Genomic DNA, 52,055 nt, shown 5'->3' with positions numbered 1-52,055 from the left:
AAATACATATGTTCCATGTTTACCAGAAACAAAAAACATTGGTTCAAATTGAATAACTTTGGTAATGCATATTGTTTAATGCAGAACAAACGCTACACAAAACAAAATCCAAATAGCAATGACTTCTGTAAATTATATTTTCATCCAGCTTTATTCACCAAGTGTCTTCAAGTTTCTTTAAGGAATGCCATCTTTTTTGTTTTCGGATCTTTCTTCTAAACTTGACAAAAATGATTATTGTGAAAACAGTATGCATTTTGCCGTATTGTTTTGTTATTGCTTAAATATCAAGGTTAAAACTCACAATTTTGTTTCTTTTAAATAGTTTTTTTGTAGCCATCCCAGCAGGACTCATGGCTACACAAGTGAATGTGTTGTTCTTGATGTCTTCAAATGATTTAAATATTAGGTCGCTCTGGATAAACTTTGTGCTTTCCTTTCTGTTTGACAAAGAAAAACAAACACAAAGACACAAACACATTTATTTATTTGTTTATAATATACAAGAATAATACAGATATTCGCTACATAGGAAAAGGTGCTCTTACATGGATACTTGCACTCTTTCAACTGGAAATGCTGTTTCGACAAAGGAATCGTTGACCAACCAGTATACAAGAGTTTCATCTTTCAGTAATCCGGGATCCACTTGGCAGGACAATTTTAAATGGTGCTCTGAAAAAAATAAAAGTTTGTTATGGTTTGTGGTTCTGCTTGTTTCTGTGGTTAGATGTGACCTTTCTGGATTAGCAGACATCACATGGATTGCATGCATGTGATATTCACAGTACTAAAGTCACTACTGGTAGGAATAATATAGAAATATTAAGTATTGCATTAAAAACATTTAAGACACATACAAATGTATAAATCCATATCTTACTTGATGTTTTTATAATCCTAGGAGCATCGACCGGAATTAAACCTTAAAAAAAACACGAATTTGTCCATGTGAACAAGCTTCATCAAAACAGTATGAGTGAACTCTAAACTGTGATGTGTTCAGTACTAAACATACCTGCGTCAGCAATGTAAGGTAAACAATATAGAGATATCACTGCAGGTAGCATGAAAAGAGACCCTACAGAAAGAACACATCACATTTAGACTCACCATACATTTAAAATGAATACATTTACATTATTTCTCACTATAAAAAATGACTTACTAATGTCTCTATGAACATATTGAAGGATCTACAAGCCTTACCTGTGTGAAGATTTGTCCATTTCATGATTAATGCTGACTGCTTGCTCTCATAGACACTTACTGTAGTAACCAATCTGTTTAGGCTTTTATATAGAAGCTTTAGGGAAGTCTGTTATGGTGACATATTCACGGAAGTTTCCTGAAGTTACTCATATCATCTTATTTGTTGACCTTTGACATGAATGATGGAAAATGTGTCATAACCTCACTCAGTTCAGATGTAGGCTACTATATAAATGTGACTCAGCAATCTCAATGCTACCATTCATAATTCACTTAGAACAACATAGCATGATGAAGCTCATTGTGGTTATTTTTCTAGATTGTTGTGTTTTGGGGATTTTGGAAAAACATATTCCAGTGCAAACATTTGGGGAAAAAAACCCAATTCTAGTTCAAATGTACCCAAACTCCTCCTGACATTGGCTGTGCTTTTATTTAGTCTTGGTGGGTGCTACTTTGAAGATGTCGTGGGTGGCTGGGCGTTTCTATGCTAGGATATTAGAGTTCACAGTATGGCATGATCATCGGGTTGCTTGGTATTTCCCCTGTTGACACATTGTGGTCACAAAGGTGTTCCTAATAATTTACAGCGTGTTATAGTTCTTGAGTATTGTGAGTGGGTGCGTGCCATGGTATAGGAGCCCCTAATGGTAGAAGGACGCACCCGAATACATATATCAAATGAATACTGGATTTACATGCTGTGTTATGATAGTAACATTTAAAATATATTAAAATTTTAATTTTTGGCAAACTACCTTTTTAATTTTACTAAACAAGATTTAAATATGGGAATATCTTTAATTCAACTTTAATAATTTTTAATTATTATTAGTCAACTCACTGTAAAAAATAGTAATTTTGATTAACAAAAATATACAAATGCTATGGTAAAACAGTTAATTGGTTAACTTTGAAAAACCTTGACCTTAACGGTTAAAACTGGGTTTTAATATGGGAACGTCTTCATTTTATTCAAGTTTTAATTTGAATTATTATTAGTCTACATTGTAAAAAAAATTAATACTAAGGTCAAAGCCGATTAATTGGCTAAATCTAAAAACGTTGACATTTACGGCTAAAAACTGTAAAAGGTTTTAATATGGGAACATTCAATTATTATTAGTCTGCACTGTAAAAATGCGTAGTTCTAACAGATTTTTTTTAATACTACGGTAAAAACCCATTAATTGGCTAACTCTAAAAACTTTGACATTTACTGTTAAAAACTGTAGGTTTTAATATGGGAACGTCTTCATTTTATTCAAGTTTTAATTTGAATTATTATTAGTCTACATTGTAAAAAAAATCGTAATTTTAACAGAATTTTTTAAATCCTACGGTAAAAACCTACATTCACGACTAAAAACTGTAATAGGTTTTAATATGGGAACATCTTCATTTGATTCAAGTTTTAATTTGAATTATTATTGCACTGTAAAATAAAAATAAAAAAAATATGGTAAAAACCAATCAAGTGGCTAACTCTGATAAATCCTGACATTTACGGTTAAAAACTGTATTCGATTTTGCAAATATTTTTTAGTTTCACAGTAAAATAAAGTAAATTGTACAGTTTTTTTTTTTTAAGTAAAATGTTTGAATTGTATAAAATACAAAGCAGATTTATAATAACAGACAAATATATCAGTTAATAATGGTAAGAATTGTGAAATGTACAAAACTTTACTGTAATGATAATGAAAATGGCGCTGTATTTTAAAAATTTTACCTGCAAAGTTTTTCACATTTCCTGTTTTTTTTAAGTGTTTGTTTTGCAACAGTTTTTTACCGTGAAAACTACACTGTAAAAAAATTCTGTAGAAATGACAGTGTTACTGGCAGCTGGTTGCCAGCAACCCACTGCAGATTCAAATTGATGTTATTTACCTGCAACATTTTGTTTAAAGTTAAATGAACATTAAACATTAACAAGTTATTTTAGTAAAACTAAAGTAACAGCATCAAGCAAAGCATTCAGGAAAAAAATCTGAAGCAAAAAATAGAAAAAGGTTGATGATCATTTCTGATTCCCAGAATGCTTTGCATAAGGCTGTTATTGTATAGTTTTATTCCGTAAAGACAAAGACTTGTTAAAATGTATTTAACTTTGAACAAACTCTCGCCAGCAAATAACACAAATTCAAATCTACAGCAAGTCACCGGCAACCAGCTGCCAGTAACACTGTAAAGTAACACTGTAATTTCTACTGAATTTTTTTACAGTGTACATTTTTTTAGACCATATATATGCATTTTTTATGCCTAATTAAATTTTGTTCAAATTCAAACAATTTTCGTGGGAGCCCCTGTTGAAGACCCATGCGCTAAGGTATCCCGAGTGGTTTTTAGCGTGTTGCTATTGCTAGGTTCAACGAAATTCCTGTCTCCTTAGCTTCTGTGAAATATTTCCCGACAGATTGTTTGTAACCGAAACAAGATCGAGAACCGAGCTGGAGGTCTGCTTGAATCACTCATATTGAACAAAAATAGTGATGCTCGACTTCCATTACTAATAAAGAGTCGACTTGAGTAAACAATTCAACATCATGTTTTTATCCATTCAACATACAGTCTTATAAAGTACCTCGGTTTGGTGTAGTTGGGACTCGGCACAAGAACTGCAAGTAAGCCTGGCAGAAAACAAGTGAACACATACATGGAGAACTATTTCAAATAATTAAACTCTAAAAATCACCTGAATGGATGAATGTGTCCTTTATACTGCGCATTATTGGTTAGAACATAGTGATAGACCGATAAATTGCACTGGCCAATATATGAGAAATCTTTTTAATTGGCTTTCTGAAATTTGTTGTTCTGAATAAAAGACGCCCAGATGTAAAGCCAAAGTCTGACCGACCAATCATTATTCACGTGTTACATAGAACAACAATAAAAGTCTTGATCAAACAGTACTCTGAGATGTCAGATTTGCATTCCCTAATGTAAATATTTCTTAAGTTAGTACTTAAAAAGGTATATTTATAAATATTATGTAACAAATGTTTATTTTCTATTTGTCTTTCATCTACTGTAATTATATTTGTCAGCCAATCAGCCACATTGCTTTCTCAAAATCTGAATCAGCATCGGCTATTAAAAAAAATAATATAATAATAATAATAATAATATATATATATATATATCGGTCGACCACTATTAGATAGAAGACATCATTTATTACACCATCACACACTCACATGCACGCACAAACACGCTCAAAGGCTTCCCCTGTCCTTCGTATAACTCGAGTCTGATGTGCAAAATGAAAACATACTGAAACAATGTGGTGCGACAATATAATGCCTGTTAACACAAGAAAAACGTACACATTTCAGATCTAAAAATACAGTAAATTAAACGTTGCTTTACAGAAAAAGCCTTCTGGAGACCAGGTGATTCAACAACGAGGTCCAAGCTTCACGTAATCCATAAACGGAGATGATCAACGAGGTCAGACTAAGTAAAATTTCTTTTGAAAACATATTAGCCTGCCGTGTGTCTATATACAGTACATAACACATCAGACACACGCAGTCCTTGAAAAGTCCCAGCGTCCTTGGAATCAAATCGATGTCTTGAAACAGGTTTGCTAGTCCTTTCGCACGGGCCGCTGTAGTTACTCCAAACCCAGGATGTAATTGATGCCCTGTACCAGTCCGATTATAACCGGCTGCCATGCCACAAGGTAGCGTAGCCAATCCAAAAGCTGCCCGTACATGACGTGGGGTCTCTCCCATCTGACAAATCAAAGTTAAGGACAATTGGATGTGGACCATTAAAGTTTGATTTCACTTAATATATTAAATTTCAATATTATCGACATTATCTTACTTAGTCAATAATAAAGATGGTTATATTCATTTTCACAGATTTTTCTTTGCATTATGTGGGATGATTTTTATGTTATTTTACATTTTGATTTCGTTTAGATTCTAAATTTTCTGTTATATTATTTTGTTCAGTGTTAAAAAACTGAAACAAGAAGTGCTTCTGGACCAGTGTTGTTTATATCTTGCAAAATGGTCTATATGCAGTAACTTATGAGGGAAACGGCACGTAATAGTATTATATAATGTCTTGCGAAATTTGCGCAACCTCCCTTACAGTAGAAACTTGCGGCTTGTGACAAAGCATGGGAGGTGTGTCACACTGTCACGTTTCATTTGATATGACTCATAGTCTGTTGTTAAAAAAAGATTGAATGACATCATAATGAAACCATTAATAGCACGAGTAATTTGACTAACAGTTCAAACATTTTGGAAGTAACTTCATCTTCTCATAAGGAATTAGAGCTTTTCTTGTAAGATGAATGGCTCATAATCAGCTGAAAATTTCATTCATCGGTATGAGGAAACTACACAAAAGTTTCCGGCAAGGAAAACTCAAGTGGTGAGAAAATCAAAGCTTTCCTGTGTTTTGCACACCTGGTATTTTTCCACACATCTAAAGCAGTAAATGGACACCAGAAATAATCCAGAGGATATAAACTGGGAACTGAAACCAGAATTTAACAATTTCATTTTCTGCTCTATAATTTGCATTTCCGAGGAAGAATGTAAAGGAATCCAGATGGTCACACGCTCACATATTCAGTTGCACAAATGCTGTTTTTAAAGACTTTCTGTGTCAATCAGTTCCCTAGCTCCCTAACAGTGGTCAGCGGGTCAATGTATAAACAACCCGACCAACGTTTTCAACTAACCTGCCCGCAACTCGGACCGCAAATTTTTTTAAAATAAGTGTTGTACCCGATCCACTCCCGCATTTTTTAAAAGTAGTAATTGTTTTAAATAGTTAGAGGCAGGATAGGCAGGAATTATCTAAAAAAACTTTTTTACAAATTTGTTTAAACTGTCTTTATACAGTATATCAATACATAATTAAAATGTAAGTACTCTGAAAAAGAGAGTATAAAACTCGAGTGTCTGTAGACCTCTCACGACTGCTCCAAACACCGCTAATTATTTCCATTCGGGACGAAACAAATGATTGGCTTGCGCGACCATGGCACCACCCCTGTTGCTGTGGGATCTGCCCAGACATGCGCACACTTGATTGATGTGAATGTGCAGGAGGCACTCTAGCAAGAGCAAAAGTACTGCAGAGAAAGAGCATTCAGAACTCACAGTACCTGCATATGCAGTCCACGAAGGCAAACGAGGCAAAAAAAGGAATAAATGAAGAAATCAAACGAAATTAAATATCGCGTGGCTTTTCCTCCAGTCGACAATGCGGTAGCCGGAGTGTAGTCCTCATCAGAGTCAACAATGCTTTCATCACGGAAACTCTTCATGCAAAACACTGTATTTGTTATGAATCTTCCACGAAATTCACCTTCATCACAGTGTAAAAAAACGTGTATCAATGCAATCTGTTTTTAGCTTTGTCTTATAAATATAACTGACTCGTTTGTTACCGAATCAAACAAAGTATATATTAAACTTTACCAGTATCGATATGCTAGCTTAATGGTGAGTACTACAAGCCATCCTATTTGTTTATATTCATAGTGATAAAGTCAGGTGTATTATTACATGTGATTGTGACATGATGTTACTACATGCGCCGCGCTCCTTCCTCTCCGCTCGTCTGAGGTAAATGCAAGACAGTTTAAACAAATTTGTAAAAACCTTAACCATGGGTAACCGCTCATTTCAGATCAACCCGTGCATCACTGCTCCCTACGTCATGAATCCGTGGATGAATTGATCATCCCTATGCCCTATTCCCTTTGAATATCAGAGCTATTGATGTGTAAACTTTTGATGGAGTTGTGAGTCTCGTAGTGTGGCAGATTAAAATGCACTTGGTGAATAAAGCATCAAATAGAAGTGTCCGAGAAAGTAGTTCCTCACAAAAGAGACTCTGTTAACTCTTTCCCCGCCAGCATTTTTTTAAAAAAAAGTTGCCAGCCAGCACCAGCATTTTTCATGATTTTCACAAAAGTTTAATGCAATCCAGAAGCAAAAAGCTAAAAAAAATAAATTTTTGTGAAGGACTTTTGATAGAGATCAAATTGAGAGCGATTCTCAAAACTTACACGAACATACAGCTGTTTGCCCTTGGCTGATAGTTCTGGGTTTTATAGGTTGTGGAACCTGGTGGATAATAGCGGTATTGCAGAAAGCTGGAAATACTCGTCATTGGCAGGGAAGCATTTTCTCTTAATTGACGAGTTAACTCGTCAATGGCGGGGAAAGAGTTAAAATCACTCCGCTGTTGTATTTACTTTACATTTAGATATTTAGTAGACAATTTTATCCAAAGTGAGGGTTCTGATCTTCTTAAGTCTTTGGTTTTAAATCATGTCTGTAGCATAAACATTACAGGACGAGTCACACATAAAAGTTTAATGCCTGAAATTAGAGGCTTGGATGAATATATGGGGTTATGAATAGCATTACATATGAACAAACGTAAAAGAGACAGATGGCTGTTTATCTAGCAAAATGACCATGCATAAAAAAATAACATGGGTATTTTTTGAAGGATACGGGTTACTGAACATCCTTTTAAGGTCCACCTTTTCTTTGCAGTACGGACACGTCTGCTTCTTTCCCACGATGCACCAGCCTCGTATGCAAAACTCATGAAATCTGTGGAAAAACCTGGTTAAGGAAACGACATGTCATGCAGGTAGACTGCCAGCTCACGCTTGTGGCCACATTGCAGAAGTACAGAAAAACTGCCGTGACATTCTTGTAACCGAAGATCAGATTAGAAACTAAAAAGCACATCAATAGGTGACCATTAACAACGTGACCAGAAAAAATACTAGATGCTATGGAAAAGGAAGATAGCAACTACTTCTCTGCATAAAGGTCATAGCGTTCACATGTTTACACGATCGTAAATTTTCTCTTTTTGTTATTTATTAATCTGCATCTGGAACATAGAAATTTTAGGTTTAGAGAAGCTATTTATTGTAAAGGATACACATGATTGCAGGAGAGTCTGTAGGTGTTTTCGATGATGCCCTCTTCACTCACATCCACAAGGATGGGCTGACCACACACGGCACAGATGCTGTCTGACAGGTGTTTGGTGGGCATTCCTGATGCACTGTAAAACTGAAACACAACACATCTGAAAATATCAGACCAAGATCAGGCTAGATTTTAACAGTATATTGTTTTAAAGGGACAATTTTTTTGAAAATATGCTCATTCTGCAGCTCCCCTAGAGTTAAACATTTGATTTTTACCGTTTTGAAATCTATTCAGCCGATCGCCGGGTCTGGCGCTACCACTTTTAGCATAGCTTAGCACAATCCATTGAATCTGATTAGACCATTAGCATTGCGCTAAAAAATATAACCAAAGAGTTTCGATATTTTTCCTATTTAAAATTGGACTCTTCTGTAGTTACATCGTGTACTAAGACCGACAGAAAATTAAAAGTTGTGATTTTCAAGGCAGATATGGCTAGGAGCTATACTCTCAAACTGGCGTAATAATCAAGGACTTTGCTGCCGTAACATGGCTGCAGCAGGCGTAGAGTTATTATGCAGTGCCCATAAAATATTGAAAGTAACCAAGGGGACTATTTTTGGGCACTGCATAATAACACTACGCCTGCTGCAGCCATGTTACGGCAGCAAAGTCCTTGCTTATAACGCCAGTTTGAGAGTATAGTTCCTAACCATATCTGCCTAGAAAATCGCAACTTTTAATTTTCTGTCGGTCTTAGTACACGATGTAACTACAGAAGAGTCAAGTTTTAAATAGGAAAAATATCAAAACTCTTTGGTTATTTTTTAGCACGATGCTAATGGTCTAATCGGATTCAATGGATTGTGCTATGCTAAAAGTGCTAGCTCCAGACGCGGAGATCAGCTGAATGGATTCCAAAAAAGTAAAAATCTAATATTTAACTCTAGGGGAGCTGGAGAATTAGCATATTTTCAAAAAAAGTGGAATGTCCCTTTAAAAGTATGAAATCACACAATTGATTTTAAATCGGATGATGGCACTCACCCCAACTGTGGATGCCATAAAATCTGCGCACATCTCTGCAAAATCCCGACCAAGCACGCCATAATACAGCCCATAAAAGAGAAGAGATACACCGAAATCCATAGCATCTTCTGGCTTTATTCTAAGAGCACAGACAGTGGGCACAAAACATAGCATAAGTCCACGGATCAGCTTATCCAGCAAAGTAATGCTCAACTTTTTTTTTGGCCATCTTAAAGAAAAGTACATCCAAAAATCTAATAAAATATGGCATAAAATGTCTCGTCCATCTGCTGAAACTCAAACAGGCACATACATTCATCATAAAAGTAAACAAAGCTGAAACTACAACAAACAAAAATACAAGCCCTGAAATCAAATAAATGGCAGCATGTCAATAACTTCTGTTCTGACGTGTCTTTTGACTTGATGTGCGTATGATATTTTTTAGGGTGTTTTCTCATATAGCTCATTTTAAAAGAACCAAACCCAGTTCACTCAAAGTGAACCAGAAAAGGAACCAGCCAAATGCGACCCCAGTCCCCTTGGTGTCCACAACACAGTTGACTCAAAAGAGGACTCAGTTCTATCCTTGGTAATCTTCAGAACTGAAGTGTTCTCAGACCCTTTCTTGTTCATATCATAACTTCATAAGAACTTAAACCCGAGCTTTCTGTGCAGCAGTTGATTTTGATACAGTGTCCAAACGACACGCGAAGCGGACCGGGACCCCATCGATTTCACATCTCCAAAAGAAATCCTACCACATCAGACGTGGTCTGAGTTTGGTTCGTTTTTGGGTCCTTTTAGGGTGTTTTCACACTTAGTTCGTTTGAGCCCTCAGGGTTCCAACACCTTAGTTAACTTCAAATTCAAGGACCTTTCACGGACTTTCCAGGTCCAATACCCTCAAATTAAAGGACTAAATGTGGGGACACATTTCAAGTGAGAGCAAGGTTACATCGTGTTACCTTTTAAGATACATTATTACAGTTCACTTTTGAGGGAACTCGCGCTGTGTCACTGTGGTGACACTTTGGGGATGCTTCCAGGGGTAAGTGCATCTAAATGTGTATATCAAATTCAACCAATGGTGAGGCTTAACAACAAAGACAGGGTGACGCGGGTGCCAGGAAGTATATCGCTATCTGAAATATTGCCAAATACAGCGTTACAGGGAAGCAGGAAGTATGTCAAGGGAGACGCAGCGTCTCGTTCCCTTCTCAGGGAACAACAGTTACATACGTAACCCGAGACGTTTTCATTTGTCAAACACAACTATGCTTTTGGGTTCTTTTTCTTTTTGAGATGTGAAATCAATGAGGTCCCGGTTCGCTTTGCGTGTCGTTTGGACACTGTATCAAAACAAACTGCTGTGGAGTGAACAAGAAAGGGTCTGAGATCACTTCAGTTCTGAAGAGGACCAAAAAAAGAACTGTGTCCTCTTTTGAACTATATTGTGAACACCAAAAGGACTGAGGTCACATTCGGCTAGTTCCTTTTCTGGTTCACTTTACGTGAACTAGGTTTGGTTCTTTTAAAAATTAACTAAATGTGAAAACACCCATATTAGCACTATAAAGCATTTGTTTTGGTTTCCATATTACTAAAATAAGCTCAAGATATTAATAATTAACTCATGCACCTATTGTTTCGTTTAAGATTACAAATATTATACTGGAGTCATTTAGATTACGTTAATGATGGGTGTATGCGAAACAAGTCCTATACAGTATGTGCACATAGTATGACAGTATTTCTGTAAAAATCTGAAATGGCATGAGGATGAGTAAATGTATAGGGAGTCACAAGGGTCACATTATGACAGATTCAAAAGAATTAAAGTCTGTGTCAAGTCATTTCAGAGAACTGTTTCTAAACACAAGTTAGAAAGGTAATGTTGAAACACAATACAATGACTGTGAACTATGTACACTGAATTGTGGAGTTTTTCCACATTTTTGTGTTGAGGATTATTTTGGCGGGGCTAAAGCGGTTGCTCAATGACGCACTGTCTAACACAATCGCGAGCATTCATTCTGGTTGTAGCTTTATTTAAAAGCTGAGAGAGATGGCAGCGTTCCTGTGAGTGGGCGTAGTTTCGGGGCTGACAGTGAACATGGCATTTGAGAGCAGATAATCCAGTCTGTTTTTTCCAAATTTTGATAACTTATTTTATTTAATTGCCTTTTTATCATTTAAAAGATCAGAATCTTATCCAGATCTCTAAAATATGCATTATGAATGCAGCAACTATTTATAACTTCTTTGTCATTGTTTCTCTTTGTTTATAGTGTCTAGCAGGAAACATACCCCGAAAACGGGAACACATTAGGGAGATTACGTGCTCATATGACCCATTACCTACATGCTAATGTATCTGTTTACAAATAAGTCGCTGCAGTTGCTAAACACCAGTATGTTTTGAAATATAATGTGCTTTAATATTGTCCTGTTTTGCTTTATTGCTTTATAATCATTTTGCATTCATCTTTTAAACTGTAAACATTAAAATGTAAGACTTTGTGAAATAAATAAGATCATTAAAATGGTAAAAAATCTCAACATTAAAGGAATAGTCTACTCATTTTCAATATTAAAATATGTTATTACCTTAACTAAGAATTGTTGATACATCCCTCTATCATCTGTGTGCGTGCATGTAAGCGCCGGAGCGCGCTGCGACGCTTCGATAGCATTTAGCTTAGCCCCATTCATTCAATGGTACCAATTTCGAGATAAAGTTAGAAGTGACCAAACACATCAACGTTTTTCCTATTTAAGACGAGTAATTATACGAGCAAGTTTGGTGGTACAAAATAAAACGTAGCGCTTTTCTAAGCAGATTTAAAAGAGGAACTATATTGTATGGTGTAGCACTTTGGGAGTACTTCGACTCGCCTGAAAAGTCCGCTCCCCTTCTCACTCTCATAATGGGAGAGGGAGGGTGTTACTGCGCCGAGTCGAAATACTCCCAAAAGTGCTATTACGCCATAAAATGTAGCTCCTCTTTTAAATCCGCTTAGAAAAGCGCTACGTTTTATTTTGTACCACCAAACTTGCTCGTATAACTACTCGTCACTTCTAACTTTATCTCTAAATGGTACCACTGAATGAATGGGGCTAAGCTAAATGCTATCGAAGTGTCGCAACGCGCTCCAGCGCTTACGTGCACGCACACAGATGATAGAGGGATGTATCAACAATTCTTAGTTAAGGTAATAACATATTTTAATATTGAAAATGAGTAGACTATTCCTTTAAACTATTTACATATAACAACTTGATATCTCACCTGAATATGAGATTGATGCCAAAAAGAGTGAACATAACTACAGTATAACCCACAATGCCTGTGGTGTAGCTGATCTTATACAAGAGTAGAAACCATTTATACACAAGCCTGTAAGGGGACAAAAAGGATAAATGATGAGATCGAACACCATCATGAACATGGCAAAATTAGGTCCTGTATTTCACATGAAAAATATGACAAGAAATCATATTTTGCATAAAGAAAAATTAAGCTTTATATGCCCATTACCATATATGACCATTAATTTCTGGTACATACTCAGGAAAATTAGGTGCATTTTTCAGCAATTTCTTGTTACTATATTGCAAAAAAAAAAAACTCATTCTGATTACCAGTAAAAGGACAAGTTGGGTATTTTACACTTAAAGCCCTGTTTTCAGATTGTTTATGATGAAATAGAACGGTTTTGACTGAAATTTGGACATATGATGCTGGCCCGAGAATTTTCGGGTGTTTCTTGTCTCACCTCTCACCTCTACAATGGCTGTATAGGTGAACAGGAACAATCCTTCCTAAAATGCATTAAACTTTCGTTTACAAAGATGCAAACTCACCGAGTGGTCAGGGGTGTCCACCGACACGCAAAAAATCGCTGCAAAAGATGCTTTCCAACAGGTTTTATCATAGTTTTGTCCAACTCCATTGACTTGTATTAGATGTGCTGTGAGGTACGGTATTACTCAGCACCGGGACTTTGTTTGCATTCTTGCAATTGGCAAAGGCAGATTATCGCCACCAACTGGGCTGGAGTGTCTATTATTCAAGCTCTCAACGGAAAAATATATGGGTGTGAGGCGTTTGGAAAAATAGGTCCACAAGTTTACAACGAATGCTAAAACACCTGTTGGAAAGCATCTTTTGCATATCAGTGAACACCTTTGACCACTCGGTGAGTTTCACGTCTTTGTAAACGAAAGTTTATTGCATTTTAGGAAGGATTGTTCCAGTGCACCTATACATCCATCATAAAGGTGGGAGGTGATACAACAAACACCCGAAAATTCTCGGGGCAGCCGCATATGTCGAAATTTCAGTCAAAACCGTTCTATTTCATCATAAACAATCTGAAAACAGGGCTTTAAGTGTAAAATACTGAACTTGCCCTTAAAAAACATATTTGAATTGTAAAACACAGCCATATCCTTGTAGTACACGTTGTACTGTTTTAATGTATGCTTTATTCAAGTAACATTCTGCTTGTGGTAGAATAGATGAACAAGCACTAAAAAAATAATGAGTCTTACAAAAAAAATTGCTTAGTAGCACAGGTCATGGGTTCAAACCATAGACTGTAAAAAATATAGACGTGGTGTCTGAGACGTCTCCCATAGGTTTGTGAAAATCTTTCATGAAGCCAATAGTTGTAAAGCACTGTAAAGATCTTTGCACATTTGGTCTGAAATTTTTTGTACGATTTTGCATACGATTTTGTGTTGGGTCAATCATGTCCCATGACCTTTGTCCATTATAAAAATATTAGGATCAGGTTTATATTTCTGTGTTTTTTGCATCTGAACCAGGCATTTTGAGAAGTGTTTTGACATCAGAGCCAGGTTTGTGCGTGTGACAAATTTGTAGGATGACAAAAGAATATGGAACGCATATAAACATTTCACACTACAGTGTTCAAAGATCTCAAGTCGCTTTGGATAAAAGCGTCTGCCAAATGCATAAATGTAATGTAAATACATTCCAACTTCCAACAGTTCCGAAAAATTTGTTAAGATTACACTGTACAGCATTACGATTCATTCCAGTAATGACTGTTGAGCTAAATTATACGTGGGTGTTGTTTATGGTCCTAAAGAAACAAGATTTTTTACATCCAAAAGAAAAAACTGAATCAAGCAGTTAGTCTCAGACAGTTACTGGCTGAACGGCTGATGCATACAGCACACAAAATTTAAAAAACCTCAGGAATTTTAAAGTCAATATGGTTCAATTTTAGATGATTTCCTGGATACGTGTATGCCGTGTTCTTTAACGGTCTCCCAGAGAGAAAGCAGAACTAGGACTGTTTGCTTCACACGTCAGATGGGCTCTTTGGTGAGACTAGCAAGCTGATATCTTGGAAACTGTTACAAGACACAAAGTCTACCACAGCCTGACAACGGGGTCAAAGCATCATCATCTCATCATTTTTAGTTACCTTGGTGTGGTGCAGTCCAGAGGTTTACGAGTAGCGCGAAAAGTGATGAAGGCGGTGACGATAGAGAAGATGAACCACGTCACTAGAAACCTCCACCAGTGCAGTTTAGTGGTGAAGTACAGGGGAACCACCCACATCTGAAAGAGGGTTACCAACTAAAAAGTAATATAGTAGCATAATTAGAAAGATGTATATTCACAGACAATTTTGTTTTGTTGTTACTCACTCTCAAGCCATCCGAGATTCATATGTCTATAATTTTTCAGACAAACACATTTTCAGTTGTTTTAGAAAATGTCTTCGATGTTTCAGTTAATCAAATGTAAAGTTACGGGGTCCACTCCTTCAACTCCAAAAAATGTGCATCCATCCGTCACAAAATAAAGCAAGCTAGTTATTTTCGTTTATAAAGTTTTAAATGTGGATATCTCTACAACAAAACGGTGCGGACCACCCCCAGAAGGCCTTTTGTTAATTTTTTGAAGAATGGATGCACATTTTTTGGACTTGAAGGAGTGGACCCCATAACATTTAATTCACTGAAACATTGAAGACATTTTCTAAAATAACTGAAAATGTGTCTGAAAATGATGGACATATGCATCTCAGACGGCTTGGGGGTGAGTAAATCGTTTTTGGCCGAACTATCCCTTTAAGAATACAATAAACATTGTGTGATGATTTTCATTACTGTATGATAATAAGATTTTTTTTATGCTTTCGAAAATAAGAACAAGTGTTACAAATCTTTAGGGCTGCATAACGATTAATCGCTACTAATTGTTTGCAGAATAAAAGTTTTTGTTTACATCATATATGTGTTTGTACTGTTGATAACAATTATGTGTATAAATACAAAGCATGTTTTTATTTAAAGGATTAGTCCATTTTCTTAAAAAAAAAACAATCCAGGTGGTTTACTCACCACCATGCCATCTAGGGTGTTGTTGTCTTTCTTTGTTCAGTCGAGAAGAAATTTTTGAGAAAAACATCCCAGGATTTTTCTCATTTTAATGGACTTTAATAGACCTCAATACTTAACAGTTTTAAATGCAGTTTAAAATTGCAGTTTCAACACAGCTTCAAAGGACTTTAAACATTCCCAGACCGAGGCATAAGGGTCTCATCTAGTGAAACGATTGTCATTTTTGGCAAAAAATAATAAAAAATATGCACTTTTAAACCACAACTTCTCGTCTTTCTCTGGCTGTGTGACCAGCCAGCGTGACCTCACGTAATTGCGTGATGACATGGAAAGGTCACGTGTTACATATATGAAACGCACATTTGCTGACCATTTTAAACATTTAACTGACACAAAGACATTAATTAGTAATCATATCAAACATACAACAACGTCGGAACTGCATTAAAACTGTTATGTGTTGGGGTCCATTAAAGTCCATTAAAATGAGAAAAATCCAGGAATATTTTCCTCAAAAAACATAATTTCTTCTTGACTGAACAAAGAAAAACATCAACATTTTGGATGACATGGTGAGTAAATTATCTGGATTTTTTTTATGAAAATGGACTAATCCTTTAAGAAATATTTACATGTGTATATGCATTTTATAATTTATATTATATAAATATTTAATATATAAATATATTTTTTCATATTATTATTTTAGAAATAATAATACATTGTTAATAAACCATGTCATCTTTCACAGGGCGTAGCTACTGTTCTTAACTCATAGGGTGATGCTGAAAGCTATAGACCAGTTCAAATGATGTAAACAACGCTGGTCCAAAAACACTTCCTGTTACAGTTTGTGACAGTTATTTTTATATTTTACATATATTATTATCTTTAAGATGTTTGTTTAACTTCAGTTAATTCAGGTTTATATGTTCTGTTGGTTTATTTTATCCCAACGTTTATCTAGTGTTAAAAAACGTAAACGGGAGGTGCTTCTGGACCAGTGTTGTTTGCATCTCTTGATCTGGTCTATAGTCATCATATATGTTTCACATTTAGTGTGAAACCGCTCCATCTAGTGGTGAAGAAAAGAATATTAACTTGGATTTAAAGGGGACATATCATGTAAATCTGACTTTTTGAATGTTTAAGTGCTATAATTAGATCGCCAGTGCTTGGATCCACTTAGAAAATGTGAGTAAAATCAACCCAGTAACTTAGTTTTGGTAAACCATTCTTAACAAGCATGTGAAAAAAATAGGTAATTGAAATTTGGCTCCCCTTGTGATGTCAGAAGATGATAATTCTGCCCCTTAATCTGCACTATACAACCACGACACTGGCATTTAGTGCAGAGATCGACTAATTTGCATTTAACAGGGCAAATTTTGGCTCACACCAACAACATGGCAATTTTAACATAATAAAATATAATAAATTATCTATATGCTATTTTGAGCTAAAACTTCACATATGTACTCTGTGGACACCAAAAAGATTTTTATTATTTGACATCTTAAAAAAAGTATTGCGAAATGTCCCCTTTAATAATCCAAGGCATAAGGTTCTATTGAACTATCCCTTCAGCCAAAATAGATAAATTAACCAAATAAAGACATTTAAACAACAAGCAGATATCCTTATGTTTAACTGTAAGTTGAGCAAGTATTATTACTTTATTACTACATTTAAATCTCCTAAAATACATTTTTATGACACTGTGTAGAATGTGTGTGAGGAGTGTAAAAGGTGCTCACATTGTATGATTTGGGGTGTCTCTGTTTCCACTGAACCAGGACAAGTTGGGCAATCACAAGTGTGACGATAAGTATGAGAACCATTTCTGCGTGCATGGCCTCGTGCCCTTTGTGTTTGGCATGCATCTTAGCATGTTCCAACCTAAAAAAAGAAAAACATTAACATACAGTACAGCTATAAACAAGCTGTATCAATCCCATAATCATTCAGTATCTAATAGCAGTGATTCCCAATGTTTCTACATTCTATACAGTACACAGAATTAACGGGGAGTATCCATCACAAAAATATGGGATAAAATTTACATAACAAACTGAAGACACTACAACCTTTATGTAAGCAGTAAGCGACAAAAAAAGACTGTGCTGTATCATAAATATGCCACGCCACTAGACAAAGGGCTGCATAACGATTAATCGCAACTAATCTTAATTGGTTGAATAAAAGTTTTTGTTTACATCATATATGTGTGTGTGTGTGTAATCTGTGTACTGTGTTTAAAGGGGGGGGTTTAATGGTATTTCAAGCATTCTGACTTATTAACACAGTTATAGAGTTGTTTCCTCATGCTAAACGTAGGCAAAGTGTCAAAACCGCAGTTGGGCGTGTTTCAGAGTATTTCTGTGCCGAATGCACTTCGCCAGGGTTCGTACAAGTTTTGGCTAGTTTTTTTCGATTACAGTTCTAACTGACGTTTCAGGGGTTTTCGATACATATCACTTCTTTATATGGGCTTCCGCCGGAAAACTTCCCCCGGAAAACCCCGCCCAGCCGTCAGTCAGCGGGAGACGCTAGAGCTTGCTAACAGCTTATCACGCCACTCAGCTTTGTTTAATTTCAAAAGTCAACAATGAAGTGTGTTTTTGGATGTAAGGAGAAGACATCCAGCCTTATGGAAACAATGGATATAGTTTATTATCCGGATTAGCAGCGGAGTTTTGCGTGTGTGTTTGATGCTGTGGATTTTCAAAACCGGGTCATGACGAGTTACACGTGGTAAGTAAGACTTCTGTCTTATGTTGGAAATAGGCGCGTGTATATTATATAAATGACACGAACATGTAGTGAATCATAAGTTAAAACAGTGTTGTATAGTGTTGCATGACTCGTACTCGCTCCTCCTGCGGTAGTAACTCCTCCTTCTTCATTTTTTCGTACGTTATCGGAAAGATTCGGTAAAGCTAATCTTTCTTTTATAAATCTGACAAAACTAAAGACTCTTCAGAGATATAAAGGATGTAATACTACTCTATATGTACTCCAGATTAACATCAGAAATGCAGAAACAGCGTGTGTTACGTGAGCTTTAATAATTATGTATTTATAAACACACACACACACACACACACACACACACACACACACAAATATAGATGTATATACAAATGTAAATATATATATATATATATATATATATATATATATATATATATATATATATTAGGGCTGTCAAAATTAACGCGTTAATAACGCGTTAACGCAAATTCATTTTAACGCCACTAATTTTATTAACGGAGATTAACGCAACGCGCAATTTCTGTTTGACCCTTGGTCCAGCCCATAGTTGAATGAACAGAGACGCAGACAAATGTGACTCTCTCTAAATGAGTAAAAGGTTTTCATAGAAATAAGAACATTAAGCAAATCGTCTACCAAATCCAATGCTCTAAATGCTCGTTGGACATCTGATATGATCTTTATTTATACGTCTGAGAGGTGTAACGTTACCGTCCTCCTAATGCTTAATCTAATACAAAGATGCGTCTCAATTCATTTTGGTTTCGCTTTTATGCATGACTATATAATCTGTTATGTTTTAAGTAAATGTTTGGTTAACTGTTGGGTAAAACTATCTGATGTGTAACATTATATTAGATCACTTTGATTTTAAGCAGTCTGTCTCAATGTCAATCAAACAAAAGGAAAAAAAGTTGAACATACATTGATGATGTTTTTGCTTTGTGTGTGCTAAATCTATTAGTTTTACCAGTGATTTTAAGGTATTAATGTGGTAATATAATGTATGGATGTGGAAATGTTTGTGGTAATTTGACTCTTTCAACTTCAAACACGTGTAGTTCTGTCATATTTTGTTATATTTCAACAAATCATGCATTGTTCTATGTTTTAATAGAGAATGTCAAAATATGAACAACTATTTTTTTTAAATTTGCTAATTCCGACTCAACTTGCCAGCACAGGTCACAAATGATGCAGCAGCAAACAAAAATGGAGAAAGAAAAATCTTCTGAAAGGAAAATTCATATACAAAACAATGGCTGGTGATTCTGTTAAAATGTAAACAGGCTGTTGTTAACATACATTTGCATAAAGCATCTATATATGTATATATGATTAGAATATTAAAAACCTGAAAAGTGTTAAATTAGGGTAAATTTAGAATGGATAAAAATGTGCGATTAATTTGCGATTAATCGCAGTTAACTCATGAAATCATGCGATTAATCTAGATTAATTTTTTTAATCTATTGACAGCCCTAATATATATATATATATATATATATATATATATATATATATATATATATATATATATATATATATATATATATATATATATATATATATATATATATATATAATGTAAACAAAAACTTTTATTCTGTAAACAATTAGTTGCAATTAATTGTTATGCAGCCCTACTCGAATACCTTATTAATATTATTGCTTTAATAAAACAGTTACAACACAATACAAATATTTTTTAAAAAATTCAATCCAACTTCTTAAAGTAAAATCACAAAAGATATAGTCCCTGACCAACTATGAGCAGTTACCAAAGGTTTCACATATGTTTAAGTTGCTAAGGGTTGCAGCGGTCGTAGCTGTGTTTTATCATTAATAAACCACTGCTTTTGACCAATCAGAATCTAAGACTGGAGCTAACCATTTTATTAAAGTAGCTTACTTTCTGAAAATAAAACTAGGATCATGTACATCGCAAAAAATTTACTACCCAAAGCACAAATATTGATAAAACTACAGACCTCCATTTCTCCTCTGGTGACAGCTGGGACAGATCAATCTGTTGAAATGTGACTCAGTTTTAGTAATTGTTTGCAATATTTACAAAACAAAAGCAAATTAAAAACATAATAAACGCTTTTTAGCAGCAAATGCTTGATTTTGCATTATAAGATTGTCTATAAACTATTCATGTGGCTTACAGTCACATTTACTGTATTTTTTTCAGTGCCATCTTACAAAAAGACAATGCACAGGAATACACATTTTACACATCAAGCTCTTCAACAGGTCACGTGTAGGCCAATTAAAACAGTAAATATAGACTGTTCAAAATTACAACGTTTTAAATACGTAGCAACATAACGTTACCCTTAAAAAACAACTACTTTTGTCCTAAGAACACAGCCACTGATCAGCCTTTCGGTTAAAAATCTACCTTATCTTGCCTAAATGCAACCTGCAGTGGTTTCATTGTATTCATTTTAAGACAGAATTCCCATCATACAACCCAGTATTACAACGAAGTGCTCTTTGTAGTGAACATTTACTGAATTGTGTCTGATCAAAGTCTCCATTAGATAACGTGAGCAGTTAGCCGCTTGCGATTAAGCTCTACGTCTGCGGTGAATATGAGCGGCTGTCTATTTCGCAGCTTCATCTGCAAACATATCGTGCTGCTCGCAAACCTGTGAAGCATCGTCGCGATGTCCATGTCCGTGGTCGTGCTCAACACCGTCAACCTCCACCTCAAACACCCCTGCCATCTTCCTGAGCACTGACAACCAACACGACTGATCACCACACTTCCGGGTTACGCGTCAGGCAGACCAATCAGAAGCGCCCAGCTGTTACATACTTCCGCTTCTAGCCTCTTTAGAAGCAGAGCTGTTAAAAGACCGTCCCTGCATCAAAAGTAGCATACTGTGACAGTACCAACTGAATGAATTATATGGTCAACGACCGTTAAACAGTAGCCTACGATCTATATAGTATGAATGTAATTCGGACGTACTACATTGGCCATGTTGATACATCACGTGACACACGTTGTCATAACAACAAGTGAATCCGTTCACTTGGATGATGGTTTTTTTCTTTTAAATGAATTTAATCTTTTGTGATGCCCATTTTATTTTTAGTTATTTTATTGTTGTACAGTATGTTAAATGTGAAAACCTGAATGTTTTGTGGACTTGCCCATTTGTGTAATTCTGATTTTTTTTAAGTTCAATAAAAAAAAGTAAAACTGAGAGAACAAGAAATTGCATACATACATACATACATACATACATACATACATACACACATACATACATACATATATATATATATATATATATATATATATATATATAGAGAGAGAGAGAGAGAGAGAGAGAGAGAGAGAGAGAGAGAGAGAGAGAGAGAGAGAGAGAGAGAGAGAGAGAGAGAGAGAGAGAGAGAGAGAATTACAATGTGCTTATTATTACAATCAGAATAGCAACAAATGGATAAAAGATTTTTAAGAGTCTTGACATATTGTCTTAGTTCTGTTCTGAAAAATAAAATGATTTGTTTGTATGTACAATTAGGATGATTAATGGGACAGTTCACCCAAAAATGAAAATTCGGCCATCATTTTCTCACTCTCATGTTGTTACAATTATGCATAAATTTCTTTTTCTGATGAACATAAAGGAAAATATTTTAAAGAAATGTTTGTAACCAAACCAAGTATGAGCCCCATTCACTCCCATATCGGATAAAAGAATACTATAGAAGTAAATGATGCTCATGAATGGTTTGGTTACAAACATTCCTAAAAATATCTTCCTTTATGTTCATCAAAATAAAGACATTTATACAGGTTGGTAACAACACGAGGGTGAGTAAATTATGACAGAATTGTAATTTTTGAGTGAACGATGCCTTTAAAGTTTAAACCCAGCCATTTTGTGGTTGTGGCTAGAAGGGATACAGCTACGGTCGAAATCTCGCCGGATGAGCGCCGTTTTTATCCTAATTCTAAACCCAACAATAAACGGGATTTAGGCTATAGCTGTGTCCAATCTAGCAAGAACCGCCGTTTTCATCCTAATCCTATCCCCAAACCTAACCCTAAACCCAACATCTGGCGAGGTTTGGCTGTAGCTGTATACCCTCTATCCAGAACAGCATTTTGTTGAATGTTTTCATTCCTCCCGTAGGGGGCGTGTTGCCGGGTGTTCACGTGTTAAATGACGTTGATGCAAACCCTCGATTCAGAAGTGTGCACCTGTTCCCATTAATCTATTCATGAAGTGTTCGGGTGTGAACTATAAATGGAAATATTTCGAAGTGTTTGGCTTGCAATTATAAAAGCAAAGGAGCTGTTGGTGTGTTCAAAATGGGTTCTTGCAGACTCTTTACTTTAGTATTACTTTGTCACCAGTTGGTATGTAGAGGTATGCTTATACTTAATTTGTGCCCACATACTAAATGAGTTTGTTTGCTGTCTCTTTGGTTGATTTGTTGTAAATGCACTTATTGTAAAAACATTACATTTATAATTTGGATTATCTTATTGATACAATGTGAACCCTTTGAACTGAAGTTAAAGTCTCATATTTGTCCATATAATAGCCAGGCTTATTATCTGAATGTGTTGTCCCTAGGTAGTCCTACTGGGAATAATGTGGGATCAGCAGAAGCGGAGCGTGTTGTTGCTGACTTTCTTAAACTGGAGAATGCAGCTGACCTCATCTTAAAAGGTGATTCCTTTCATGAGTATCAATTTAATCATGCCTCAATCTGCATCATTGGCTATTTTTGGTTAACTGGGTAACTAACTGATGGTCCTAACCTCTCCAGGAATGCTAAGCGAGGCTGAGAATTCTTCTCATAACGTCAGCTCAGAAACCTCAGAAAAAACTGGTGTTGAAAAGTCCGACCAACACCATGGCCAGGGTCCTGAGGAACCAACGCCTGGCCCTCTTGGCAATTTTACCACAGTGGAGGAATCCACTTCTAGCCCCACTTCTGTTCCGCTCATCAATATTGTTAGTAATTCCAGTGAGGGTTCCAGTTTTAACTCCTCTGACTTGAGTTCTACTTATTTCATTCTTTATGGGAACACGAGTCAAGGTGAAAACTTCACTAAAGGATTTACGGTTAATTTACCATAATAAATCTTATCTTGAACGAATTTGTCTCAGTTTTAAAGCTCTTCAAATGGTGCACAATTATATCTGTAAAGCTTTGGTTTTTCAGTCTGTCCTCTGGATCTTGCATTTTAGCAAAGCAGGTGCTTTCAGTATTTGTCGAAGTTTGAGGTACAAACTTGTTACAGTGTGTAGTGTTCATCTGTACCTGGACATAAATGCATTTAGTTTAAAACTATAATCCCACAATGGGCAATAGGGTTTAAAGACAAACATAATGGGCATGCCTAAACATCTAAATGCAAACAATTAAAATGCAATCAAAATGTATCTATAGCACAATAATAACAACATTGGTTGACAACCTTGCTGTACAAACCTTGCTAAAAAGACATAAAATAAAACCGATTTTGACTGCAAATACACCAAGGAGGAAGACTGAAACCACTGATGATGAAAGCTCCTTATTACTCACAATTATAAGCCTTGGGAAAAATTAAGTTTTTATATTCGGAAGGAACTAATCTGAGGGAAACTCTGATCCACACGGACATGGGTATTTTTTATAACCAAAGTTTTCCTCAAAAAATCCCATTTACACATGCTCTGTTTAAAATCTGTCCACATGAAAAAGCAAAAACATGCTGTAAAGAGCATGCCATACCAGAAGGTGGTGATATTACCCAAATGGAAAAACCACCTTGGCAAATAGGATGCAAAAGTGACGCTTTTAGGGGTGGCTTCCCGGACAGGGATTATCTTAAATCGGGACTAGGCCTTAGTTTAATTAGGAAATGTATACTAGTTTTAACAAACATGCCTTACTAAAAACACTACTGGCTTCCATTTGAGGCAAAACAAAGGGCAGTGATGTATTTTAAGATATGTCAGTGCAAGTTGCTTTCAGTTTGGATGCTCTTAGATTTATTTTAGTCGAGGACTAGTCTAATCCCTGTACGGGAAACCGCCCCTTACTGTCTACATCACAACGCTGCAACCAGAGTTTCTTATAATCCTCACCTTGTTAGTGGTTTTCAAAAATGTTCGGTTTTAGTGCCCTAATACTGCGTGTGGACGAACGGCTGAACCACGTAAAAAAAAAATCACTGTTATAAAAATACCTGTGTCCCTGTGGACTAGGTCTGAGACTATTCCACAGTTTTGCCCAACGACTGAAAAGGCACAATCACCCCCAAGCTCAACACACTTTTCTCAGAAGACCTCAATGGTCTAGCAGAGATATTTTTGCTTAAAAGATCGCTCGGTATTCAGGAGCCGATTTTAAACTCAATTCTGTAACAGACTAACCAACAAAAAGCATAATACAGGGGAAATGTGATCAAATCTGCAGGTGCCAGTCGAAAGTCTGGCAGCTGCATTTGGAGTCAATTTATGTTTGATTGACTATTTCCATATAAAGGGAATCACAGTAATCGAGCCGTGAGGACACAAAAGCATGGATCACTCTCTTTAACTCTTGAAATGATAGAAAACTCCTGGGTTTTGATGGCAATCTTAATAGGAAGAAACTGGACATAACTACTGAATTTTTATTGAACTTGAGTCGAAAGTAACACCTAAATTTCTCACAGACAGTTTTCTGCAGGAGTCCAGATTTCCCAAATCACAATCGGGGGTTCCCGAAGACCAATGACCAACACAATGACCTCCGTTTTGCTCTCATTTAGATGTAAAAAAAACTTTAGGAGAACTAGTGTTACAAAAATAAAGCTCTATAATCATTTTGTCAGTGTGTCCATGTCCATTGCATATCACAACATTTTACTTCCTATGTGATTTAAACTGGTCCAGGTCAGTATGTCTACCTTGAATTGTTTTGTCAAAACAGAGACCTTGCCGAGGTCGGGGGGCTTGCGTGCCTCAGTGACCCCTACAGCTATGCCAACGGGAGCACAGTCTCCTTGCAGGGTCACCCAAGCTGGACAGTTCGAAGGGTATGGGCCTGACAAAGAGTAATCCACTGGTCCTCCAGGTTGGAGGTTGGGCACGGGGCTAACAACACAGTACCATAACAAAAAACTTTTGTTACGGAAACAGCAACAGGGGAAATTAACACTATTGTGTGAGATGGGCTTTCAAGGTCATCGAATGATACCTTTATGATTGGCATTAGTGAAAGCCGAAAGGAAGCTACTGACCGGAAATTGGTAGTCCTGAATGCCAAAATTAAGACCAAGATCGGCTTCTGAAATGTACGACACCAGATGGCAAACGTAAAAGAGGCCAAGCCAAGAATAACTGGCACAGGATGGTGGAGGAAGAGCTGAAGAGCCTAAATTACACCTGGGGCTCTGTAAAGTCATTGGCCCAAAACAGACAAGAGTGGAAATCCTTTGTTGCTGCCCTACATGCCAAACAGGCATAATGGGCAGTAAGTAATCTTTGACGGCTTTGTATGAAAAAAAACGGTGTATAAAAATCGTAAATTTAATGAATTATGTTTTGACAATGTTTGTAAAAATTAAATGCTGTTACTCTGAACGAGGTTGTCAGGTTGACATTTGACCACTAGAGAGCACTTTTTTCATATTAAATTCCGTTGGGGTTAATTTAGAAAATATGTTGTTTTAGTCATATCAAACTGACTATTTATTTATCACACTGTTTATCTTAAGAGTGCAGTGGGTTTGTTCAAATACCTTTAAGGATAATATAACTCTCATTTGAGTTTTACAAAGTCACGGTCTGTTGATCAGGTGTACAAGTGTTGGCATGCACTCGTGATGATATGTGGCAGAGTTGACTTTTCTTTCATCAGGTAAATATCATAAAGTACTACAGAAAAAACAACAAATGAACAGAGTTAAAAAAATGAATAGCCTGTAAGTTATTTTGTGTTTATGTTTGGTTAATAACTCCCACTGCGTTAAACTGCTAACCTGTTTACCAGAGGCGTCTCGTGACTGCTCTTCCGAGGGGCGCACATTCAGAATATGTGTTTGGAGTGTTGTGTTGCTCGTTTTGTCAAAATAAGTGCCTATATGCACACGCGTCAAAACCGTTTATGATAAAGGAGACGCACGTTCACAAAAAACACGCAAGAGAGGCCTTAACAGTAGACTCTGATTACGCATAATATTATACGAGTATCTGGCAAACGCAAGCGTCTTTTTTTCATAAACCCATTAGACGTGTCTGCAGCAGGCACTTATTTTAACAAAACACGTGATGCACATAGGTTCATTGGACGCGCTGACCACATATTTTCAAATGACGAACCACACACATGACGGGCTACATACATGTTGTGACGAACTTCACATCGAGTTCCCTCGAAAAAAAGAAGTCACCGGCCACCACTGCTGTTTAACAGTAAGAATATCAATACGATTCAAATACAAAATTGCATTAAAATAGAGCAATACATAAATAGTTTTTGGTGGCCAATGTATGTCAATAATAAACATAAACAAGAGTGCCACCCACAGGCGAAACAACTCTGCAGTGAATGTGATGACCTCTTTAACTGGGGTACGATACAACCTGAGTCTTAACCTTCTATATGTTCAGGTGAAGTAAACGAAACTTCCCAAGAAGTCATAAGACGACGGAATTCCTAGGAATCTGCATGTACCTGTCTGATAATGTTGTAGCACCAGCTTTTGGTTCCTTTATACAACGTTCAGCATAGGCTTGCTCGGCTATATGCGGCGCCGCAAGAACCATGAACTGACAGGCAGGCAGAGGACGTCAAAGTACCGCAAGAATTAGACTTGTCCGAATGATTGCCTGAATGGCTCTCGCGGTAGCTTTACGTCATCTGCCTGTCGGATCTTGCGGCGCCGCATGTAGTCGGACACGCCTATTAATTTAGAATGTAACGTGCTTTCTGATTGGCTCATTTCGCAAACGCTTTCACCCTAACATCCTGATTGGCTGGGATTGAACGAGAAGCGACTAATCAGCAGTCAGCTCTCCTCCCCCTTCTTTGTTCGAATTCAGCTTCTGTTGGTAATAACAACAAATGAAGTCGTCGTTCGTGTTTGTTTACTGATATTAGCTATCGATGATTTTATAGTCAAGAACCCAACAAACCGGTTTTACTTTCACTTACCGAGACAAGATTTTTACAAGGTAATTAACCAAGAAGTTACATCGTTTGGCCGCAGGCTGAATGAATAACCAGCGACTCTTGTCATTGTTGCGTAAGTGCGTGCGTGCGTGCGGTTTATAGCTATAATCGAGTATTAGTGTGAAACAGGTCATGCTTCGTCAAAAACACCCATGTGATATGAAATCTAAGACGAACAGTAAGGTGAGCAAAAAATCAGTTCGTACATGACAATATAATGAATGATCTTTGAATAAACCCTCATGTTTATTTATTGACAGCTCACTGACAGCTATACACAAATACACTGTCCGCGTGCATGACTGTCTGTCTGTGTGTGATCTGTATAGCATCTCTTTGATTTGTTTGTTTCAGGAGGAGGTTTATAATGTTAAGAGGACACCATCCTCTCCCCAGGGAGGACCTAAGAAGAGATCTGCCTTTGTTGATCTGACCAATGTGAGCTTTATTTAGTTTTCAATATATGCAAAACCACATACAGTGGCCACCAAAAAGTATTTAGATGTGAAATGGCTTGCTTAAAAATTCGGTCATGCTAACTTGCATCTTTTTTTTTTTTTAAAAGCATGACAGTCTGTAAAATTGTATTAGTGTTGCTTAAAGTCCCAATTAAATAAAAACTGACAATTCTAATTTTTATGTAATATTGCAGTGTTTATTATAATCATTTTATTATAATCATATTATCTGTGCAGGTCTTTATTTAAAAAAATGTATGTGCCCCCATAAACTTTAATCATAATGTCAAAATGTACTTCCACCCTCTTGTGGCGATCATTCTCTGTGATATCAGCTGGACAGCTTGATGCCTCCTTTTCTGTGTCCAATCAAATCACAGTGGAAAACACAAGCCACGCCCATAATTTTTCTTGCACGATTTTTCTGTTTAGCTCGGACAACCATCACAACACTGAAGTGTGACTTCCGGTTCACAGGGACTTTAAGGAGTGCTTTTGGGGCCAATGGATGATTTAAAAGACTTAAAGTCGCCATGAAACGGAAGTAGCGATTGCCTTATTTTCCCCGTGGTGACGTATATCCGAATGAAACGGCTTCTGAAATGAAATAAGGCAGGTAGTGCTGCCTCGTGATTAGTCGCGACATAAATTATACATTTATGTGTGTGTATTTATATAAACATAATTATTATACACAGGACACACACATTTATTATGTAAACAAAAACTTTTATTCTGCAAACGATTAGTCGTGACTAATCGTGAGGCAGCACTAGGCAGGGCTGGATTTGAATTTGTCCATCGAGATCTGATTGGATTGTTTGAAGTTGGGCTGGTTGCTAATCACAGCTATCTTCTCCCGGACCCCGCCCACCTGCCATACCATATTTCTGGAAGTAAAGAGAGATTGTTTTGAGGAGGGGAGGAGATTTGCGTTTTTGATTAAAGATTATGAGCACACAAATTTTTTTAAAATAATGAAGCTCACAGATAAGTCATTTGTTATTAATACCAAAATATTAAAATATATATATATATATATATATAAATAGTTATTCATTTCAATTTAATTGCGAATTTAAATAAATTTTATATTAACAGTTTAGTTGGTTTGACTTTTACTCTTTCTGTTTTACAGAAAACCAAAACCCAGACTGCCATTCAAGCGAAAAATGGCAAAACCGTCGTCGACAAGGCTTCAAACCGCAAAGTGGTTGTCAGGACTCACAGCATCCAGAAAGAGTAATTTACATAATAAGCTTCTGATTGAGAAAATTCCTTTGCATGGTTTAACTGAAATCTACGCCATGTGGATCAAATTGACCAATGTATACTTTATTATAGCAGTTGTAAGGATTTCTGTGCAGAGGATCGGCCCAAGAAAGCTGTATTCAAAGCAGAGGAATTTCCAGTAGATTGCCTCAGTGTTTGTCAACCTGATGAGCTGTCGAAACTCCAACGACGAAAGGTTAAAACTCGCTCAGATACCCTTCACCACACCTCAGTTTAATTAATGCCTGTGATGCAAAGCATATATTATGTTGTCATCATGTATCACAAACATGTGAAATCTTTTCTGATTCTGTCTCATGCAGTTCTAGTATTGCCGAGCAGAATAATCAATAATTTGTTTTTCAATGTCTTTAAAATGTATTATAAAAGTTGGTAGGTTTTCACGTAGTTAAATGTGTTATGGAGCTGACTAAAGTTTTTTTATTAGATAAAGGCACAATTCAATATAGAATTGCAGGAATCATTCTGTATTCTTTCTGGGTGCAGATTCAATTTAATCAAAGTGCACACTATTCATTATTATGTGACCCTAGAGAAGCATCACATTGAATTTGAGAGCAATTAAATGTTTGGGAATTGGTTTATGTAACAAAAGCTTTAGCTAGAACCTTTTTTTTCCAAAAAGAACTGTGCCAAATAACACTTAGCGTCACTTAAAATGTAAATGTTTATATAATAGTATTTTATATGAGTCTTATATGCGTATTTATGTTTGTGTTTCCCAGGTTTGTGTAGCCCAGGTGCCTGAAGAGTTTGACGTTGATAAGGAACACATTGGGGACTGTTTATTGAGCCCTGAGTATGCCAAAGACATCTTTGACTACCTGAAGAACAGAGAGGTGAGAACTGATGATTTAAAGTCCACATATTATGCACCTTTTATACAATATGTAATATAAGGGCCAATCTCCTTTCTCTGTCTTACCCCTTCCCCTTTGTCTTCGTCTTCCCCTTGCCCCTCGAAACCGAGTAAAGGGGAAAGGGGTAAGACAGATCGTTCGTCTAAAAAATGAGACACCACTCGATTACCGTTTGCGTCACCTTCCCTTGCCGCTAACTGGCTGCTATGTAAACAGACAAGCGTTGACAAACAAAGAAGATGCCGTTGTCTCAGGTGTGGTATCGATTGCCTGAGCGGAGCTCAACAAATAGCGCATAACTTAGCTGCTAGCTAGTGCCTTAACTAGCGATTCATTACAATTAAAACCGCTTGAACATTTTATTTAAAGTATCATAAAACATGAGTGTCATAATATAATCTCAATTAAAATGCAGAAAATAACGTTACTTTCATTTGTGCGACTCCTTGACAGTTCGACGTTCATCAATAAAACGTCTTGATGCCGGCTCTCCTGAGATATTCCTACGTTAACGTTTGCCCCTCTCTTTCAAGTGTGGTCACTATCACACTTCGTTTCAAGGGCTATGTATCCCTACGCCTTGGCCCTAGCCCTTGATCAAACTGAGAATTGAGACACCACTTCGCCTCACATGAATGCGCAAAAACCGAGGTGAAGGGGTAAGACAGAGAAATGAGACGCACCCTAAGTCTCAGGTGTGCCAAGATAGAATGTGTCGGCTCAAAATACACCACAGATAATTTATTATAGCACGCCCAAAATACCCCTATTTCGGTGGGAGCAAAAAGTGCTGTTTTCGTGTGTGTGACAATAGTATATTTAGTCGCAACAAACACATTTAGAAAAAGCTTTATTTTTGTGACATCACATTGACAAGAGAATCAAAACAGCGTGTATAATGAGACTGCTTTGGTTGAAGGATATTTTTAATTGTAAGGTTGTTGTTGTGTTTACACACTGCCAGCAAGCATTTATGTCCAAACACACTTATAAAGGGTTATTTTGCATAATATCTGTCCTTGAAAGTATACTTTGTAAGCTCCTACTTATGAGCTAAGCAGTTGTCATTACTAGGGAGGGATGTACCGATAAAAAAATTCTGTTGATAACGCTATTCAATTACTTGGGATGACGTCTAACCACAGCAGTAGAAACCGATAGTTTTGCTTTTTTCTCCTTGCTTAAAATAATTGTTGTGAAATTCCAGAATTGCAGAGCGTACAAACTGAAATTCAGTTGTCATTGTTACTCAATTCAAAATAATCACATTGATGCATTTTTCCCTCCCTTTTGATTTCCAGGATCAAATCTGCCCTGATCTTCAGCTCTTTTTAAATAGTGGGCTAAAAATGCTAACAGCTATCTGCTAACAGTGATTATAGGCTGATATATCGGTGCATTATCCCATTTGTCTTCAGCTCCAAGAAAGTGGCCGATATGGATGACCTGCTTAAAGCTCCGTGTGCTGTTATAGTTGTGGATAAGCATAATTATAAGCAAAATGAATAAACTGTGTCCTCTTCATCCCTCAGGAGAATTTTCTATTAAGTGACTATATGCATAAACAGCCAGATCTGACTCAGGACATGAGAGGTATTCTGGTTGATTGGATGGTGGAGGTACAGGTGCGTATAGTTTTTACTAAGGGTGAGACTTCGCAGGGACTAGGGATGGGCGATATATTGGATGGGATTATCATGCACATCTCATTTTGGTAAAGCCGGACAAATCACCTGCGATAATAAACACGATATTGCCCACCTTGCCAGTGGACTGTGGCTCTGTGTAGTAAATGACACTCTATCTGAAAGCAGGTAATGGCAATTTACAGATAATCACGGAACCGGCTTTACTGATGAGATCCGCATGATAATCCTATGCGAAATATCACCCAGCCCTAGCGACTGACCAATCAGAATCAAGCATTCCAAGCTAATAAGTAATAAGCCAAGACCTGTTTAAACAAGATATGCATTTGGTTTAATAATTTGTAAATTTCAAATACAAAATTGCATTAAAATAGAGCAATACATAAATACTGTATGGTGGCCACTGTATGTCATATGTTATTATCCTGTATGCAAGTAATACATTTTTTTGTAAAAAAAAAAACTGCACCTGTCAAGATGACTCAAAGTACCCTGATGAGGCTGTGTTGTTATTAATGTTTTTAATGGTTCCCAATCCGTTTAAAGGAAAACTTTGAGATGAACCATGAGACGCTTTACTTGGCAGTGAAGATCACAGACCATTACCTGTCAGGGGATGTTGTTATGAGGGAGTCTCTGCAGCTCATCGGCTCCACCGCCATGCTTATCGCTGCCAAGTTTGAGGTGAAAGACCGAAACATTTGGCTTATACATTGTTTGCATCAAAATGTTTGCCTCTACTTAAAAATAAAAATAAAGAAAAAATTTGTCCTTAATGGATATACCCTGTTGCAATGTTTTTTTTTTTTTTTTTTTTTTTGCATCACCAGGAACGTTGTCCTCCAAGTGTGGATGACTTCCTTTACATTTGTGACGATGCCTACAAAAGACGGGAGCTCCTTGTTATGGAAAGGAACATTCTGCAGGCGCTCAACTTTGATATTAACATACCAGTGTCTTACCGGTTCCTTCGACGCTACGCAAAGGTCAAAACTCAAAACGCACAACTACTAACAACATGGTTCTTGAAGAAAATTTGTTCCTGTTTATTAGAATTTGTCATTGGTATGCTCTTAGCACAATCATCACGATTTCTATGATGGTGGCTCTTAATTGGTGGTCTTAAGTCGTACAGTGAGAGAAGTTCAAAGATGGCCGTTTTTCCAGTCTTGCGAAAAAGATAGCATATGATAGTTTGTACTAGTGTGAGTCGTAGCCGTCACAGCCTACGATTCAATGTGTGTCATCACCGTACAGTCTATATGCTTGTCGTACCCAAGTTTAAACCCTCCATGTTGCACAGTGTGATAAGGTAATGATCTTCTAGGATGGCAAAACTCATGCAATGTATCCTGGGATTTAATGCTGTTTCTCCCTTCATTTTCAATCTTATAATGGCTTTCTGCAGGTAGCCCATGTGAATATGGAGACTCTAACACTTGCACGTTACGTGTGTGAGTTAAGCTTGCTGGAGCTGGAGCTCGTATCGGAGAGAGCATCACGTCTGGCCTGTGCCTGTCTTCTCCTGGCTCTCATCACTAAAGACCTCGGAGGATGGGTAAGGAAAAGGGACACATTTAGGTTTATGGTGAGGTGGTTGACCGAAGGTGTATTCTGAATGGATGCATAACCACAAAGTTTGCGCCACTATCGCATGGAGATCCTTAGTGGTGTTTTCAGAAGTCATTTAACTTCAGTGGCATATTCACCTTTTTTTATCTCCATGCATCACTTTATAGAGGTAACACGTGTTGTGAGTGTCATTTCATGTTAACTTCAGACCGATTGGCAAGTAGCTAGTGTGATAATCTCTATTATTGTCCATTAGTAGCTAGTTTGTAATAATTGCAGTTGTTTTCTTTCACAGACACCGGTTCTTCAGTATCATAGCGGCTATGCTTTGGCGGATCTGAGTTGTTTGGTCAGGAGGTTGTATGCAATGCTGGCAAGCCCTTCAAATGACAAACTTAACGCTGTGGACAACAAATACTCCCACAGGTGATTTTATTCACAAATCACTCGGAGCACATCATTCACCATTGTATTCTTCACACATTCATTTAATCCTTTTGTTTGTGTACACAGAGTCTTTTTCGAGGTGGCAAAAATTCCCTTGGTTAACATTGATACGCTGGAAGAGGCATTGACAGTGCTTTGAGAATCATCACTTCAGATTGTTATTAATATTTCTACATTTGTAAATATCTTATTTATTAATTTGTATAAAGATATGTAATAATGCTTATGGTGCTGTTATAGTTTTTTTAATTGTTAACCTTTGCTTGATATCTTGGCACAGATTGGAAAGAAACGTTATGTAACTTTGTTAAAAAAGGTTTAACTTGGTACTTGTGCATTTTAGCAATTGTGTATATAAAAGGGAATATTATGTTTCAAGTGTCAATATGTATGATTTGCTTTATTGATTTTACATTATTATTAGTGCATTTATATAGAGAAACATGAAGAAAATTACTTTATGTATAAAACATGTATTTTACAATGTTATTTATCATAGCATTTCTTAACGAAAATATTTTGTTTCACTGAAATATTGCTATTTTTAAATGGCTTTGTTTTAAAATAACAAAATAAAGATGGCACTATTATTCTGCACATGTTTCCTTATGTATGCTACATCATTTGGGAAATTAGGAAGTTAAAGGAATTATTTACCAAAAAATGATTTATCCACCCTCATGTCATTTGAACATACAATGTTTTTTTCTTTTTTTTCAAGACCCAAATGCAGATTTTTTAAATGTGTCTTTCATTCCATATTCCTGTATGAAGTGTTCTTGGGGCAATTTTTACTTTTAAATAATATGTGACAATCTTAAAGAAGAAGGTATAGGAGTACATGTCTTCAGGACACATAAAAATGTGACACCGCTAGGTCAAGGAAAGTTATTTATCAAACACTTTTAGGCCGTTTTGAAGCTTTTAAAGGGTTTTCTTGTTCTAGTACTACCACTTTGTTCACCATCCACTCCCATTGTAACCAGAAACCCCAGACAACCCTTTATTTTAAAGGTGCCAAAGAATGCAAATATGTTATATATTGTTCTCTGTTATCTACATAGAAGGTATGTGACTTTAAGTGCAAAAATTCTCAAGAAACGTTTTTACATGTTCCATTTACAAGCCTAGGATTTGCCCCAAGAAATATGGTCTATTATTACCTTATTTGGAAGGATCATGAATAATCATGTTGAGATCTGCTCTGATTGGCTGTTTCTCAGAGCAGCTCAGCTCATTTGTGTGTGTGTAAAACATACGTTATATACAGATTTTAAGAAATTATTCTGAGATTGGAAATGGACATTTCTGAGTGGTAACTAAGTTTGTGTTTTTGGACCTGCAAAACGTAACGTTAAAAGTAGAACTTCAGCCTAAACGTTAACATAACATGAACTAGCATATAGCGCTAACTCAGCAGTCACAACTTTGTTTTTAGCATTGTAATTTAATGCTAGAGGCGTATATCCCGACTGTAACGTCACAGTCTGTGTTATGTTGTGATTGGTCTGTTTTCCAGCGGTCTTTTGCATGCACAAGGTTTACAGAAGGAGGAAGCAATCTTGTTTGAGGCTTATGTTATGTCATTACTATCTACAGAACTCTTATTATTCATCTATGCCTACATAAATACAGTTTTACATTCTACAGCACCCTTAAAAAAAATCAGCATTTTTGATCTGAAGAACAAAGAAAGACATTGGGGGATAAAATGAGGTGCGAGTTCATCACAGCAGTGGGTAAACTATTTGCTGTTTAAGCTAAGTCCAGCTTAAAAAGGGACCAAAACAGACCAGCTTGCTTCACCAGCAAAACCAAGCTGGGAGACCAACTAAAACCAGCTCATGCTGGTCTTAGCTAGATTTCTCAGTAGGGAATGCATAAAGTATCAACTACATTTAGTTGGTTGTAGGAGAAGAGTTGATAAAAGAATTGATGTTGTCATAAAGGAAAAGTTAGGCCTCGGACTCACTGGACTGTCGTTGTACGTCGTAAATATCAAACAACTTTTGGGATCGGGGAGGCACCAGTGTTATCGGAAGCAGCAAAATAATCGCAATGACACCTCACACCAGTGTGACCAGCATGTTACGCTCTTGATAAAAGATTATGAAGACAAACATTTGGTAAAGATCAATCATTTATGCCATGAATGTGTATTTAGTAGATAAGTTTTGATTTCATGTTGACTTTAAAGTCGAAATAAAAAACAGTAATATGTTTTGGAATATTGTGGTATTTTTTTTACAAATGACTTATCTGTAAGCTTCGTTATTTAAAAAAATAATGTGCCCTCATAGACTTTAATCAAAAAACGCAAATCTCCTCCCATCCTCAAAACAAAATCTCTCTTTACGTCCGGTCATTTGGTATGGCAGGTGGATGGGTCTGGGAATAGATCGTAGCAATAAGCAACCTGACCCAACTTTAAATGATCCAATCAGTTCTCGATGGACGAATTCAAATCCAGCCATGCTTTATATTTTATTTCACAAGCCGGTTTCATTCGGATATACACTCACCTAAAGGATTATTAGGAACACCATAATAATTCTGTGTTTGACCCCCTTTTGCCTTCAGAACTGCCTTTATTCTATGTGGCATTGATTCAACAAGCTGCTGAAAGCATTCTTTAGAAATGTTGGCCCATATTGTTAGGATAGCATTTTGTAGTTGATGGAGATTTGTGGGATGCACATCCAGGGCAGGAAGCTCCCGTTCCACCACATCCCAAAGATGCTCTATTGGGTTGAGATCTGGTGACTGTGGTGGCCTATTTAGTACAGTGAACTCATCGTCATGTTCAAGAAACCAATTTGAAATGATTCAAGCTTTGTGACATAGTGCATTATCCTGCTGGAAGTAGCCATCAGAGGATGAGTACATGGTGGTCATAAAGGGATGGACATGGTCAAAACCAATGCTCAGGTAGGCTGTGGCATTTAAACGATGCCCATAAAGGGGCCTAAAGTGTGCCAAGAAAACATCCCCCACACCATTACACCACCACCACCAGCCTGCACAGTGGTAACAAGGCATGATGGATCTATGTTCTCATTCTGTTTACACCAAATTCTGACTCTAACATCTGAATGTCTCAACAGAAATCGAGACTCATCAGACCAGGCAACATTTTTCCAGTCTTCAACTGTCCAATTTTGGTGAGCTCGTGCAAATTGTAGCCTCTCTATCCTATTTTTAGTGGAGATGAGTGGTACCCGGTGGGGTCTTCTTCTGTTGTAGCCCATCCGCCTCAAGGTTGTGCATGTTGTGGCTTCACAAATGCTTTGCTGCATACATCGGTTGTAACAAGTGGTTATTTCAGTCAAAGTTGCTCTTCTATCAGCTTGAATCAGTCGGCCCACTCACCTCTGACCTCTAGCATCAACAAGGCATTTTCACCCACAGGACTGCCGCATACTGGATGTTTTTCCCTTTTCACACCATTCTTTGTAAACCCTAGAAATGATTGTGCGTGAAAATCCTAGTAACTGAGCAGATTGCGAAATACTGGCACGTCTGGCACCAATAACCATGCCACGCTTAAAATGGCTTAAATCAACTTTCTGACATTCACTTTGGAGTTCAGGAGATTGTCTTGACTAGGACCACGCCCCTAAATGCATTGAAGCAACTGCCATGTGATTGGTTGATTAGATAATTGCATTAATGAGAAATTGAACAGGTGTTCCTAATAGTCCTTTAGGTGAGTGTATATCACCACGGGGAAAATAAAACAATCGCTACTTCTGTTTCATGGCGACTTGTGTAGAAAACGCAATTTGCTCTTGTAATGTATTTTTAAATAAGCCACCTGTCCTTACACGTGCTCTTAGAAAATTCCAAAGACATTATTCGATATCTCAATGGAATCTAAACCATCGTCGTGAATATGTTTCTACAAGAATGGAACAACTCATAAACATGCAAATTAGTCTCGCCTCCAGCCTTTTAAACTACCGATCCACTCGTTTATCTGTGTTGATGTGAACCAACCTGTTATTTAAGAAACAAAAAAGAGTGACAGCTAAATATTTCAGACGTCATGTTCATTTTAGTTTAAACTGCTTTCCTCACTACTTGTGATATTCACAATTCACACAGATTATAAGGCATACGTGAATTGTGTGTCCCATAATTCAATGCTTTCAGACATTTATGAATTATTCATTTCTGTAGTAAAGCAGTGCCTTCACAGGTTGTCTCACATTTGGCAACACCTTTACCTGCAGTCAGTGCTGAAAGACGCATAAAGTGGTGCTAAACTGATCGATGACAAAAGACAGACGATGAAGATCACGCACATTTAAGGGTAAGATACATGCTTGCTTTTTTAATAAATCACCTCATATTTAAATGTTATTTATGTTTATACAAAATAGGAAAACAAACATACAAAACCACTGCTAGCAGGACTAGCTACTGAGATACGTATGCATTTTTGTGACCCTGCCCGTTAAAACCGAGCTAAAGTAATTTTTGTGGTTTACTGTCTTCTACATCATCCTATATAATGTAAAGAACATTGAGTGAAAAATATAACATAGAAATATAACATAGATATCTTTAACATTAACGAAGTAAGATTATGTCAAAGATTAAATCAAACTTTGATGCTCCTAATCTCATCATTAGATTGAGACTTTAGCATGGATTTCACAGGCAGGGTCACAAATATTTAAATATAGCTGATAAAATTGCTAAATATTTAACATGAACATTCTGAATATTGCTTTTAAGCAATTTTACATCAAACATGTGAGGAGTGTGGCATACTCATTATTGTAATAATTTATGCATAATTATTGGCACTATACGTATAGTAACTTAAGTCTTCATGTAATATATTTGCACTTTAGTTAATTTATAACATGCACTGCAGTGCTACAGTTTTAAATAAACCTGCAACAAAACCTAAAATGAAGATGCATACTTCATAAGAAAAAAAAGTTGACAACAGATGCAAACATGCCACACCTAATACTGTGGAAATTTCATTTCTTAGTTGTTCCTCCTTTTAAATGTTTGTGCACATACAGCCAGCAAATATCATACGATTGTTTTCAAATATTTGTGTAATGTCTTTCATGTATTTCCTTAAGTGTGAGAGCTGCTTTACAATGTTGTTTACACTTGTCTGGGTTGAACCCACGAGCCACTTTTTGACAGGGTACATAAATGCCAGAAGAACGTAATTTGCATAAGTAAATTACATAAATTTGCATACAAGTTTATAACTTAAGCATTTCTTAAATATGGCACGTGCTTGCATTGATTCTCCCACTTAGAAATCATGGAGAGGTCTGAAATTGTCATCCTGGGTGCATGTCCACTGTGAGAGACATAATCTAAAAAAAATCCAGAAACCAGAATATATGATTTTTTTTAACTATTTATTCGTATGATACAGCTGCAAATAAGTATTTGAACACCTGTCTATCAGCTAGAATTCTGACCCTGAAAGACCTGTTAATCTGCCTTTTAAATGTCCACCTTCACTCCATTTATTATCCTAAATTAGATGCACCTGTTTGAGGTCGTTTGCTGCATAAAGACACTTGTCCACACCATACAATCAGTAAGAATCAAACTACTAACATGGCCAAGACCAAAAAGAGCTGTCCAAAGAAACTAGAGACAAAATTGTACACCTCCACAAGGCTGGAAAGGGCTACGAGGAAATTGCCAAGCAGCTTGGTGAAAAAAGGTCCACTGTTGGAGCAATCATAAGAAAATGGAAGAAGCTAAACATGACTGTCAATCTCCTTTGGATTGGGGCTCCATGCAAGATCTCACCTCGTGGGGTCTCAATGATCCTAAGAAAGGTGAGAAATCAGCCCAGAACTACACGGGAGGAGCTGGTCAATGACCTGAAAAGAGCTGGGACCACCGTTCCAAGGTTACTGTTGGTAATACACTAAGACTTCATGGTTTGAAATCATGCATGGCACGGAAGGTTCCCCTGCTTAAACCAGCACATGTCCAGGCCCGTCTTAAGTTTGCCAATGACCATTTGGATGATCCAGAGGAGTCATAGGAGAAAGTCATGTGGTCAGATGACACCAAAATAGAACTTTTTGGTCATAATTCCACTAAATGTGTTTGGAGTAAGAAGAATGATGAGTACCATCCCAAGAACACCGTCCCTACTGTGAAGCATGGGGGTGGTAGCATCATGCTTTGGGGGTGTTTTTCTGCACATGGGACAGGGCGACTGCACTATATTAAGGAGAGGATGACCGGGGCCGTGTATTGCAAGATTTTGTGGAACAACCTCCTTCCCTCGGTTAGAGCATTGAAGATGGGTCGAGGCTGGGTCTTCCAACATGACAATGACGCGAAGCACACAGCCAGGATAACCAAGGAGTGTCTCTGTAAGAAGCATATCAAGGTTCTGGTGAAGCCTAGCCAGTCTCCAGACCTAAACCCAATAGAAAATCTTTGGAGGGAGCTCAAACTCAGTGTTTCTCAGTGACAGGCCAGAAACCTGACTGATCTAGAGAAGATGTGTGTGGAGGAGTGGGCCATAATCCCTCCTGCAGTGTGTGCAAACCTGATGAAAAACTACAGGAAACGTTTGACCTCTGTAATTGCAAACAAAGGCTACTGTACCAAATATTAACATTGACTTTCTCAGGTGTGTAAATACTTATTTGCAGCTGTATCATACAAATAAATAGTTTAAAAAAATCATACATTGTGATTTCTGGATTATTATATTTTTTTAGATTATGTCTCTCACAGTGGACATGCACCTACGATGACAATTTCAGACCCCTCCATGTTTCTAAGTGGGAGAACTTGCAAAATAGCAAGGTGTTCAAATACTTATTTTCCTCACTGTATATTGCAACTAATGTCACATAAGTTTGGTTTCCGCAACATGATGTTTTGGCCAAAGGCAAAACAGTACCTATAAGAAATGCTTTGAATAGGGCACAGCGCCAGTTTATTGGTATTTGTCTAAAAGAGTAATAACAACTGCCAAGACTAAGCAACAATCCTGTGCTTTACACCGATTTTACCATGGCGAAAAGAAACAACATGAACCAGAGAGCTTTTAAACAGCCTAAAAAAAATCTTTATTCATATATTAATAAAGAGAGCAAAAAGAAATATGGACGGTCATTACTTTGCTACAACACCAACCTGAAACGTTTGCACAATACTGCAAGACATGCAGCAGAAATTTATTTCATGCCGAGTTTAAACGGACACTTTCATGTGTCAATATTTGTGAACAAATGATAAAAAAAGTGACAGGCGTAAATGACGGAAAGTAACTCTCAAGCAAACTCAAGGGGAGCTGCGGGAATTTTAGTTTTTCTTTACTTCTGTAAAAGATGTAGATCAGATCAGCTGATGAAACTGAGGTGAGTCTCTGTTGATGAGAGAGAGAGAGAGAGAGAGAAAGAGAGAGAGAGAGAGAGACATAACATAAATAACGCTTTTCTTCCTTTGCCGTGTGAATATATTACCTTGGATTGAAATATATGGAGGGCTAAAAATATTTTTAAAGCTTTAAAATGTATTTATTTTTAAAAATATATTTCAAAAAATGGCCACAAAAGGTATCAATGAAACATATATTTTTGAAACGTATTCCAAAATATATTTCAGCAAATATATTTTTGGCCATTTTTTGTATATTTTGACATTTAAAATATATATTTTTTGCCATATGGGAATTATCAATACTAGCAATTACAATGAGTTATGAAAACATACAGTTGACACTTCAGGCCTTATTATTCTCAAGCCAAATCTTTACCCTTGTAAAAGTTAAGGAGAGGTGTGTTATTGTTTATCTAAATCATCAGATGTATGATTTATGCCTGAAGGATGATAAAACAGGCAAATAAGTTTGAAAGACTTCTAATGTAGGAGACACATGAATCATATATATGACCAAAATCAGAGTAGATATGATAATAGGATAATATTTTGTGTTTACATATTCCCATACACTAAAATACCTAAACTCTGAAGTTGATATTACGGTAATGTACATAGGTTTTGTGGTCCAGGGTCACATAAGTAGCATGGGTATATTTGTAGCAATAGCCAACAATACATTGTATGGGTCAAAATTATTGATTTTTTTATGCCAAAATCATTAGGATATTAAGTAAAGATCATGTTCCATGAAAAGTGTAAATTTTCTACCTTAAATATATCAAAAGTGGAATGTAATGGTGGACTGCATTTATATAGCGCTTTCACAGACCAATGGCCGTCCAAAGCACTTTACAAGTGCGCCTCACATTTAAGGTCTTCATTTGGGCAACTTTAAAGGCAGTTTTCTTAATTTTTTTTCCAGATTTTCAAATGGTTGTTTTTGCCCATATTGTCATATCCTACGAAAACCATAATTCAGGCTTATTTATTCAGCTTTCAGATGATGTATAAATCTCATTTTCAAAAAACTGACTCTTCAGAAATATTCAGCCTGATCTCACAAGAATTCCTACGTATTTTGTGAGTTGGCTAATTCGCAAAAGTGAATTGTACAAAAACATACGATTATCTTAAACCCCGCCCCAACCACAGAGGCAATAGCAAATCGTACAAAAATGCATGAATATGGCCATACAAATTAGCCACCACGTAAAACACGTAAGAACCGCCATGATATAGCGATGGAAAATGACTGTACACTGAAAAAAATTATTCATTGAATTTAATCAATTTTTTAAGGTAAGTGGTTGCAATCAATTTATTTAAGCTACATTTAAACAAAAGTTTTATATTTTATTTTACTTTACTAATCTTTTTTGGTTAAATGTAGCTTAAACAAATTGATTGCAACCACCCACCTCAAAAAAATTGATCAAATTCAATGAATCATTTTTTTCAGTGTATTTAGTTACGCAATGTGTAATAAATGCCATATGATTCAAATTTGTATTAAAGTAGTGCGTATTTATATATTAGATAAAAATATTATTTAAATTAGGAGTCATGAAGTTTAAAGTGCACCTATTCATTGCTAAAAAAAACAATTTTATTTTGTGTATTTGGTATAATATAATGTGTTAGCGTGGTTTATGGATAAAAAAAACATTATTTTCCACATACCGTACATATTTGTAGCTCCAGATATACTAATTTCCTCAAACGCACTGATTTTGTACAAAACTCATTGATTTGAAAAGCTCTGTGTCCCTGATTGGCCAGCTAATCTGTACGTTGTGATTTCCCTGAATACCTCTGATGTCATCCGGAAATGTGACGCTCCTTAATATGTTTGAAAGATGCAATGCTAACAGGAGTTAAAGGAATATTCAATTTTCTTAAAAGAAAAATCCAGATAATTTACTCACCACCATGTCATCCAAAATGTTGATGTCTTTCTTTGTTCAGTCGAGAAGAAATTATGTTTTTTGAGGAAAACATTGCAGGATTTTTCTAATTTTAATGGACTTTATAAAACACCAACAATTAACACTTAACTCAACACGTAACAGTTTTTTTCAACGGTGTTTCAAAGGACTATAAACGATCCCAAACGAGGCATAAGGGTCTTATCTAGCAAAACGATTGTCAGGCTGTGAGTCAAAGCGGGAGGAATTATGATAATGTCGGTCTTATCCACGTCAACAGGCCCAGGAAGTAAACTGTTGCCTACAATCTGTTTGTTTGTTGTAGCCCAAGAAAAGAGATTTACGTTGGAGACGATAACTCGCGTCATCATTTACTTTAGGGTTTGTACCTTTTTGTTAACATAATACAACTTACACACCATACACAAGGAAATGTAAAAATATGAATCTGACCATAGTTGCTCTTTAAAGGAACCCTGTTTTCTGGACTAATAAGTGGAGTTGAGTTTCCCTACTGTTTTTGTAAAATCATATACCAAGATCATGCATTGTTAGATGTTCAATCTTGTTTGTTTTAACATTGTGACTTTCTGCATAGGTATCGCGCACACAACCACAAGGTCAGCTCGGTTCTGATGAACACAACCTGAAGATTGGACAAATCATACACACACAACTGACTGCTGCTAAAGGACCTACAGATTTGAATTGTACTGCTTTGACCACGATGGCATCATTAAATGATACTCTGTCCTGGGATGTCACTTTAAACCACAGCTTTATCAAACCCAACCTCTCGGAGTTACCGGATACACAAGCCACAGAGATGAACTGGCCAGTTCTGTTTATTCTGGTTATTATATTCTTCACAATAGCAGGAAATATATTAGTCATAATGGCAGTGTCCCTGGAAAGTAAACTGTACAATGCAACCAACTTCTTTCTTTGCTCGCTGGCCGTGGCCGACATGCTGGTGGGCTTTCTTGTTATGCCAGTCTCATTAATCAGTATCCTTTACAGTAAGTACAAACTGACTTCATTCAGACATGGCTTTTTGTTCAATTTTCACAAAATGTAAAGATGCTTTTCAGTAAAGAGAAAGGTTATGCAGTAACACCCAAAAGGCCATATGACTGGCATCCCAGCAGGCATATGACCGTCCTTCAACGTTGAAATAATGTCCGTTCTTGTTTCAACATTGAAACAGCGTTGATACAACAGTTAATGCTCAACAGTTGCAAAAGGTTAATAAAGTTATTATATTATATAATATAAAAACACATTAAAATGTTATATTTTGCATACTTTTAAAAATGCAGTGTTTGTTTGATATTGATGAAGCATACGGTCACCGATGTAAACACGACAGCTTTCTTCTTCAATTAGATGGCTTTGTGTTATTTTCGGGCAGACTCTTAAAGGTTGTGACACGCATGTCTCCCGGAAGTTCTGTGTAAAGCCACGGTCACACTAGAGACGGTCACACTTTCAGCATGCAAGTATTTGTTGGACGTTGCTGCGGGGAGTAGCTCAATATGATCCTTGGCTTTGTCCATTTGTGCTTTTCAGTAGAAAAAAAGTTTTGTACTGGTCACAACGTTCCACGATATACGAATTCGCAGGTCAGAGAGAACTTTGCAGCGATTTGCGAAATATAGGCCCTGTCCCAAATGACGCACTTCATGTGGACTTTCAGTCTTGTGGCCTTAAATTGCTCGTGGTCGCTTAGTCTACGAGTCTGTAGGGTGTGCCACCTGTCATTTTATGCTCCCGAGTGTGCTCATCAGCGCCCCCTTTGCACCCTTCGGCACCCCTGATGCAGCAGGATTGACGCACTTTACCTCCCCAAATCACACTGATGGGCAACTTGTCTTTCTATTTCCAGCGTGACGCTCAAGTTTGTCCCAAAATACAGCTCCGGTGCACCCTCGTGGACTCTCGTCTACACTACATGATGTCATCAAAGTGTGGACTGTGAGGAAGTACATAAGTGTGTGGCATTTGGGACAGGGCCATAATCTAACAGTCTTGCGTTTCGGGTCTGTCGCATTCGCATGCGTATGAAATTTAGTAGTCAATGGAATGAAAAGTCTAGTGTGACTGGCCCTTAAAGGAAAACACCACCGTTTTCAATATTTTATTATGTTCTTACCTCAACTCAGATGAATCAACACATACCAATCTTTTTTCAATGTGTGCACTTAATCTTTGTACAGCGCGCCGTGAACGTGCCAGCATCCAGCCCAGCCCCATCCATTCCCTAGGATCCAAACAGGAATATATTTAATAGCCACCAAACACTTCCATGTTTTCCCTATTTAAAGGCTGTTACACGAGTATTTACACGAGTAAGTATGATGGCACAAAACATGACGATTTTTTAAGCGGATAAAAATAAAAAAGTATATTGTATGGCGTATGCACTTAGTTTGCAGCACTTGGGCACAGTAATATTGAAGGAAGATTGAGCGAGAGGAGGAAGAGTCAGGAGTGATGATGTTACTGCGCCCCCGTGCTCTTCCACCATACAATATAGTTCTCATTTTTTATCTGCTAGTCACAACATACCTGCCCTTACATTTGTGTTATTCCATAGCTGAACATGGAAAAGAATAATAATGAGTGAGTATGTGAACCTAAACGTTCAATTGGTAGTGTCTATAAATTACGAAGTGCAAGCTGAAAACGCATAAATAATCAGTTAAAATACTCACAATTCTAGTCTCTAGGTTCCTGTAAAAACTCAATTTATGTTATTATCTGTCTGTGTGTAGACCACGTCTGGCCTTTCCATGAAGATCTGTGTCCCATTTGGATCTTCCTGGATGTGCTTTTCTCCACAGCCTCCATCATGCACCTGTGCGCCATCTCTCTGGACCGCTATATTGGTATTCATAATCCAATCAAGTACAGTCGCAGTAACTCGCCTTTCAAGGCCAAGCTCAAAATCGTCACTGTTTGGACCATATCTATAGGTGAAAATAAAAAATACTATCTAAAAAAAATTTCTTTTGCAAGTACAGCAATTACGTTTGATAGCACTTATGGTGCAGTAATGACACTCCAAACTTTATTGTTTTTAAACTGTGCATGATGATTTCCCAATCTATAATTTCCTCACGTCCCTTTTCTTTTTCTCCACCTTCAGTGCTGTCACTTCCCATTCCGGTAATTGGCTTCCAGGATAAGCAGAAGGTGTTTGTTAACGAGACGTGTGTCCTGAATGAGCCTCGCTTTGTTCTTGTCGGCTCTTTCGTAGCCTTCTTCCTTCCTCTGGTCATCATGGTGGTCTGCTACTACCTCACCCTCCAGGTCCTTCGTCAACAAAGCGCTGCCTTCCCCCAAGAGACCAAACGAGGTTCATCAGCCGAGATAAGTGATACAGTTCTGCCTAACAACAAGCAGTTGTTACTCACATTTTTACCCAAAAAACTTTCGTTTAGTAACTCACGAGATCAAGGTAGACGAGGAATGATGCAAGCGATCAGAAATGAGCAGCGGGCCTCCAAAGTCTTGGGTGTCGTCTTTTTTTTGTTCCTGGTGATGTGGTGTCCGTTCTTCATCACCAACGTGCTGGTCGCCATCTGCCAGGAGAACTGCAGTGACCATCTTCACCATCTCATGAATTTCTTTGTTTGGGTGGGATACGTCTCCTCTGGTGTGAATCCTCTGATTTACACCCTCTTCAACAAGACATACCGCAATGCATTCGTTCGCTACCTGCGATGTAAATATCACGACACGTCGCCAAAGACAAAGCAAGCTATAGTTGCTGGTAAACCCAATAATTGAGATTGCGTGGGAAAGAACATTTGAGCTTTAAGAACAAAAGATGGAAAGCTATGTTAGCCTGAAAGGTTTGTTAATCTGTTGTAATCTGGATGCGTTCTGTTTAAAACTTGTAATCTGATGTAAGTGGCCTCTGTAACCCGGAATGGAGGAATAGTCTCAGTTTGATCTGGGACATGCGATTAAGGATCCCCAATGCAACCTGGAAGGGAAAAGAAGAGCAGGTGATTGGGATGCGTAGGGATGAATAAAAAGATGACAAAGGGAGGAAAAATTTAGAGGAATGAAAGGTTCTGTAGTTAATTTGTGTACTAAGACTGACGTAAAATTAAAAGTTTCGATTTTTTTGGCTTATATGGCTAGGAACTATACTCTCATTTTGGCGTAATAATCAAGGACTTTGTTGCCGTACCATGACTGCAGTTACCAAGTTACCAAGGGGACAATTTTCGGGCACTGCATTTGATCATTTTTGAACTATTTTCATTTGGACGAATTTTTGAATTTTGATGCTAATGGTATAATCAGATTCAATGAATTATGTTGCTAAAAGTGGTGCTATTTTTAAAAACAGTGGAGTGTCCCTTTAACTAGTTAAATCCCTCTAAAGTTATATAAAGACTACCTGCATCATGATGCTAGCGAAGCCTCTGTCAGTCATAACTAAAATGATCACATTGGCTACATTATAGGTCACATACAGTACGCCTATAATGCATCTGTATAGCTCAGTGGTAGAGCATTGCATTAGCAAAGCAAAAAGTCAAATGAAGGGAACACACAAACTGAAATTTTTTTATACCTTTACTTTAATTTGCTTTGGATTAAAGTATCTGGCGAATGCATTGTAAACTAAAATTTTATGTTTAAAAGGAATGCAATCTTTTTTTAAACACACACCCTGTGATGTTTTCTTACCTGTCCTTATCATACAAACCTGATTTCACTGCACAGATATGTTTGTGGACTTCCTTTAATCAGTTGGAATCAATTGTGTTTATCTTATGCTCCAGTTAAAGACTGTATAAATCCAACACTGATGTTGCCGATACAAAATTGTATGTATTTAAGTGAAACAGCGACATTAAGTGGTGAGATTCATTTATGGAATGTGTTATTAATGGGCTACTACAATGAAACACTTAGACATTTTTAAACTAATAACACTTATACATTACTTGATCCTGTCTTTGTATTTTTGTATTCTGACACTGAACTGTAAGTAAAAAAATAATATATTCAAGTAAACTTATTTGTGGTCAAATCTAAAATGAGTATTTTATATATCAGTTCAATATTTTAAAATTGAGCATTTTAGTTACATTCCCACTTTGCCTATCTGTGACATTAGAAATAAAAAAATAAAGTACAGAAATAATAGAATATAAATAAATTACATTAGAATTAACAATAGGCCTACACTCAGTGGCGGCTGGTCACTAGGGGGCGCTGGGGCGCCGCCCCCTTAAAGCTGGCCAGAGAGGAAAGCTACTTTAACATGTTACCAAAAAGTTAAATATATAGTGCAAATTAATACAAAATAAAATCATTTAGTTGTACTATTTCACTGTTAGTCATATTATAATTTATTTAAAATAATTAAAAATCAAAACTGAGTTCGTTGTGTGTGTGTCATATCTTTGTGTGTCTGGGGCGCACCACTAATGAGTGTGTATGTAGGTCAGGGAAAAGGGTAAAAACATGTGACCTGAGGCTGAGCTCTAAGTGGCTGGTTTCGGATCCGCCCTGGGGCGCAGGACTGTGCGCCCCAAACACTCCCACTTATGTTGTAAGCGAATCAATATTGCTTTTAATGTTTTTTACCTCCTGTGATTGGATCGTTCTCAGAGTCTCATAACCGCGTTGGAGATTGCTGTGTTAACTGATAGCTACAGTACAGATCAGTGAAAGCAAGTGAAATATCTTGAGATGAAGGAAAATATGCTTTTATCCTTACAAAATCACCCTATACAAGGTATTTAATTGATGAATAAATAAAGGATTAAGAAGCTTGGACCAGATCGACCAACGCAGTCAAATGATGGCAGTCTGTGTGCTCCACCACTTCTCATGGCAAACGGAGTTGGCTAGCTGGATATCATGTAAGTCTTGAGTTTTTTTTTTTAAAATAACCCAGCAGTGTAGGCTACACTGCTGGGTTATTTTTCAACTCAATAAAATAAGACCTGTAAACTAAATTGCACTTATTATACTGTAAAACAAAATATATAAAATCAAAATTATGTTTTTATGTATTTTATAATATAATAAAAATGTATTTATATAGCCTACACCAGTGTTTCCCAAACTTTTTCAGCGTGCGGCCCCCCTTGTGTACAGTGCATTTTTTGCGGCCCCCCGAAAGAAAATTTATGACAAAAACAATTTTAAAATGTAATATTTTAATTAAATAAAACATATAAAATTATACCTAGTAGTGCTGTTGGTTAGTTGGCTTATTATTTTTTAGGTTTAATTACACAGAATTCATGATAAATGAATGTATTTTATAAAATATCATAAAACTGGGGCCCCCCGGCACCATCTCGTGGACCCTTTGGAAACCACTGGCCTACACCAGGGGTTTCCAACCTTTTTGTGAGCAAGGGCTACAACAATGGATAAAAAAATCTGGAGGGCTACTTTTTGATATAGTCTACTCAAAACTTTTTTATTTTACTTGTTGATATGTTTATTCATTGTTTAAAATGTATTGTTTGGTCCAATATAAACATTTTCTGGGTTAATTTAACCCAACGGGCTGGGCTCGCCCAAGCATTTTTTTTTTTAGAATAGAGTGAAGGCTATAATGAAATTTGTATTATATTATAACAATATAAAAACTGCATTTTGTACTAATAATTGATATTATATGTTTTATTTATTTCTTGTTTTATTGCATATACAGTATAATGCATACAATTTAGTATACAGGTCAGGTCACTTGATAACATGACCAGAATTAAAGTGTTACACAAAGCCATAAATACCCATACAGACAAAAAAATTCTAACACAAGGCCATAACCACATCTTGGACATTGTGAGGACAAAGACATGCAGGTCTATGTATGAATATTAAAACATTAAATATTGGGGGGGGGGCAATTTGTCTGTTTCTGATTTTAGGGGGGCTTAGGGGTTCCGGCCCTGCTTTTACATCTGAAGAACATTTTCATACCTTTTTTGTTTCGTAAAAGGTTAATTTTAAGAACCTTTCACCTTTGATTGAATGGTTCTTCTATATGGCATCGCCGAGAAGAACCTTTAGTTGCATCTAAATAATTTTTAACAGAGCAAACTGACATCACTGTTTCCTATGAAGTTAAAGAGTAAAAACTTTGTAAAGTTGTACAGGAATTTTAACTCAATTTCCATAAACTGTTCCATAAAGGCTGATGTTCTTTAGAAACCTTTTATGTTGCATTGTAATTCATTCTAGAAACTGGACTGAGAAGCACCCTCGGTGAGAGCGATGGGTGTGTGATGTTGTCCTCCAGCACTATGAATGGGTCTTTCTCCTACACTCATGCGCCAATAATAGCTCTTCCTCTCTCCAGTTTCTTTCCCACAGTGCCCACAAAAGGATCCTCGTTGTTTTAAGCCTGACAAACAGTTTAGGAAGTCTTGTCATGACTGAATTGGGTTATTAGCATAATATATAGGACAAATCCTAAACAGAGATGTAGTAGCTACAATAGGAACTGTGAGGAATGTCTTAATTACGTCATTATAAATGATGTAGCATACACATTATGACACGGGCGCGTTATTTTGATTTCCATATTTTGACTCATCACGTCTCAGTGTTTCCCTTTTGCACGCGCAGGGTGGTGGTCTGTGAATCACACTCGCACGCATGCGCAGTGGCGTCAGCGCTGCAGAGCGTAGACCCACGAGCGACGCTTCCAAGGCAACGCGCGCGTGCGTACGGCGAGATTTCAGCACCACCTCCGCCGTCCATCGTTTGATAACGAACCGATAACGGTGACGGCTACAAATAACGACATGTAATGCGGAGTGGCTCGTGTAAAACGACGAAAGGACAGCGTCACATAAGAGCGGGAGGCGACAACCATCACTTGTGAGTAAATCATAACCGCAGACATAACGAGTGCCATTTGCATTATCTGCAAGGTTTTCATTTGCCTCTTACGCGATTCTGTCATTTTATCAGCGAAAGTTGTGTAAAATAATGACATGCGTAGATTTAAGGTTGCTTGCTCGTTTGTCACTGACAAACGCATCTCTAGTCTTTTAAGCTAATTTTAAGGCAAATTAATTAACGTTACTTTGATATAAATCACCGCTAGCATGATGGTTTTGTTCATTTACCTCATGACCAAAAAGCATACACCTGTTATCATATCACATGCCAGCGTAGTGCTGTGAGTGACGTCATGGTAATTAACAGCCATAGCAATTTCTGTCAAAAGCTCAACAGCTACATTATTTAATAGTTTTAAGATAAAGGTAATAAAATACTAAAGATCTTAAAGTTTAGATACAAATCAATTATGTAACATTAACATTATTATTATTATTATTATTATTATTAAACATTATATAATGTTTGCAGAAAATACCAAGCCTTCACAAGCCGTGTCGTAAATCATTGATGTGGTCATTTGACATGTTTATATTGGATACTTTTATCAAATTACAATTTTGTATGTACAGGTATAAATTACCCTATGCTGGGTTGTTTTATCTAAAATACTGTGGTTGGGTCATAAACATATTCTGGGTTAATTTAATCCAATTGCTAGGTTTGTCCTTTTTTGACCCAACACTGAGTTGAAAAAACCCAGCAAGCCTTTTGAGAAGATGACATAAATCACATGAACATTTGTAAAGGGGCATAATGTGGTTTAATACTCCATCACCTCTTCTCCTATTATGGTTGTTTAAAATGCATGATCCACATTATTCATTAACCTAATATAGTAATAATATTTATTGGGAGTCAACATCTCAGTATATGTTCTCAGTCATTTACTCACTGAACATACTGTCATACACAATGTGTAGTCAATCTCTTATCTACCTCATGCAGAATAATTAAATGTTGAATAATAGTACTTGTATCTAATCCATTATCTATTGTCTATTATCTACCAAACCCGAATCATTTTCACCTA

General features: G+C 36.8%; 4 protein-coding genes and 1 long non-coding RNA gene across 6 annotated transcripts in view; 4 read left to right on the top strand and 1 right to left on the bottom strand.

Annotated features, from left to right (window-relative positions):
* Window positions 1-3,752: 3,752 nt before the first annotated feature.
* Window positions 3,753-21,148, bottom strand: rnf121 (ring finger protein 121). The gene is made up of 9 exons (XM_055180505.2): window positions 20,999-21,148; window positions 20,333-20,370; window positions 17,324-17,465; window positions 14,642-14,796; window positions 12,472-12,579; window positions 9,198-9,318; window positions 8,158-8,291; window positions 7,716-7,817; window positions 3,753-4,955 (listed from the first exon to the last, which is right to left on the bottom strand). The coding sequence occupies exons 1-9, from the start codon at window positions 21,074-21,076 to the stop codon at window positions 4,835-4,837; spliced, it is 999 nt and encodes a 332-aa protein (XP_055036480.1). The 5' UTR covers window positions 21,077-21,148; the 3' UTR covers window positions 3,753-4,834.
* A 1,429-nt stretch (window positions 21,149-22,577) lies between these two features.
* LOC141366219 (uncharacterized) lies at window positions 22,578-23,475 on the top strand. The gene is made up of 3 exons (XR_012371318.1): window positions 22,578-22,735; window positions 22,946-23,041; window positions 23,142-23,475. It is a non-coding gene; the product is annotated as an uncharacterized lncRNA (long non-coding RNA).
* A 3,887-nt stretch (window positions 23,476-27,362) lies between these two features.
* LOC129424413 (G2/mitotic-specific cyclin-B3) lies at window positions 27,363-34,398 on the top strand. Of its 2 annotated transcripts, none has more exons than XM_055181078.2 (11): window positions 27,363-27,707; window positions 27,879-27,962; window positions 29,121-29,224; window positions 29,330-29,450; window positions 30,001-30,114; window positions 31,668-31,760; window positions 32,331-32,468; window positions 32,615-32,770; window positions 33,193-33,342; window positions 33,652-33,782; window positions 33,870-34,398. In XM_055181078.2, the coding sequence occupies exons 1-11, from the start codon at window positions 27,657-27,659 to the stop codon at window positions 33,940-33,942; spliced, it is 1,215 nt and encodes a 404-aa protein (XP_055037053.2). In that variant the 5' UTR covers window positions 27,363-27,656; the 3' UTR covers window positions 33,943-34,398. The 2 variants fall into 2 exon arrangements, with proteins under 2 accessions (XP_055037053.2, XP_055037052.2); XM_055181077.2 differs by having other exon boundaries at window positions 27,365-27,707; window positions 29,327-29,450.
* Window positions 34,399-37,887: 3,489 nt separating this feature from the next.
* Window positions 37,888-46,918, top strand: LOC129424519 (5-hydroxytryptamine receptor 2A). The gene is made up of 4 exons (XM_055181211.2): window positions 37,888-38,115; window positions 43,725-44,145; window positions 45,901-46,101; window positions 46,275-46,918. Exons 2-4 carry the CDS (start codon window positions 43,854-43,856, stop codon window positions 46,916-46,918), a joined length of 1,137 nt encoding a protein of 378 aa, XP_055037186.2. The 5' UTR covers window positions 37,888-38,115; window positions 43,725-43,853.
* Window positions 46,919-50,782: 3,864 nt separating this feature from the next.
* Window positions 50,783-52,055, top strand: part of LOC129424334 (actin-binding protein WASF3) — a 20,147-nt gene continuing 18,874 nt past the window's right edge. Inside the window, exon 1 of the mRNA XM_073871148.1 lies at window positions 50,783-51,004. The gene's annotated coding sequence lies outside the window, so the exon portion shown is untranslated. The remainder of the gene's footprint in view (window positions 51,005-52,055) is intronic.

The sequence above is a fragment of the Misgurnus anguillicaudatus genome, chromosome 9 (assembly GCF_027580225.2).
Source record: "Misgurnus anguillicaudatus chromosome 9, ASM2758022v2, whole genome shotgun sequence".
In the NCBI taxonomy this organism is placed as follows: Eukaryota; Metazoa; Chordata; class Actinopteri; order Cypriniformes; family Cobitidae; genus Misgurnus; species Misgurnus anguillicaudatus.
The sequence above is the reverse complement of the archived record's forward strand: the minus strand, read 5'-3'. Positions and strand labels throughout refer to the sequence as shown.

Coding starts and splice junctions, on each gene's coding strand:
- rnf121 (XM_055180505.2), bottom strand. CDS start 21,076: ATGGCAGGGGTGTTTGAGGTGGAGGTTGACGGTGTTGAGCACGACCAC. Junction 9,319..12,471: donor GGCATCAATCTCATATTCAG/GTGAGATATCAA, acceptor CTGTGCTCTTAG/AATAAAGCCAGAAGATGCTA. Junction 7,818..8,157: donor AGACTCTCCTGCAATCATGT/GTATCCTTTACA, acceptor GTTTTTCCACAG/ATTTCATGAGTTTTGCATAC.
- LOC129424413 (XM_055181077.2), top strand. CDS start 27,657: ATGCTTCGTCAAAAACACCCATGTGATATGAAATCTAAGACGAACAGT. Junction 27,708..27,878: donor AATCTAAGACGAACAGTAAG/GTGAGCAAAAAA, acceptor TGTTTGTTTCAG/GAGGAGGTTTATAATGTTAA. Junction 29,225..29,326: donor ACTCACAGCATCCAGAAAGA/GTAATTTACATA, acceptor ACTTTATTATAG/CAGTTGTAAGGATTTCTGTG.
- LOC129424519 (XM_055181211.2), top strand. CDS start 43,854: ATGGCATCATTAAATGATACTCTGTCCTGGGATGTCACTTTAAACCAC. Junction 44,146..45,900: donor ATTAATCAGTATCCTTTACA/GTAAGTACAAAC, acceptor GTCTGTGTGTAG/ACCACGTCTGGCCTTTCCAT. Junction 46,102..46,274: donor TGTTTGGACCATATCTATAG/GTGAAAATAAAA, acceptor CTCCACCTTCAG/TGCTGTCACTTCCCATTCCG.